We start from the raw sequence: 69,691 nt of genomic DNA, 5'->3' as shown, positions 1-69,691 counted from the left end.
TAAAAGAGGAATCTATTGCTGAGAGAACTACCGCTTTAAGTCGACTCAATAAAGTAGAGTGGTCGACCGTGTCAAACGCGACCGACATTTCGAGTAAAGCAAGTGCCGCAATTTCGCCGCGGTTATCTGCTCGCAGAACATCTAAAAGCACCTTCAGCACAGCGGTTTTCGTCGAGTGTAGGCGACGTATGCAGAATGAAGGTGAGGCATGAGACCAAACTGCTGAAGATGGTTGTTCAGCTGTCGAGCCACAACGCGCTCCAGGAGTTTCCACAAAATGGAAAGGTTGGCGATGGGTCGATATGATTTGGGATCAGAAGCGTCAATGACTGTTTTTTTTTCTAATAGAAGCGCAATGCAACCTGAAAAATCACTCGTTTGCTTAAATCGCAAGTTAACCAGGAATTTAAAAGCAAAAACAATACCACAAAAATTCACCATATTCTACAATGAGTCTACAATAGGCCTGCAATGAGTCTACAATAGGCCTACAATGAGTCTACAATAGGCCTACAATGAGTCTACAATAGGCCTACAATAGCCCCACAAGGAGTCCAATGGAAATGTTACGCTGCAGTGCCCGTGGGTACAGAATGCCCATGGCCTACATGTTCTTCATTAGCAGAATATATTCCTTCATAACCTCCATATGTAGAAAATGTTACTTCCATCTTGCCCCTGTTCCCTTCAGCCACAATTGAGTGCATGGTCATTACCTACCGATCGTTACTCCCGGTGCATGATTATCGCTCATGACTCAATGTCTATATATAGCAGATGATATATATACATGATTTACAGAGTCCAGCTAAATCTGATGACGTATATGCATGGTGTATAGAGTTAAGCTATAGCGGATGTCATATACGCATGATTTAAATGGTCCTGCAACATTTGATGATGTATACGCTTGATGTATAGTGTCCTGGTGATCGGACGACGTATACGAACTATTCGTGTGTGTCAGAGTCACGAATTGCGTGGCTCGTGACCTGCATTAGCAGAGGGTTAATGTAAAGGGCGGGCAAGATGGACGGGTGACTGCGTTGTCGTTCATACTCGACTTATAGCGAGCAGAGTGTGGCATTACTAAGACTTTATGTGGAACTGGCACGGGGCTGGAGAGAACTGAAGTGTTCTCGGCGCACTCTGTACGCTGCTGAGGTTTTTGTCTCCATTGAGCCAAATGCTATGTGGCGTTACTTCCATTACTTCCATTAATCCCTGAGGAGCCGAATATATAGGCAATACAAAGTAGGTATACGTGACGCCGAATATAGATATCACTTTATTCCACGGCATCAACATCTAGCTCAATGCTGTGCAACGTTACTCCTCACGGTCAATATTTAGTCAAATACTGTGTAGCATTACCTACTGCAATTTCTCCCTATTTAACAAAATTTTGTTTAGCGCTGCTCCAAGTCGTCTCCATGAAGCCAAATGATTCCAGCACCATGTCTTAGTCATAAGGCAGGTGTGGATGGAGGCTGCAACTCCACACTGGAAGCTGTGGCTCCAGAAGCTGACACTTATTATAAAAATATTTTCTGATGCTTGCGAGGCTAAAAACTATTGACATTATTGGTGTCATTGACGTTACTAAAATTCTGAAGAACTTAACTATAAACATTTTAATTTCAGTGAACTAACCCTAATAATTCTAATCATCAGTATCATTGTTATCATCGTCCCTGTTGGCATTGTTTTCGTCACTGAATTGAAATACACCACGTCCCGCTGGGCGTCCACAGACGAGCACTCAACGCTGAGTTTCCCACCTAAACAGGCCCAAATTTCCTTATCCCGCGTTTGGGAAATTATGACTTTCAACATTCATTCCTCGTGTTTAATTGGGAGCCAAAATTTTTAGGGTTTATTTTTCTTGAATTTGAGGAACCCAACATTTTTATTTTCAAGATGGTGCACTCTTTGTAATGCTGTTGCTACCTGATCGAGTTTAACCTTTAACTCCCGATGATCTAAATCCCGTACCATACGATCTACAACGCTCTGGTTGTGACCTCATATTGACATTCATAAGAATGATGTTCTTTGCGCAGTAAGCAAGCAGTTTCAATTTTAGTGAGGGAATTATTTAGCTGAATTTAAATTTAATACATCGCATTATAACGTCATGTAAACATGAATAGTAAATAACGAAATTAGCGATTGAGTAAAGGCCGCGAAATGGAGAAAATAATTTCAATTTCTATACATGCAGTGGAAGTTATCGGTCAGGTTGACGTTTGAAACGTTGCAAAATTATTCGGAATGATTCCAGTTTTACCAAGAGAAGGTAAGTGGCTGAACGAGTGCCGGGGCAGAGATTGATTGGCCAGGTATTGGCTGCAGCACTGCAGGCAGCTGCTACCCTATTGAAAATTAGAGCCACGTTAGCGGTGGATGACCGCCTGGTGTGCCTAGGGCGCCTATAAATCGCCTGGAAGTTTCAGCAAGAATTGACGAACCTCGACAGTTCGATCGAAGACCTCTGATTTTGTGGGAATCCGACTGACGTTTGTTGTACTTCTAAGAATTTTGTTTTTTTTTTGTCTCCGGCTAATGTTGGTTCAGGGTGGTGATGAACGCTCAGGGTGTTTAATGCTGCGGTTCAGTTAGTGGTTCACAACGACCAACACTCAGGTTCTTAATGCTCTGCTTCTGTTACTGGTTCTCTAGAATCAACATTAATGTTATTTTAATGTTCTGGGCCTATACTTTCAAAAAACAGTTAAGAGATTGTAAGTTCATCAGCTAATCATTGACGGCCTTTCGAGGAAAATCCACCAATCATTGATAAGAAAATAGAGCGTAAGTACTTACGTTCACTTAGCGAGTTTTGGAAGTATGGCCTCTGGCCTGCCACTGCCGTGTCCAAATATAAAAATATGTGTATATGTAAAAATATGTGTATATGTGTCAGTTATGTTTCCGCGATGATGTCACTAAATTTTTTTAGTTTTTTTTTTGTGCTAAATTAACCGAGTTTTTGTATCTAATGTTCTTCAGTGACCTCGAGTTCTTGCACTCGCTAAGCACGAAGTTCTTTGCCCTTGCCACCAAGGCACGCGAAATGAATGGCTTCTTTTTACAGAGCTTTTTTGCAGATGTTTCATAACAGAAGGGTTCCTTGAAAATACGAATGACTTTTCGTGCAGCCACAGACTTGTACAAATTACCAAACATATAAAATCTTGTCTGTTTTTTAACAAATTTTTTGCGCCTTCTCTTAAGTTCAGTTTTATTTTCCGAACTAGACACAAAAGATGTCATTATAATGTCGCGCAACTGATAACGTTATCTTTTAGTATTCAACACAAAGCGCGATGTGACCTCCACTTGGTGTTGAAATCCCGAGTGCATTACAGTGCTTTTATCAGCCCACGTCACGCAGTATATACTGTACACTGGCCAGTGAAGACATGTGCCCACGTCACGCAGTATATACTGTACACTGTCCAGCGAAGACATATGTACGGTCTCCTGGCATTTTTCATGTCTGTGATCCATCTTAACACATTTCCTAAGTTTAAAATTCATAACAATAACTCGTGTATCTAATAATCGTAAAAAATTCAGTTTGATTTCAAAATTTAAAATTTTAATTCATCAGTTCGAAAGCAAGCATAGGGATAAGCATTACTAGCTGAATAATAATTTCAGCCGACGTAAAGTTCGTGCTGTAACTTAACACCTGCATGCGGTAAATGCGTCTTCGAGAATCGAGGACACAAATTATTGAATGCTTCACAAAAACATCAAAATTTTAGAGTTGATTCTATAAACTAATGTGTTTTACTAAATAAAACCCGTTTTCAACGCCTCCGCATTGACATTAACTTTTCAATTAACGTCCGGCTCAGGCTCTGACATTTACCACTTCACGTGCTTTCAGGTTCGTTTGTATTCCGGCCACGTCCGGGCCAACTTACATGCCTCAATAAGCTCGAGTTTTGTTTCTTGTGCTGAATAATTTAATCTTTAAACTTAAAATCCCTTGAATACAAACCCTCTAACGAAGCCTCATAGTCTCGCTAGACGCACGACCTTCTGTCCACGTTCTTATGGTTATTTAAATTGCTGTTCTGATTAATTTTCTTTGATGTTTTTTATTCTTCTTTACCACAAATAGATTAATTTATTTGCGCAAAATCACGTAAGCTTTCACTTGCTAACTGAAAATGAATAAATATTTTACAATGTTTATCGCCATAATATCGAGAAATATTCTCGATATTATGGATGAAGAATATATTATTACATGTTCTTCATCCCAAGGCTTATTGCAAAAAGTGAAGCCGATGCAGGGTTACAGGACGCACTGAACACCCGAGTGCACATGCATGCTAACTTACACAGTTCCAATGCGAAAAAAATATTGAAAACAGGTACTTGAGAGGGAAATAAATGCCAAGAAAATTCATCATATTAGCTTTGAAAACATGTCGATTTTTACTGTTGTATTCTGACTTAATTTTTACCTTTGTATTCTCAGGCAGTTAAACGATTTTCTTATTTACAATGATTCGACCATCAAATCATTTATGGAGATTGCGAGATGAAAACTTTCAGTTACTAAAAAATGTACAACACCTGTTTTACTTTCCAGCTTGAACAATGAAAAATGGCTGAGAAAAAGTTCATGTGAGTTTGTGAGGAATTTGTTATGACGAAATAGCGAGTATCCCGACATTACGGTGATATGTGTATTGTTGACCGGAACTTACTAGGGACGAGTTATTTTAGTTATTAAGGGTTGTTGACTTAACGCTCTCATCCTCGTCGGAAGTCTCCTTCTGATCGATATCTTATTTGTACGTACTGATTGCTGCTGCTGTAATAAACTATTATTTTGGAGTGTGTGATCTATCTCCTATGAATGTGCCAAAGCTGATGTGGAGAACCCTGTGAAGTTACGACAATGAAGGCCAGTATGGTGATCGAACCCACGAAATCCGCGTTATCAGTACGGAAGTACTACAGACTGCTACATTCGATGCTAAAGTTTTCGTGATTGACTGTGCATATGACCGGAAAATTCTTAAAGGGTTTGCCAATTTCTTTCATATCACACTTCTCATTTCGAATCTTAACTTGCATTATTAAATGAGTAATGTTATTGAATTTTAATTAATTTATGAGAAATAATCATACAAAGTCCACGTGTGACATGATTCGAATCTGATTGATTCATAGGGGAGAGGAATTGAAATGAATCAAAGGTACCCACACTTTTTCCCAGGAATTTATTTTCTCATTAAAATAAAGGCGCTGAACTTTCTTCTACAGAATCGTGTGCGGACACTTGAGCAATATTTACAGTTTAGGTCTGAGTGCCAGCGAATGCATCTGATGTCACTAGTCTTATCAGTTGCATGTCATGCCATGGTGAATACAACTGCATGCGGTGGCAGAGTGCAAGCAGGTGCAGCTGATTTCCCGGTGCAAGTGGCTGCATATGATGTAAAGGTGCCAGCGGCTGCATCTGATGTACGGTGCGAGAAGTTGCATCTGATGTCAAGATGCAAGTAGCTGCGTCTAATTTTATAGTTCAAGCGACAGCATCTGATTTGACGCAGTTGGTCGTATCTTCTTGGTGACACAAGCGCATGCAGGTCGTGACGTCAGCATGTGGCAGCTGCAAATACTTTCTTTCCACGTAGCTTGCTTGACGCAAACTACGTCGACGTATGTGTGTATCTGGACTCTATTGTCAGTATTCATTTTGACATTCGCTATATTCATTTATATTTATGCGCGTGGAGTGGTGTAAGCTGACGTAGAAGAGCGTCACTGTTTTATAATCCAAGCTGAATCTGGCTGCTATTCATGATGCAGTTAGCTTACTCGGCGAAGCGGCTGCGTGGCCTGCGGTCAGCTGCTGCAGACCACGATCCATCCGTCTGTGGATTTACTCATCGTACCGTACCCAACGCCTATATAGCAGTCTTATCGTAGATGCCATGCCCCCCGAAATGGGCGTCCTTCCGCCACCTATCGAGCATTGCGCGACAAGTGTGTTCGCCATCACTGGCAATAGGCGTTGCTACGACGGCAATCATTTGCGCCTAACTCTACGTCTGCGAATGCTGCTGCTAAGCATCGGCCTATGTCGACTCGTAGGCCTCAAAACCTGCTTAGCGTTCATGTTGATCGCCATTGTGTGCAGCCGTGTCGCCGGTAATCGTTCGGCTGCCTCAACATCAGTTCGCTGAATAACAAGGTTGAAGAGTTTCTTCACACTTGTCGTTCGCGCACACTAGATGTCGTCTTCCTGGCCGAGACCTGGCACGACGCTGACTCGGTTTGCATCACGCGTCTTCACACTGGAGGACTCAAGGTAGTCGAGCGCGAGCGGCCTCGCATGCCATCCGACACCCTGGCGACGAATTACGGTGGAGTGGCTACCGTCACCAGCTGGTGCGTGCACCTTACATCGGCGCCCAACCCACCACTTTTGGGCTGTCGTGTGCTATGCCTGTGGAGCACGATTTTTTCGTGGACTTGAGCGATGTCTTCACCAGACTTGTGACTTTCCTCTATCATGTCCTTATCACCGGCGATTTGGACGTTTGACTGAATCGCGTCGACGGCCCATCGGCTCGTCAGCTGATTGGCCTTCGGTCCATCCTCAGGATTGGTTTGTCACCACATGACCTTGCCGACGCACGACATGTGCGGACTGCTGGACGTTGTCATAACGCGTGCTGACATTCAAATTCAGCCAGTCAACATAATCGAGGTCGCAATATCCGACCATCAGCTACTTCACTAGACGGTGCGATGTGTGCGGCCGATGCCAGCGAAATAAACCGTTACCTGTCGTCCGTGGCGCGGTTTCGACGGCGATGTCTTACGCGAAAAACTGTAGTCGTCCCGTCTATGTCGTACCTTACTCTTGGTTGACATTATCAGTCTATCAGTCAACGACCGAACGCAACTCTACAATACCGAGCTGACCTGTGCATGCGATGACCTCATTCCTGCACACACAGTTCGGGTACCCCAGCGATTCTCCGACCCATGGTTCGACGATGAATGTCGGGGTCTCGAAGCGGGGGATCGACTGCTCCAGCAGGCTGTGTAGTGTGTACCGGGCGAACAGACGAGGCAATCCTGCTGCTGCAGCTAATGTGGCCTCCACCTGGTGAGATGCGCGTTGCAATTATGTTGACCTACTTCGTTCTAAAAGAGAGTTATTTTGGCGCCTGAGAGTCAACGCGCAACGCAGCGACCCGCGAGTGCTGTGGCCGCCGTTCGCTGGATAAACTCATGGGAAGAGGTCATAATGATGTTTCAGGTTGCGTATGCGTGGAGGAATTCTAAGAGGTTTTTGATAACCAAATTTCTGCTGTGCGAGCGTCATTAGCCGATGCTCTGTCAGCAACATTTGGGCCGTGCCCGTTCGTCTGCGTGCTCCAAGAATACGCTTGCGTCACAGCTGACGATGTCATCATTCCAGAGCGCGCGCTGCCGAACAAGCAGTGTGCCAGCGATCCACTTCCGACCTCGGGGAATGTTATATCCATAGCATCTTTTCTGGTCGAACTTTTCAACCGCTGCCTCGCTGACGGTGAGGTACTCATCTTCAGCAATTTGGTCTTATGCCACGCCTACATTCTGCATACGTCACCTCCACTCGACGAAATCCGCTGTGCTGAAGGTGCTGTTGGATGTTCTGCGAGCAGAAAAACCGCGGCGACATTGCGGAACTTGCTTCACTCAAAATGTCGGTCGCTTTTGATACGGTCGACCACGCGACTTTATTGAGTCGACTTTACGTATCATTCGGCCTGCTTGGCGCAGTGTTGCGGTAGTTCTCTCGGCAATAGAGAACTACCGCAATAGCTTCCAATGCTTCCAAGCTTTTAGCAATAGCTTCCAATGCGTTCGACGCGGGAACTATTCTTCTACGCCATCGTTGGTCACTTGCAGCGTGCCAAGGGATGAGTTTCGTGGCCCGATCCTCTTCCTGTTATATAATGTGAACGTGTTGGACATAATTGATTCACATGGTTTGAATCCATGAACGCCGTTTCAGACTGGAAGCGCTCCTACCGGCTCCCGCTCAATGCAGCAAAAAACAATTTTATTTGGTTTGCGACTGCTCGGTGCCAGCATCAGCTTCCGGCCAACTCTGTTCGCGTGGTCAACGAGGTTGTCATGCCTGTATTAACGGTTCCTAACCTGCGCATTCTGCTGGACTCTGAACTTTCTATGAAAAATCACATTGCCAAAGTCACTACCGTTTGCACTATAGTCCAGATTGGACTATGGCAGCATAGTATCCAAGTCCAGATTGGACCATGGTAATGCCACACATTATGAATTTCCGACCATGGCACTAAATAAAATGAAATCCGTAATGAACGCTGCTTCGCGACTCGATCGTGTGCAACTAGCGAAAATTCGACCACGTGACGCCGATATTGCGCGATCTCCACTGCATGGCTGCGCATCCAGCAGCGCACACAGTTCAACGTCGCTATTCTGACGATCCGATGTCTTCACGGTCTGGCGCCTCCTTATCTCACGGAATGTCTGCTGCTCGTGTCGGATCTGTCTTCTAGAAGACGAATGCGTTCGTCATCAACAGCGGACCTCGTCGTTCCATTTACACGTCTATCTACCGTCGACCACAGAGCGTTCTCGGCCGCCGCCGTCAGAACCTGCAATATTCTGCCGGCTTCCGTAACATCGGCTCCTTTGTTGCAGGTGTTTCGTCGACGCCTAACGCCGGAACTAATTCATAGAGCCATGAATCCATGCAGTGCTTAGTCACTCATGCTTTCTCGTGTCTATTTATTTTTCGCTTGCTATTAAACTTATGTGTAACCAGACGTCATTATAAATGCTTCGTAGAATAATAATGCTGACGTCCGTAAGCAGCAGCTGTAGATCTTGACGTCAGCAAACAATAACTGCAGATGTTGACGTCAACAAGCAGCAGCTGCAGATGTTGACGTCAGCAAGCAGCAGCTGCATGCCCCGAAATAGCCGCGTTGCAGCTGTTAAAAGACCGCAGTCGATGCAGCAGCGGCTCCCGATCAATAAGACGCGCCCAGCTGAGCTGCCCAGATCTGGGTGGAGATCACCCAGGACTGAGTAGAGACCTCCCAGGACTGGGTGGACATAAAGGCAATAGAGATCACCCGGGACTGGATGGAGATCAAGGCAATAGAGATCACTAGGGACTGGATGGAGATCAAGGCAATAGAGATCACCCGGGACTGGATGGAGATCAAGGCAATAGAGATCACCAGGGACTGGATGGAGATCAAGGCAATAGAGATCACCCGGGACTGGATGGAGGATCAAGGCAATAGAGATCACCCAGGACTGGGTGGAGATCAAGGCAATAGAGATCACCCAGGACTGGATGGAGATCAAGGCAATAGAGATCACCCAAGACTGGGTAGAGATCGCCCAGGAGAGATCAATGAGAGATCGCCCCTGGAGATCAATGCATTGGAGATGATCGAGTAATAGGCGATCTGGAGAGAAAGAAGGTCACTATACCCCTTTTGGAATGAGTGTGCCACTAATGAGATAATCATGCCCTGTCCTCCGGAAACATATAAGTAATGGTAGCCTGGTCGCAGGATTGCTGCTGGAAACTCTTGAACTTGCAGTGCTAACCTGTTCGCAGGATTGCTGCTGGAAACTATTGAACTTGCAGTGCTAACCTGTTCGCAGGATTGCTGCTGGAAACTCTTGAACTTGCAGTGCTAACCTGTTCGCAGGATTGCTGCTGGAAACTCTTGAACTTGCAGTGTTAACCTGGTCGCAGGATTGCTGCTGGTTAACATTTATGCTTGCACCAACCTCTCTGCAAGATTGCGTTCATAGTTTGAGAGACGCTTCTCTTAACTGGTAATGAAGTTTATATATATTCGAGTTTAGGTTATAGATCAGGACTAAAAGTAGATGTTATCTGAGATTGTGATATTTCGATTAATAGATTTATGTGTTCATCCCGCGTGATGACGCATGATAATGGAAACGAACAACGACCTTTTTTCAGGGCTCATCGATCCTCACATCAATTCGGTTCACTACAGCAATAAAACCTTTCGGGATTTCAGGAGAAATTCTATGTTTCATTGGTCCCTGAAGACGTGAATTTTCACTACTATTAAGTTTTTATTAAATTTAACGTAACGTAAATTTAAAATAACAATTTGAAAACTCTGCTATTTTTTTAATAACTTTTACCGAAACAAAAATGCGCAAAAGCAGTTAACAAACTTTGTTAGTTATGGTCTCGGAATTATTTGCGCGTGCCAGACGTATGTTGGCTGCAACAGCAAGACTCTAAGTGGACTGCTTTGCATCGGAATGTCTCCCAAGAGGCAGATTCCAGTTCGGATTCCTAGTCCTGCTGACGCAATTCCAAGTTGCTCCTACTAGGAATCAGGAATGTGGGTGCGTAGGCTGATCAGGAACGCAGATTGTGGACAATTTCTCTAGCCCTCGCAAGAAAAAATATAAAGTCAAATCTTAGTCTGGAAGTTCGATTGGTGGTAATGCCTTACTTTTGGTTACATGTGTTGCCCACACATTTCCTTAACTTTCACTCATTCCCAGCGCCTGCAATCACGACCCATCACCAATAGCATCACACGTCACCACACCACCGTCACACACTACAACACCACAATCAACACTGCAGCACCACCCATCACCACACCAGTACCACTCTTCGCCTCTCTAGCACCACTCCACCACACTCAACATCACATGTCACCACAACACAACACTCAACACCGCTGCACCACCCATCAACATACTCAACGCTACTGCACCACACTCAAACCTGTAGCACCACATGCCACCACAACACCATACTCAACACTGCAGTACCAGCACCACCCATGGTTGAACTAGTATAAGGTTGATCCATCAGAAGCCCATTTTTCGGATGTAGTTCATTGTTCGCCAGTGACGTCACTGATCTCAGTGACGTCAAGGGCATTGACCATTCACCGAGATTCGATCAAACCAGTCAACCAATCAGTCATGGGAATGACGAGTTTGTTTACGTTTCTCGATCTACGTGACGTAACAAGAAAGCTGAACTGAAAGACGGAACTTCTCGTGGGTCAACCTTATTTAGTTCAACCATGAGCACCATAATCTCTCTGGCACCACACTCAACACCGCAACACCACACACCATAATTCGTCCCTGCCTGCTGAAGGCGTGGGCTGTGAGCGTATCGACGGCTTCGTTTTCTGTTGTGCTGCGCGACAGAAAATCGAAGGCCGCGTTTTGGATGGGAGACTCTGCTACAGGTACACCAACGCTTGACACTACATTTTGTATGTACCGAATATGTATTATACCTGCTGACCTCGATGATAATCCTTGAGATTTGAGACGTTGACGTTCCAGTCGTCAAATCGTCGTATTCGCTATCGTAATTCAGGGATGTGGTACAGATTGAGGAAACGCTCGTTCATTTTCCATTGATGCCCTCAAAAAATGTGATTATAAATTTTAAATCGAGTTTAGTTTATATGATCCTGAAGAGCTTCAGTTTTGCGATGCCTCGTGATTTCGAAATCAAGCGTGAAATTTAAGGTCTAGATATTATATCGACCAAATACGTATTGTGCAAAACGACAGGATTAAAAAAAAAGCGTGCCAACGAATTTCCTTGAAATACAATTATTGTAATTTGAGAAAAATTAATTCGGTAAAATTTCACAGTATTCTGTAATGTTCTGTTTTTTATTGCTGCAAAATGTTCTTATACAATAATTTTGAGGCAAATTGTTCACCTTCAGGTGTCGACTAAAGCAATAGACGTCTTTGGAACTAGTTCTGTTAAGAGTTAAAAAGCTAACAATATTTATTGTCTTTAATTTTATTGGTTCAAATCTACTTCAAGATAAAATTTTCACTCAGTTCAGTGTCATTTGAAGTCATCACCATTATTCAAAACAAGAAACAGAGAGAAATAAACCTGTGAAAATATTAGCGCGCACTCCGATGCTTTCGTGCTGTAGATCACGTGCGCTTAATGCGAGATAAATAGGCGGCCCACGGTCGGGCACTGCTGAGCCAAGTCAATTCCCAACGGGGGTGATCAGTTCGACTAAATTTAATTTAAAAACAGAGAAAAGACGAAGAAGAGTTCATAAATCATTTCATTGCGTGATTAAAAGTTCGATTAAAATTTTTGGTATCCATTAATTTTCATTCGAGAGAAATGAGAATTCAAAGTTGGCCATCAAGTTTGGCGGAAACTTTGAATTGGGCGATAAAAATAATTTTCCTTCTCGATTCTATGCGCTTCAAGCTGAAATTAAAATTAGCTATTTGTTCAGATTTTATATCCAAATTAAATTTTAATTATGACACAAGTTTCACAAGTGTATTAGCTGGGCAGTAGATTATCAACCGAATCCTCAAATTGAAAGGTGAAAGATAATGAGTCCATAGATAAAGAGCCATAGATGGACATGAAAGACATACGGCCTCAATAATAAGCAATGTTAACAGTAAGCAAAAAGGGTTCCTAACCATTAGGCAACGAGGCAACGAATGACCTGATAAAACTTCAAGCTATTAGGCAGTGAGCGATGAAATAAAGCCTCAAAACTATTATTACAGAATCCTATAATATGAACACAATCCCCTTTCGTTATAGCCCTTTACATCATTGTTAACATGAGGAATAATACATGTCAATTATCAAATATATATTAATATTTATTATATGTTGAAATTATAATTTTATTTGCAACTTTTTATTATTTATAATATTAATATTAATAATATAATAACGCTTAATCATGGACGAACTTCAAATCGAAAAATTAATTCAACCGAAATGGAATGGGGTTTGTTATGGTGAAAGTGTTAGAACATTCCCAGGTAATGAAGCCTATTTGAACTTTACCAGCTTAACAAGCAACTTTTCACTCTTTACATATTCATTGATAGCTTTCATCGTTACCAAGTTTGCGGTTCGCAATCTTTAATGATTCCCAATAGGATAATAAAGACGTGAAGTGGGCTCATCTGAAAACATTTCTGTTCACGAGGCTCCATTTGAAAGGATAGGTTCTCTTGTGTTTACCGTTTAACATTTGCCTTTATTGATACGAGTTAATTTACAAAATGATCCACATGTGTTTTTTGAAATTTGTATACAGTGATACTTTTTAGTTTCAAATTGCTCGAACATAAGAACGTTTAGCGCCGTAGAAATTATTATCAACATTAAACAGTCCACGGATATCACACCTGAAATTTAACTACCTTTCGTGCTTCCGAATAAGCAAACCTTAAGCTTTCACTTACGCTATTGCTTGCCGCAATAATCTTCGTTGTGTAATCTGATTAAAAGGTTTTTAAATACTGGCAATAGCAATTAATTTCGAGTAGTACCAAAAGTTTTCATGAAACTTGTGGCTGAAGTCCACCAAGAAGGCAGCTGTGCAAGCTGCCGTGGAGATCAGCCGTGACTGTGAACACATCGACAGATGCGGTGAAAGCTTTTAGCTTTCCCTCCGCTGTACGAAGCAGGTTAACCATTCATGGGAAATACAATGGTGCTCAGACTAACAATATTACTCGTAGCGCTTACAATGGTTAAGCCTCTTACATTGCATACGCTAGCAACGCTCGACCGCTGCAACGCTTGCATCATAAAAATTCTGTTTGATTCCCGACTGAAACTTAGCGAGATGGCGGCAGGAGACAGGAAGGAAAATTGTAAAGCGTTTCTTGTCAAAGGGATTGCAAATCCCAACATAAAACGTTGATCAAAGTGACAATTCAAAACGTTACATTCAATTCAAAACGTTACAGTTTGATTTTTAACTGAAATGACTATTAGCCTTTTGTTGCGCAAATATTTGTGCTAGTTTTGTATCGAAATATCGGTCTAAATTGAATAGTGAAATTATACTTACTTTTATGATGATTTAGACGACTCTGCTTTGCCTCCCATTGTCAGATCAGTCATGATTTTGAAGTCGACACTGATGTAGCTGATGATGGTGACAGTGATAACTGTGAGCAACAGCAGGATGGTGATGATATTGATGTGAGCAACAGCAGGATGATGATGGTCATTATCTTTTGTCAACTCTGATCCTGAATCAAGAAATCAACAATTCATTTCAAAAGTGCAGCGGAGTTAATACTTGCACTTAACGTTGAGTTTTGTTCCGACTTCAACACATTTGCTCCACATGTCTCACTTGTGTCACTCGGCTTACCTCCGCGCATGAAACTCGTATATTTATCCCTGCATTCATTCTCGTGCGCAGCCTCATTAGAATCATGGCCTGAACTTCCAGTTTTTTACTGTAATAACTACTTATTAATGTTAGCTGTACTATGCATTTAATTTAAAAATCAGTTAGGTCTTAATAAAATTTTGGTAATAAAACTAAAATTATCCATGAAAGTCAGAGAACAGCTTGAGCCCGCATGTTGCTCATGGGGAGGGAGTTCTTCAGAGAATACCTGAAGCTCGGCAGCAACAGCGCCAAACTGTCGGTTCTTGTCCATCGCAAAATGAAGTTCAGACAAGCTATTTTTATTTCTGGCAGCACGTGATAATATGAGACGCATAACTTATGTGAATATGAGACCCATAATACATAGGAATACGAGTCTGGTACCAAGTGCCACTATAAAAAACATTTCAAACACTGATATTAATAAGATCTGTCCAAAATGGCTTGTAACACGCGTTAATATAGGTCTTATTCCATAGACTGTTATTCNTGGTAACACGCTTCAATATCGGTCCTATTCCATAGACTGTTATTCGTAAGTTCCGTCCAAAATGACTGGTAACACGCGTGAATAGAAGTCCTATTCCTTAGACTGTTATTCGTAAGTTCGGTCCGGGCTTGAGATTAGCGGCAGGCTGTGGCAGTCCACAATCAATATTTGGAAGCGAGGCTCTCCTTTGGTCCATTACTCGCCTCGAGATGCCGGCAGATAGAGCAGCGCCGCGGTCTTGTGGAGTGACGCGTCTTAAATAATATGCTTGCACGTCTCGTAAGATAATTGTTAAAGGAATTTATTTTGTAAGTAGCACAATATTCATTAGCACGTTATTTATTAGCACAACATTTATTGTTGTAACACAATATGTCTTGTTGCGCGACACGAGTTTTGTGATGACTAAACATCGACATAATTTTTGCAACAAAAACTTGATTGCGCATTCTAAATAAACTCAGCTGTTTCATCATAAACTTATTTATTTCATAATAACCCTGATTAATTATATAGTGTACGTATATAATATAAATGTATATAATTATCATAGAAAATTTATGCAAACAAAGCTGGAGAATTAAGTATTCGTAGCGGCGTTAAGCATTCGTAGCGGCGTTAAGCATTCGTAGCGGCGTTAAGCATTCGTAGCGGCGTTCAGCATTCGTAGCGACGTTAAGCATTCGTAGCAGCGTTAAGCATTCGTAGCGGCGTTAAACACAACAAAATTTTACTGCCGTCTCTGCCGCTGGGTAGTTTACAAAGAACAGACAACCTTTAGCATTTAAGGTAGAAATACTGACAAACCTGGCTCTATATTTTTAGTTTCACGGTAAAGCAATTAGTGAAGCTTCACGAATCTGAAATTATTACCATGGCTTTGTTAACCGCGTCAGCTGGGGGAATGGTTTTCTCGGGGAGCGGAAATGGACTTCGTTCACACGTTATTTTTCCTGCCCTCAATCGCCACGAAATGTTGTTCAAGTTTGAACAATTTTTGGCGATACAAAAATTTGTGTTATATTTTTACGTTATGATGAATAACGAAACAAAACACTTTGTTTGAAAGACTAAGGCGATTAAATGCCGACTCGTTAATAAATGTGAACTCTTTCATTAGCAGTTCCATATACTAATTCGAGACGAAAAAATAAAGGGAATGAAAGACAATAAAACACACTCATTCTGACACTTGAAAATTCTGAAGATCATAAAACATAATCTGTTGTTCTAAAAAAAAAACCCATTAATCAATCAATCCACAATAACTAATTTTAGTCATCACTAGAAAGCGTGAACTTCATCACAAAGTGGAGCCCTGATTATATAAAGGTTGTTCAGAACTTTCAATATAATCCATAGAAGTTTTGACATCCGTCCTAACAGTTGCAGCAAAACATTGGAGCTTGATGAGGAGCAGTTGAAGGTACAAAGCAGGGGTCTGCACGAAAAGCAGGAGCTGCGATCCTGGGTAACATGGAACAAAAGTCTTGTTAATGACAAGGGGCTGTCACTGATCTGCCACTGATTACATGGGGCGGGCAAAGATCTGGTAGATAGCACGGTGGACCGATTTCTTGTTCCGTCACGCAACACGGACAGCACCAGACGCCTTGGCATTGATCCGGCACTGGACATTCGAACACCATTCTGTGAGGCATAGGCTAATTTGATTGTTAAGTCTCTTACAATTATAAGTCACCCGAATGTGGTTTCGAAGATTTATTTGACGCTTGAATGTGAAATTGTTCTCCCCGTTAACTTGTCGCGACCGGTAGCTTTTTCTCTGTCTTCAGTCTCGGTGTCACTACTCTTGCTGGTCGAGGGCGCTTGTCGTCTGGTCTTCTGGTTGTTTGCGACACCCCAAAATGGTCGTTCTGTTTTTACGTTTGGCCTTGTTTTTCGATTCCAAGTGTTTCAATCACATCAACTCCATCGCTTTCATTTGCGATGAGAATTTCCTTCCTGAGTTAATTCATATGTCCTTGCTCTTATGTACCTGAAAAGCAAATTTAATTTTCACCCTTGGCTTCGTTAATGCTTTTTCTTTCAATGAATACATGCTTCTGCATCGGATCGAGCTTTTCATATTAATTTGCATGATTTTCACTCCTACCAACTTCATTTTCTCCTATCGCAGAAGGAACTCGACTACCGACCTACTTTGCATGTCGCTAATTTCCGATGTTAGAAGTTCCACCGACATCTTCAAACTACTTCTGTCCTTGTGAAGACTGTGCATCGAGAAAATCTTATCCCAGCTCAGACCAGACAGGGACAAAGCTTGCTGCTTCACCCACAGGAATCTTCTAAGAGTCCCACAGGGAGGAAGCGTATCTGTCAGGTTGAGAGTAGGGGTTCGCTTCAGTCGATGGCAGTTATTCCTCCTCAATGATGCCTTAAGATCCATGTCCATCACTCACACTCGAGACGAACATTTTGCCCTTCTGTGATTTCATTTTGATCTTCTCTTCGTCATCATTAGGCCTCTTTTCTACTATTTTTATCTTACGCCCCCGTAGGTGTGGAGGATCTTACTTGCTGTCAGGACTAGTCCGCCGCAGTTTAGATTAGGTCGCGCCTGGACCAGCCGCAGGCTTGGCTTCTTTCAAGCGCTTCGCCTTAGTGTTCGGCACTTTTCTTACTTTCCCGATCTTACTTTTCAGCTGATTACCTGACTTTTTAGCTTTTGTTTTCTGGAGGTTGTGCTTCTTCTCGATTTTCTTCACCTTTTAATTCTGCTGTTATTTCATCTTTGGCTTGGCGCCTTCCTTTCCTTAGACTTTTCCTGGGACTTTTTATTTCGTTTTTTGAAAGTTTTACTTCTAAGTATTTGCTAGGGTTTTCCTTTAAGTCGAATTTATCTTGCCCTTTTTCGTGATTATCATTACCCTGTTTTTCTATGGCAAGTTTATCGCGTTTGCCAGCCCCGAAGTCGCGGAAATCGCGCAAGCGTGTCCCGCCTCCACCCGACGCTCCACTCAACGTTAGGCTTGGTCTTGAGTCGCTGCCACTGTCACCTTCACTGCCACTGCCACTATCATTTCCGCTTTAGGCCACGCTGTTATCTTCCTTTTCACTGTCATCCTCCTTTTCACTGTCAGTTTTCGTTCCGCTCTCTTCGTCTCCGTCTGTTTCATTTTCTGTATCGCCTTCACCATCATCGTCACTTTCGCCGTCCTTTGCGACGTCACTGCTTGATACTCATCGTCAAGCGACGACTCATCGTCAAGCGACGACTCATCGTCAAGCGACGATTCATCGTCAAGCGACGACGCTTGACGGTGAGATGTCACTTGAAGATGAGTCAGCCTTCATGTCCCATTAATATCCGTGCGCTACCCAGGCATCCTGGATACGCGTCTTTTGGTATTATGCGACTTTAATTAGATTTTATGCTCTTGCGTGTCTACGTAAAAACATATTTGTTTTGAAGTTCGAATGAAGGTCATAGTGTCGGGGCCCATTCAATAAATAAATTATATAGACATAAAGCCGTCAGTGGCCCCAGACATTTACTTATGATCGTGTTGTAATAACTATCACCATATTTAGAAGGATGAATAAAACTGAATAAATGAACAAAAATAATAGTGGAAACAACCTATCAATGAATACAAAAACAACAAATAAACAAACAAGAACCGTGCGCTGTCTTTGGGCCGACTAACTAGTTTCAATAAAGATCTGATCAAGTCCTTATTTCGGAGACTTTCTCTGTGGTGGAATCGCACAAACGAATGACAAGATTTAGCAGATTCATACGCGAGGTCACGTCAGTGGTGACTAAAAACCTAAAAGAGGAATTACTAATCTAATATTTACAATAACATACGTCCCCTTACAATAGAATTAATTTTATTTATAATTTCTTTTGCCTTCCGCTGGCGTTGGTAGACCGAAAAAGTGCTGGAAGCTTGCGCCGTCCTGCGATGCCACGACATTAATTGACTGGCGAAAGCTGAAGCTCTTATCATTATAAAATAAATAAATCTACGTCTATCAATCTATAAATTACAGGATTGGTCACGACTTTGGAATTAAGTTCGGAGGAATTTTGAATTATACTTTTTCTAGCAGAATCATATCAACTATTTACATATTTCGTATATTTATATCGATACAAATCTGAGAATTGAAATCTTTTGTAACTTAATAATCAATGTTAACACATTCGGAAGGTCGTTCATATGTTTATTATGTAGTTTGAAATCTTTCTTTTCGATCCAGCAATAACAGCAAAAATTACCGTTAGACTGATTGCAAAAACAACCCAGAATATTGCCGATGAATTGGTTTTTTTTTTTTTGTTTTCACTGGAGCTAGTGTATCGGAACGCATTTGGTTATGCTATATCAATAAAAATTAGACTCCAGGTTAAGAGCAAGCCGTGTGATCTCCATGAACATTTACCCTCTCAATTTGATTGAAAATTTTCGAGAACTCCGTAAATTTATCGTCATACTTCCAAGAGGAAAGAGTGATGCAAATTTTCCACAACACCCTTAAATTTAAGATAGATTTTTGCGTCAATGCCGGCTCATTCCTTAATACAAAAATAACAATGAAAGTACTTCAGCAGCGAAACGTAGAGCTCTACAAACATCTCAACTAAATTTGCATGTTAATCCTGTGTGGGAAATGCGTTGCTAAAAATCATGGCCCACAGGGCATGGCTGGCCGCCTGTACTACGGCCATAATTCTTCACTAGGTTCATGAAAATCGATATGGAGAGACTGATAACGACCGTGGACGCTACTGAAACGTGCCCTCCTTCTGCTTGCCTGTTCAACATTCTGCTGCACTCTTGCCCTCCTCCTGTTTGCCAGTTCAACATTATGCCGACCTCTTCATGCTTGCCTGTTCAACATTCTGTACTAATCATAAGCACCATATGCTATATACTCGTGCATATTCACTGTTGGTGTAGAATACGAGCTCGTACAATTGCCGAAAGCTGCCCCAGCAACACTGGATCAAAAGTATGCAGAAACTGTAAATTTTTGCCTGAAAATTTGTTTACTTAAACTTTTTACGGTAAAACTGTATACGTTTTCCAGTTATTAAGTGATATTTTTTTGAAAAATGTTTATTTCTCGTAATACAAAGACGTATTTCAGAGAGTTTAAAATAGCTTAAATCTACCGCATGCTGGTCAAATGAGCGACCAGAGCTTGGCTGAAATCCTCGCTCGGATGACGGCAGATGATTAAGAATGAAGTGCAATCATTGGGAGCAAACACAAGATCAATGATGATGGATTCAATTGTTTTGCTTTCACTGAGATGATGATGGACTAGCGCTCTGTTTTTGCTGTTTTTTCATCTAACACGAAGAGCATCATAAACTTTGACTGAAACTATGTTGGAGTTCCTCGACTAAGAATTAAAAGAGATGTTACAATGACGAATTGATTGTGTTGGCAGTGAATTCACTTCACCGTTGCGCGTATAGCGGTCAAATTTAATCCATCCTAGCATCGTCAAATCAGCGCTATAAATCGAGCAACTGAATAAAATTAATGATATATACACAGCCTCTTGAACAACTGAAGCTTAAAACAATACGAGTGAATAACACGAGTGAGACAGACGAAAGACGCTGAATTTAAAGCAAACACACCGATGAGTTTACTGAAGTGATCAAGCTCTTCTCTTAGTACACTTTGCTGTTGCTTCTTTGCTGGGCGGTTAGTTTATATTGAAACAAAGTTACTCTCAGGCTAGACTAAGAATTAAAAGAGATGTTACAATGACGAATTGATTGTGTTGGCAGTGAATTCACTTCACCGTTGCGCGTATAGCGGTCAAATTTAATCCAAATTATTGAAATTCGTATTCCGATCGGACAACGTTGCTGTAAATGAGAAGAACTCATGTAAATTAAAGACGTCTGATGACGCGAACTCTTTCGCAGAATTTTCCGAGACCGACCGTTGGCTTTACAAAAAATAAGTTTGCGAACTTCTCGCCTCTCGAGTGCCGTGAAGGTTCCATGTTTTTGGCAGTCCACCGCATGAATCGTTGTGATTTGGTTGCTTCAAATAGAAAAAGGAAATAAACTTTCCAACAACTGAGAGAAAGTTCGTGGAATCAAATAGGTTTTCATAAGTAAGCTTTATAAATGAAATATGTTTGCCTTAATTCCAGCAGAAGTTAAAAGTTTCATGACTTTCCTCAAAGATTCTGGGAATGCTGTTCGTTTAATGATGAAGTCTTGTATGCAATCTTTCAGAATTAATTATAGCGTTCAACGTCGTTGTAAAATTTACGGTACGGATTGACGCAGGGCTTAATGCGCACACGTGCAGTGTACAGGTTCCTGTTGCACCTTCACGGGAAGAATGACGCTTGAACAAAGAATCTTTCGTATCTACAAAACTCACAAGAAGGATCAAGAACGATTGTTATTCAAGGCCGGGACACAGAATCTTGATCTCAGGACATTGTTTTAAGAAAGAGAAATTATGCAAAACTCGCACACGCAACTCGGATTGAGACGAACGCTCCTGAATTTTGTATAGACGGGGGCGTGTCCCATACGGTAGTGGCTTCTTGCTTGTGTATTTTCGCAATGTCTTTGAATATTTTGTACCAACATGAAATTAAGTATTCTTCAATAATTTTGCAAAAATTGTTTCCTAGCCTTAGCCAAAGTTGATGAATAAATTTTTGAACACTACTTTTGTTCGTTATTCTTGATAAATATTCACATGTTGGCAAATAAATGAACTTCAGAAATCCCATTAATATCCATGCGCTATATGCCCAGGCATCCTGGATACGCATGTGTGTCTACATACAAAGTAGCCTGCAGTTAAAAGTTCCTATATTATAGAACAAATATCCTCTGAACTCCTCAAAAAGCTCAGCGAAAATTTTTTTTAACATTGTTGCAACCCTAGAATTGATTGCATTACAGACTCAAATCAATCAACTAGATAGAAATTAATAAATAATTGATAATATTATTAGCTAATGTGATTCAGTTGGTTTGACGAAATTACCAACGAAGCCGGGAGCGCAATTTGATTATCAGAACAGCGGTTTCGGCACTCATTGTTATTAATGGCCAGTCCCGATCACCTTTCTCCACAGTATAAGTAAAGGACGATGGTAAAATTCAGTGAACACGCTTTCAATATGTTGGAAGTTAGGGAGAACGTGGACAATTGAATATTTGATATTTAAAATATGTATTTTCGCTCAATTATTCAGCAGAAATAACGTTCTCTGTAATTCAAAAATGAAAATTATGCACAGACTTGTTGGTGTAGCGAGGACGGCAACTCGGTTGATGCAAGATTTGGAACGTTACATTCACATGCTATCTTGCCCAAATTAAAGTGAATTCAGCCAAGTTGAAAATTAGAATTTCGGCACAAAATTTTCCAGATGAGTTTTATTTCTGTAAAGAATTTTCTTACACATTCTATTATATTAGTGAAATAAGAGGTTATATTAGTGTAATCCATTTTAATTTCCGGAGGAAATCTATTCTTCCGTTTTTATAAAAAGCCGATGAGCCAGCAAATTCCCAATAAACATATTCATTTAACGAATTAATAATCTCATCCTACAAATAACCACATAGTACGAGATATTTTCTTAATCGGTGTTGGTTTTTTTCCATGTAATTCGGTGTTGGTCTTTTCCATGAATTTTACATGTAACTCACAAGTGTACCAGTATTTTTTAATTTGACATTTTACGTCTTCAGAGAGCGGACAGCCAAGCGTCCGCACTAATGCACTTCAGTTCAACGTCGCCGGCCGCTGATGAACGTCTTAAGACTTTTGCCTGCATGTACGCCGACAGCATTCCTCCCAGCAGCATTCATCACCGGTCAGCGTTCTTCCCGTGTAATTATTCCTCTTCTGCCAGCATTTCTCTTCTGTCATCATTCCTCTTCTGTCAACATTCTTCTCTCAGCATTCCTCTTTTGTCAGCATTCCTCTTTTGTCAGCATTCCTCTTTGTCAGCATTCCTCTTTTGTCAGCATTCCTCTTTTGTCAGCATTCCTCTTTTGTCAACATTCCTCTTTTTCAGCATTCCTCTTCTGTCAACATTCCTCTTGCTAGCATTCCTTCTGTCAGCATTCCTCATCTGTCAGAATTTATTAGTAACAGAGAAGGCATTTCTCAGTAACAGAGAAGGCATTTCTCAGTAACAGAGAAGGTATTTCTCAGTAACGGAGAAGGTATTTCTCAGTAACAGAGAAGGTATTTCTCAGTAACGGAGAAGGTATTTCTCAGTAACAGAGAAGGTATTTCTCAGTAACGGAGAAGGTATTTCTCAGTAACAGAGAAGGTATTTCTCAGTAACAGAGAAGGTATTTCTCAGTAACAGAGAAGGCATTTCTCAGTAACAGAGAAGGCATTTCTCAGTAACAGAGAAGGTATTTCTCAGTGACAGAGAAGGTATTTTTCAGTAACAAAGGAGGTATTTCTCAGTGACAGAGAAGGTATTTTTCAGTAACAAAGGAGGTATTTCTCAGTAACAAAGGTGGTATTTCTCAGTGACAGAGATTTTTTTCAGTAACAGAGGAGGTATTTCTCAGTAACAGTGATGGTATTTCTCAGCTAAAACGTTAAAAAATGTACGAAAAGATCGTTACAATGTGTACAATCTCCCTAAAAGTTAAACTCAATGTTTGGAAAACCTGACGCGCATTTCGGCGACCATGAATGGCAAGTAGCTAACTAATGCTCCATTGATCGTGCAGGCTAATGGTGTACTCTGATGGCTGCAAATAACTTCAGAGGTTCGCTGAGATTGGGTGTCGAGCATTTTATTTAATTTTTAATCATATTTCACGTCCACGAAAACAATTCTGCACGGCAAATAAACTGCAATTGCGAAGAAAATGTCATGAATTAGGCTGTAAAGTATTGAATGAAAGCGATGAATTATGCACTAACATGATGTGAAATATAAAAAAATGACTTCTTCAATGATCGTATCTAGTTTAGACGCCATCCATTAACTCACCAAGAGCCACAAAAATAAAAGCCACAAAAAATTAAGATAGGGACTACAGAACGCTTGTCTTGAGAAGCTCTGTATAACTCAATCGAGCAATGGAAGAAACTTCAAGTTTTACTCTCAAAATTCTAACTCCAGACTCCAGGTTTCGGTATAATGGTGAGCTAAGCACAAGCCGCTCAGTACGGTCCCGGTACGAAATCAAGCATCTCGAGTTTCAATGGCAAACCAGACACGGAAGGCTCAGCAAACTTTGTTTGGTTTGGGGGGAAGAGATCGAACGCTGGCGTCATCGGTGACTGATCCCCGTAAACAGACCTTGCCTTTTCCTGGAGACAATAAAGGCGGTTCATGGGTGGCCTCCGTTAAACCATCGGTGATACGCATTTCTTATTCCTGCGGCAGCAAAATCCTGTGAGACTTTCCTGAAAATCCGGATCTGCACTCAGCTGAGACGCGATTCACTTTCATCAAGTTCTTATTTTGGAAAACTACCAATGATTGGGATTTTGTTAATTAATAACACGGAAAACGGAGTTAATTTAAAGCAGGGAAGTGGTTCTCAAACTAAATGGTCTTGACAACCAAAGTAATCATGAGGCTTTTCAGGGGGTGTCCAACTTAGTATAATATATTTATCTTATAGGATTGGAGCTGAAATTTTCGGTCTGTATTCGAGCGAGTTTACCTTCAATAACTCACTAAAAAAAACAAGGCTGAAGATATCATGAACAAAATGTCAGATTATTTTAAAAAAGAAAGGCTCCCGTCTGAAAAGTTGGTTGATGTCGGCACGATCGGAGCTTCCAGCGCATGCTCGGCCCCAAGTCAAGATTTACGACTGACCAGAAGGAAGAATTCAAATATCAGTACAACACTCTTCATGATTCACACTGATGTTTTATCCTCCAAAACTATCGATACTTATTTCAATTTCATATAAAAACTGAACTGTGATACGCACCGTCAACCATATCAAAGAAAGATCATTGAACACACTGCAGACTTTTCGTACGTTGGGCCAAAACTTGGATCCTTCTGACCAAAATCACTTCAATACGGTATATTGTCAAAGAACAATACTCTTGCTTCCCTTGAGTGTTTAAAATCTTTGATGTGTTGAGTGTTTAAAATCTTTGATGAATTGCAGATAATCACGGCCAGTCACGGAAGAAAATGAAGCAGCAACTTAAGTAAATTTAGAAGACAATAATGTTTAGTATTATTTCCTACCCAGTGAACGTGTTTTAAACTATGGGTAAAGTTTACCGGAAACTACAGGGCCGAAGACAATTTCGTTGTGGACCATAATGCACAGCGATGCCATCAAGGCAATCAACGACAAGCTAACGCACTGGAAAATTACATTCGAGAGGAGATACGTTGCTTCTTCACAGTGTATGTATGAGGTCGTGGGAGAAGAACAACCTGCAGTTCAGCAACATAAAAAGATCATGAAACATTCTCTCGAAGAAGAGTTTAGAAAATATTTTCGTGATACTGTTGAAATGAGAATGTGAAGATGAAAGTTGTCAGAAACATTTTTTCGATGCACTGCGGTTGATCATCCTGATTCCACGGGAAGCGGAGATCCAATTAACTAATTCAGACACTGCACAATAGAAACAATTCTTTATTTTTAGTTAATAATTCAGATTAAATTATTTTAGTCCTTCCATCGAATCAGGTACAATACAGTAGCTCGAGCCCACAAAACATGCTGGTCCAGTTCGGATGCGAGCATGATCACCGGTCAGTTCCTTCAGCCTACGAAGTGTGCAAAAGTTTAGCAATTTAAGTGAAGGATATGACGAGGGCATGATCGAGTGATGAAGCTCGGAAAAACTGGTCTGTCAATAAATTTAACTTAATTGAAAAGCAGTCTGCTATATCAATAAGCTCATTAATATACGTCGATACGCTTCTAAATCTATTGATAAGCTATTTTATTGAAAAACCTCGTACAACTGCCCAATTAGGCACACAACCGTCAATGGTCTCAATTTATTGAATGGACTCGTGCGTCTTTTGATAAATAATAAATAACTAATCATTAGCGATCATCGCCTCTTTGATATACATTCCCACAAAAATTCATTCTAACGTATTACAAACACTAACACAAGTGGTCAACATCTCACTCAGCCAGTTATCGTTGGTAATTGTTTATAATTATGAATGCATGCTTTGATTCCTCGAGACTGAATGACACATTAGTTCTATAATGAGCAATTAATGACACGTGTAGCTAGGTATGGTTTAGGACTGAGATGCGTGTGACATGAGAGTGACAGCGAATATGAACTGAGACGGCAGCACGCTGGTGCACTCTGCTCATCATTGTGGCGTTAGGAGAGGCTGTATAGGAATGCAGGGAAATTGCCATTAATTAATGGATCATTTATCTTCATCGATCAGAAATTGTGTAATGCACGGACAAAACAAAAAGTTCAATGATGAAACGTGAGCAATTATAACAAGATTCAGAGTGACATGTACACAAACCATTCATTAAATTTTCGAGTAATTTCCGCTTAACATGAATTTTATACACAATAAATACGTACGTGAATACACTTGGAAACACCTGCACAATAAATGCATAGAATTACCTGCGTAAACGCATATTAATAATTTGGAAAGTAGAGAGAATATATAACGGGAGCGACACCATTCTATCATATGATTCGTATATTAAACGTTAAGTAAATTAATTTAATGGAAGCAAAAACTAACCACTTCAATAACAATAAGAAAGCTATGGAGTATTTGTGCACGTCGCCCCCAAATCAAATTGCATCGCATCAACGAGCGCTTTGTCTGTAGCCTCGTGTGTTGATCGCATAGCAAATTGAATTGCGTGCCTTCAATTATCGGCAAGTTTGTTTAGTTCCCGGCCGAGTTACATGTCAGGTATCGGATACCGCCGTGCCTTCAATTATCGGCAAGTTTGTTTAGTTCCCGGCCGAGTTACATGTCAGGTACCGGATACCGCTGGGTGCCTTCATTTATCGGCACGTTTGTTCAGCTCCCGGCGGCGGTACATGTCAGGTACCGGACTCCGCCGTGCCTTCAATTATCGGCAAGTTTGCTTAGTTCCCGGACGAGGTACATGTCAGGTACCAGACACCTCCGTGCCTTCAATTATATCGGCAAGATTGTTTCGCTCCTGGACGAGTTACATGTCAGGTACCGGACTCCGCCGTGCCTTCAATTATCGGCAAGTTTGCTTAGTTCCCGGACGAGGTACATCTCAGGTACCAGACACCTCCGTGCCTTCAATTATATCGGCAAGATTGTTTAGCTCCTGGACGAGTTACATGTCAGGTACCGGACACCGCTGGGTGCCTTCAATTATCGGCAAGTTTGTTTAGCTCCCGGAGGCGGTACATGTCAGGTACCGGACACCGCTGTGCCTTCAATTATCGGCAAGTTTGCTCAGCTAATTTCTGCGTTAAAACCCGAACACACAAAAAAATTGTACCAGAATAATATGGTTAAGTGTGCAACTCTAATTTCAAATAAACAAATGAGCAAGCAGCAGGACAAATAACTTCATGCTATTTGAAAACAAGCATTAATGAAGAATCCAATTTATTGTTCATTCAAACTCTCCAAATAATTTATCGAAGGTATTTTAATTTGACCCTCCATCACGTTAGCCCTCGCCAGGGTTGGCATTTAGAAATAAATCATCGCATCCCCATTGAACTTTGAGAAGATGAAGGTGGGGGTAATATGTGAACTTTCAGAATAAATGTCGAAATAATTTTATATCTGCAGTCCATTTGCCTTCTATGTATACGAAGTACCGTAATACGCGAGAAAATTTTGGTCAAATTTAAAATGCGTATGAATGAGATGATGATGAATAAAAGAACTTAAACCGTGAACAGACCACATCAAAATTTTATCATTTATGTTTACAACCCTCATTGAATATCCTAATTACACAAATAAAAATATTATTCGGTAAAAATCCCAACCTTAAGCTACTGACTATGGATTTGAATACATTGCACGCATGTAATTCATACGTTTTCCAAATTAGCTGCCAAGACGTGTGGTGAAGGAAACTTGCAACATTAAAGAATACAACTACAAGTAATTAAAGGCCTTGTGACCACCGCACCCAATCCTTCAGTGTCACTAGTCAAACCCTCGAGGAAAAATATCGTGTCAAATTTTTGGACGTAGTTGAGGGAACTCGGAACAATTTTCGCACTCAGGGTGAGGGAGGCTGTAGGGCTGGCAGCCATCAGTGAGTTTTTGGCAGAGCTGACGCTCGCAAAACTAAAAAGCGATTCTGTGATGGCCCAAAAACCAATGTTGTTGAGCCATTTTTTGCGAGGCTATCTTGCCTAAATCCCCGGTAGCAGCACGTCGTGCCTCAGTATAGCTAATCTTTCGTTCACGATCTAGAAGAGAGTACAAACGTTTTTTCCATTTTGAATTTTGTTCGTCAGTGAAAACTCATCTTTTTCGATGTAAATTTGCGAGAAAATAAAATTTTATACGGAATTTAATGGGAGAGTACAATTATATGAAATTAAGTAAGAACGTTTAGACATTCAGTTCATACGAATTTGATCTTCGGAGGCGATACACGGCGTTTAGGTCGTTTATCGTTGCTGGACCAATAGCGATAAATTTTGTAGGATAAAAATTGTTGGATAACGAGAGTGCCCTTGACAAGAAAGACCATTATTATGACAATATAATGGTCTTTCTTGTTATATTATTATATCTTGTTATTATTTTGATATATTATTATATCAAAATGCATAGTCTATAAAGATTTGTGTTCAGCTGGATCAAAGAACTTTCATTAAGAAACTAAATGTTAAAGGTAAACAATATATAGATAGAGGACGGTTTGGTAAATGAAAATAATAATTGATTCATCTTTCATTGCTTTCGTATTATTTGAACGGATAAAAATATTAATGAGTTGAATTCACATACTTTAAACAATTCAAACCCTAAAAAATGAACTGTAAGGCCTGTATTTCGCTGCATATGTCTTTCATTGCTGTCGTATTACATGAATGGATAAAAATATTAATGAGTTATATTAACAAACTTTCAAAAATTTAAAGCATATAAAATAAACTGTAAGTTCTGTATTTCGCTGTAATGTTCTTTCACGCGCCTTCTTCACGAACTTATACTGGATCACTGACCAGCCCAGCGCATTGCTTTGGTTTTTCGATAACTCGAGAGGTGTTCCTATGAGAGTTATATTAAAGGCAAGTGCATCGACGCGCACTAGATAATCACTTCTATACGCTAGATTTTGTATCTAGTGCTACTACGGAAATAATTTCAAGAATTTGTTCCTTAAATTTAATGAAGGATTGAAAAAGCAATAATCTCGGAGAGATATGGTCGATAGAATGTGGCGAGTTCAATTAAAGGTTGCGCACGGTTATTCAGTGCAATGAATATATATCTGAAGAGTGCATCATCAAACGTTTGATAAAACAAAACATTCAGAAAAATTAAGCGATTAACAAGTACTTAGGTACATGTTCATACATCCAAAGTTTTACAAGAGATTCATACAATCCAGATTTCAACATGAGCCTCACACAATCTAGAGCTCAACAGGAACTTCATGCAATTCAGAATTCAACAGGAGCCTCATGCAATCTATAGAGTTTAACCCGAGTCTCAAGCAATCTTGATTTAAACAGGAGCCTTATGCGATATAGAGTTCAACAGGAACTTCATGCAATCCATAGTTCAAAAGAAGCCACATGCACTCCGGAATTCAACAGGAGTCCCAGGCAATCATAAGTTCAACAGGAACCGCCAAAATAATCCAAAACTCAACCAGGGTTTCAAATCCAACAGGGATTAATGCTCTCTCTCCTGTCACAAGGCACTGTCGTTTCACATTTTTTGCCGTTCTGCACAAAGGAAGTCGGCGAATTTCATTTCAGCCAGAATCCTTGCTCTCGACCAACTCATTAGTCTGGAGCGACAAAAATGCAACAATGGCAAACGTTTTTGTGCAGTGCGAGTCTGACTGTGTCTATGAAAAGCGAGCAATACTTGGGACCATGTACACCTGGCGTATCTTAGTAAAATTGGAGCCGATTCTTCGCCGTCCGACCACAGGCCGCCAAATGAAGCGTGCGTGATTTTTAGCTGAAATATCTGAATCATGAGCTACAGAGATTTCTGACTCACAACCACAGGGATATCTGAATCATAAGCAACATGGATATCTGAATCATAAATCACATCTGTCTTATCTGTCTGGTTGTGTCTGCCATTGAATGACTATGAAACAGCTAAACTTAACTTCCATTCAGCGATATCATACATATGGTTCTGCTTAAATGACACGAGCGGGTAAAAGCAGGCTAACATGAAGCGTAAGGCGCGAAACAAAGCGGTATTTTTTTCAAAGAGATGTGACCAGGCTCTAGATGACAAGTTTCTCAGACTATTCAGGCAAAAATTGCCCTGTGATTAACAACTTCACCTCATAACCTCATTCCAACCCTCACAACTTTTCTTCCGTACTCACAACCTTCATCCGACGCTAAAACATTCTTTCGGCCTCAAAAAAATTCTCCAACCTAAAAAATTATCTTTGCCCCGCAACCTCTCTCCGGCTCTCAAAAACTCTCCAGCCCTCACACCCTAACGTCGATCCTCAAAACCGTACTCTGTCCCTCATAACTTCTATCACCTGTCCACACAACCTCCTTCGACTCTAACGACCTCCCTCACTCTAACGACCTCTTTCGATCCTAAAACCTCTCTCCGATCCTCACTAAAATCCTGCGATTCTCAAAACCCCTCTCCGGCCCTCACAATCTTCCTCAGACTCTCAAAACCACTCTCCGGCTCTCACTTCTCTCCAATTCTCACAACCACTCTTCGGCCCTCACACTCTCCCACTGGCCTTCATCACCCCCTTGCGTCAGCAGGTCCCGACAAATTGATATCACAGGCAGCTCCCTAGAGGAGCTACAAAGGGGCAGTGCCGACAAAACTTTCGATTGCAAGCAAGTCGATTGCCCGCCGACCAAGTCAGGTCACAATCACAATCTGGAGCAGGTAGCGGACGTAATCTTGTTAGCCTCCACTGCCTTGTGCAGGTACATTTTCCGGGCATTTTATATGCATTGGACAAACGTACGCAATTTTGGTTAGAAACGCCGCGTGGAAATTCCAAACATTCAATTTTCTTAACTAGATTCATTTTATGGAATATCTTTTTACCTTCAATTGTGTTAGGATCCTCAATGGCGGCAAGTTGTTTGGGGTTCAACGAAACTGCACGTCAGCACGTCACTGATAAACTTTAGCTTCCAAGTTCTCTTTTACTAATTTAAATAAACGTTCATTACATATTGAGAGAAGAATTATCATTCAGCTAATTATGAGAAGGATTACCGTATGGTTTCGATCCTCTGTGAAATTCAAATGGCGGGTTCGAATTTCAAATCTAAAATTAAAGCGTCCACAATCAATGCGTTCAACCGAGCACACTTCGTCTAAGCTTGTTAAGACTAAACAAATCAAATGAAAATCATGTTCAGCGCTTACATTTTCTCATATCAAAAGCCCAGGAAATTTATATGTCAGGCTATTCATTATAGGTTAAAAATATCGCGTAAACTACTGGGATAACATTTGGAAGCAAAGGATGATGTTATTCGGACGAGTACATGAACCAGTACATGAATGGACCTGGCAATGAGTGGACGAAGTTGATTGAAAGGTCTCATGAACCCATGAAATTGACATTAATGTCGAAATAATTCAATTCATTAACATGCAATTCATCCGAATTATCGTTTTACAGCATCGAATTTCTAGAGATTCTGAGGACGGACTTGCATTCTCTTGTGTGAAAATTCTATTGTCGCTGCAGTTCTCTAGAGGGCGAAATAGTCGAAGATTTTGATCAGTTCCATTCGTTGCATAAATGCAATCGTTACATATTACATCTTTAAAAAATCATAAGATAAATTTAGTATACAAGATACATATTATATAAGATCACAAAATATATGTAACTCAGTACTCACTGAAGCAGTGAGTGACAGAGAGCGCATTTTCTGATCGACGAAAACCTGAAGTCACGGACGGACAGACAGACGAACGGACATGCGAGCACAATAGCGCCTTTTCTTCCATTAATGAGAAAATGCGCTAAAAACAGGGAACACTTTCATCGAAACTTGAAAACATAGCTGTTGTATTTGACAAGATATCTTTGTATATAAGGAACAATCGTTTACAAATTATGGATCGAATTTAAGATTAATTAGAGTAAATGAGCTCAAGACATCATGAGCAATTGGAATCATTACTCCGTTGTATCTGGTCAACACTGATGAATTAACTGCCTATACATATTTCAAACCTTTTCTACATGAGTATGTCCCCTAACAATCCTACCGAATCTTGGCGTAAGATACCTGGCATCACTAATCATTGTCGGAAATAATTATGCAGTACAAATTGTTATATATTAAAAAGCATACAGTGAAACTAGAATTAATGACTATGCATATAACAATATATTTTATGAAGGGTATCCATCTATTTTCATCTAATTTAGAGTATATAAATGACTTCAGAACCTATATAGTAAGAACGATAGCAAAATGCTGAACCACTCACACGCAAATTAACAATAATTGGCGATACAAGCTATAAGCAGCCCAGGCCTCTTAGAATTAGGTGCTGTTCATCAACATGCGGCATAGAGGGTCTTGATGAACAACAGGAACTTCAAACACGCAGATATTGACCTTTTCTTTACGGATATATTAAACGTCGGCAGCGCTATTCTTATCAAAGAAGCCGGGGCCGGATCATTGAAAATAATTAGGAGTTTGTAACGTCATAAGCCAATCACATACGGGTTCTAAAGATAAATCCACCAATCACAGAGGTGAAATTTGGGTGTTACATTTACTTAGGCCGCTACGTGTCCTCAAGCGCGTTTTGACAGTAGGGCTTCAGATTGCAAAAGCTACCGTTAGTAGACAAATGGTTATAGTTCATCGCGCGTCACTATTTGTAGAATGTAAAACGTCGTCGAGCGCATAACACTGCCAATAATTACTCAGAAAATCAATAAATGCAACTAGCCACATATCGCGTTCCTCTCTAAGCTTCCATTTAGCTCATGTGATCTACGTTTAATTTGGTACTGCGGGGGTTGGCCTGATTTGATTAAAGCGTTTTCATCATGTACAGTATATATCTTCATTTACTTTAAATAATCTTTTCGGCTTATGCCTGTTTATCGCAGTTATTAATTACTTATTAATTTATGGGATTAATTTAAGTTATGCAGGGCGTCAAGAAAAAATATTATAAAAATATATGATCCCTGTCTTGTACTAGAATGCACAATTATTTAACTTTCTACAGATCAAGCAAAGTTTCATGACGGTGGATGCGATAAGGATGATCACGAAATAACCACAGTAACATGAGTTTGAAGTCACCGCGCATGCACAGCGTTCTTATGATCCACAGCTCCATTTGGGCATCAAGTTCATTTGGGCCCCAAATGCCTGCACTTGTTTGGGTCCCCAAGCCATAAAGTGGCTCTATATGCCACAATTACTTCGTTCCATTGGTACAGGAATGTGTAGCAATGGAGCTGTTACACGCTCATATGCTGCCTCTGGAGTTGGTGTGCAGGATGGCGCCTGGTGAGCCCTTCCTTCCATTTAAATAGTCCATTTCTTGTGTGGTGTCATAGCCCTATTCGAGTCTTTCTAGTTGTTTTTATTTTAGATGTTAATAACTCAATGTGGGCGAGCAGAATTGAAAGTTCACATGCCAGACCCGTAGACCGCTAGCAATAAGCCGTACACCTGATCGTTAGGACGTTCGGTCGGAGCGACATTATTGCGTTTCATTCCAGCTCCGTTGGGTTTCAGCGGCGGAAAATAAGCGGCCAACGTTCGGGTGGCGACTTCGCAGCTCTGATTTGAAAAAGGTTGAACGTTCCCTCCTAGCGCAGCTGCTGTATATCAGCACTGTCGATAACTGCTTGTCCTTGTTTTCTTCAAATCTTCAGCGAAACGCAAGTCAATGCACCGTGGCGCTGGTGAGATATGAGCAAACCAGGGTAGACTTGAAGAGAGTTACCATGCAGGAGTGAACTTCTGAAGTTAGTAATTTATGCAAAGATTATAATACGTACATAAAGAGAGTTTGTTGGCTCTTAATAATGAGTATTATCACTATATGATAACCGATGATTAAAAGTAGAAACGGCAAGTACGAAAATATTCCATGTCGAAATAGTGTCCTTAAAATTACAGAATGCATCAAACGATGCAAGCGTGACGGCAAATTCTTCTCGTACGACTTCAGTACGAGACAGCCGTTACATGGCATGTAATGTCGATTATAAAGACGGGGATTACGAACTGTAAGAATGCTAGGGAATAGTATAAATTTGTTCATATTTCATAGTATTTCATTTTCATTAAGAGCTTTTCGAACTTTAGGCTATGCAAACATCCGAGATTCATTCATTCATGTTTTAGTTACGAGTGGGAAGGATTGCTGCACGGCACAACGCAATTGTACAGACGTGTGTTACAATTATATTGTGAATAATCTGAAGCGAACCTTTTTAAAAGGTTTTTATCTTAACTGAAACCATTTCACGACCGTGTCGTGATACAGTGATAAATAAGTAGTCCCCTGCAAGAATAATAATTTTAGCAACGAACATTCGCATTTGAGTTTCATGTTGCCAATTGTGGGATACTTGCTTGAATTGTGATGTCATTAAAGTAACCTTTAACTTAAATCAAACGGAACATAATCTTCTTTCGTTTGAATGATTACGCGTGAATGGCAATATTTTTTTCACAGAATTGGCCACATGAGTTAGTTGTGTGGTGTTCGGTAACTTTTAAATTATTTCACTCTTCTTAACACATAATTTCCAGCCACAGGATGATCCTCGATGGATCCAAATCAATATTGAGCGACATTACACACCTTCTGCACTTTCAGAGCTTTATCTACCCGGCACTAGGCTCTAACGCAGCACTTAATTACCTCCATTTTAACGCCATCCACTTCGCAAACCTTCAATTTAACGCTCACAATCTCCTCCCTTTCCACTCCTCTACTTCACCATAATAAAAGTATCCAATCTGACGTCAGGTCAGATGTGACAATTTCTGCCACACGAGTGGCTGGTAATGGATTTTAAAATCGATGTTGTTTTAAAAAGCACGAACTAGGACCGCACGTAATGAGTAATTGCAGCAAGAAAGCAAAGAAGCTTTCAATTAGTCCCTAAGTCCGATCATATACATACCACATTCGTTACTGAATATAGAAAAGGGCAACTAGGCAACGCAGACATCATGGCTAATTTAGGCGGAAAGAGGCGGAAGAACCGAGTTGATCTGGACAGTGAAAGGAGAAAATGATGATGAAAACATGATAATTCGCTTCACTTACCTCGAACAGTGAAATTTCACTCTTCATTGCAGTAAAAGTTCTACAAAGAGAGTAATCAATTTTTGTCGTGACCAAGTTTCCCTTTAGTGGACGATTCCAAGATACATTTTGTACAAAATGTCTAAAAAAAATTTTCACGTGGTACAAAGTACAAGAGAACTTTTATATGTTACAAGACGTCCCTAACGGCAACGGGACGCCGTCTCAAACTGGTTGACAAGTCCCAAACCGTAAGGGAACGTGCCGAAATGTGCAGCAATGCGTCCCAACACGAAGAGAACGTCCCAAATGCTTTACGACGCCACATCCGTGCAGCGGCCTTGCAATGCTGCAGCTGTTCAATCTAAACTTCCCTGCTATGAAACGATCGATGGCTGATTATCCGATCTTGGTCTCCGTTTATTTAAAATTAACTGAAATCACCATACTTCAGACTAACTATTTTGAATACAAATTAATCTTGATTAGATTGATGATTAATAACGCCTAATTATTACATCTCCATCTTTTTTAAATCGTTCGTGGGATTAGTAATTATGTTAAAGCTTCAAAACACTCCTCTCTCTCGCAAATTTTAACATTAATGACGAAGTACTGACTAATTAGTGCGTAAACAAAAGAAATATGAGTTCAGAGCAATTTAACTCGAAATTAGGTTTTTATGCATTCATTCCCAACAGCTAATCAAGAAGAAGATATCAATGAATATAATGTTTAGTTCAGCAATAAAATTATTTTCGTTTTTTACCTTTATCCTGACTGAGCCCACGAATGCATTCTGGGGTTCAGACTCGCCCAACTACCCATAAAAGTTTACACACTTTGTCGGTAGGCGAGAACTCGATCGCGTTACCAGACCTCCAGATACGCACTCTCTTGACCTCACCTAACTCATTTGAAGACAAAACGTTAACCCTTGGACCTGATTCTGTCCTGCAATTAATTTATGCACAAAATGTATTTGTCCTGAACTTTCCAGACTAGAAGTCGTATAATACAAATCTTGTGTTTGGGCTAGGTCAGATGTGACAATTTCTGCCACACGAGTGGCTGGTAATGGATATTAAAATCGATGTTGTTTTTAAAAGCACGTAAATATATAAAAATAGTATAGATAAGATAGTGATAAGAAAAAACTCTATCGGCCACCGGAATTTCGAGAGAGTTGAAGCAATGAGCGCCACAATAACATAAAATATTATCCATTTCGTCAGTAATCTCATGCATGATTATCAGTGTCTACATGACCTCAAATGAGGCTGAAGACGATCGTATTGCTGAATCTTGACCGCACTATCAGCGGCCGGCCTTCAGTCGCACGTATCAGCGTCTTCTCTGCTCTCTCAGCACCAGCATGTCTCAGTATTTAAAGTTCCAGCCTGGCTCGTATATTTCGGTTTTGTCAATACAGGCGGCGAGTGAAGCTCATTTGACGTCATGCGATCCATAAATCTATAAGTTATCGGACGTAACGAGTTTTGCGGTACGTCTTTGGGCGTTCCACGTCTAGTGACATACACACGTCGTGCAACGTCACGACCACTATTGTCACAATCATTTTCACCGTGCACATCAGATATTTAATATCAATCTTTGAATCGCCAACGCTTTATCTTATCAGCTGCCGCTTCTGGATGAAAAAGTCGGGGCCTGGTCCTAGTAATGTCCCAGGAGTCTATCAATGTATAGCCAGCGCGAGGATATACCCTGCACTTCATTAAGCCACCCAATCCCTGGCTACACGCAGCACACCTTTGACCTTAGCAATCCACGCCTACACTCCATCTAACACTTTGTCTAAACCTCCTCACCTTGAGATAATGAAGGCACTCACTTCGTGGCTACACTACATGCTACAAAATTAGTATACAATATTTTGCTACACTTCATACTACAAGGAAGAAATTTAAATCCATGGCTACATGATACAGCACCTTCATCCATGGCTACACGCTACACACATTTGACGACATTCAATCAGAGGATGGCAGCACTTTATATCCCAATGAAGGGTTCAATCCATGGCTCAACACAATACAATGATGGAGTGTTCAGAAAATTCGTCTATCGCGGAGATCATAAAGTTTAGTTGATATTATAGGAAAAATCGTAACACTGTAGAACATTATATGGTCTTTGCAGAGTAAAAAGAACACAACATTTCAAATTCGAGGTAAATTTTAAGTTGTACAGTATTGTTTGATAGAAGTATCCAAATCATTCGCAATTTACGCATACGCATTCGTTTCACACACAGTCCAATCTTACCTAAAATTTGAACAGGGGTGGATGATCCAGTGACCAGCTGCTTTCTGTCGTATGCGTTCTTTCATTAGGGCTTTTTTCGAGCCGAATAATTTCATAGCGAGCTTGTTGTCGGTAGGTTGGAACAGCGCCTGTAGTTGGTTCTTCAAGAAGGAGGGCTTGGTCTGCTCGATGCTCGGCGTCTGCGGCGCCGAGGGCGCCTGTGAAGGGCCCATCTCCTCCTTCGGCGTGCCGTAGAGGGAGATGTCATCGCCACCGAAGTGCACCTTACCGGGCTCCTTGAAATTCATCTCGTGTGAGATAAACTCGTTCATGAAGGCGGTCTCATCCTCCAGGGCGGTTATGAGTGAGTCTGTGCACGTGGTCGTGTCTAAAGAAATCTTAATGTCTTCCCTCAGGGCCTGTGAGGCGGCTGCTGAGCGAGGCGAGCGAACCTCTTCCTCGTCAGAGCCCGAGACGCCGGCCGCTCCGCTCGCTCCAACCCGGCCATTCGCGAGACGCAGACTGGGGAGCCGCTGAGCCCGTCGGCTCACCATCACCCGTGAGACTCCGCCCCCGGACGAGGTACGGGCATGCTGCTGCTGCTGCTGGGGGTTGTCTTGTGACTGATGCTGTTGCTGATGGCGAGGGTACTCGGCAGTGCCGTTGTTGCTGCCTGCTAAAGACACGCAGCTGTAGCTGCCGCGGCCCGAGCCTCGTCTGCCCTCCATACCTGAAGCGCCACCATCACCGTTGCCGTAAGCCGCGCCGCCTCCGTTACTGTTCGCTAAACTGTTACCCCCTAAACTGCTTCGGTGGTTGTTGCCACCGAGGTTGTTGTTGCCGGTGCTGGTGCCACCGCATGCACCACGGCTGCTTGTGTCACCAGGGCGAGGACTCGCGTCCGTCTGCTGCTCAGACTCCCTGCCAAAGAGACAAGAAACAAATTAGTGTTATGAATTTCGGTGCTGCTACACACTATTGCCTGTAGTAGACAGTTGCATCTCACATAGCATTGCGAAGAAGATAACCCACCGTGAAATTTACCAAGAACAACGAACAAAAATAGGGTTCACAAATTTACTGACCAACTTAGGCCAAGGTTAGGGAACAATGTTTGTAAAATCATTGACGAATACTTACTTTCATGTTATTACAAAATATTCCAATGAGATTGCGAAAATACGCAAGCAAATTGCTATCTACCGTATGAGACACGCCCCCGTCTATACAAAATTCAGGAGCGACCGTCTCAATCCAAATGGCGTGTGCGAGCATTTGCATAATTTCTCTTAAAACAATGTCCTGAGATCAGGATTCCGTACTACCACAAGGAGAACAAGCGCAGAACAATCGTACTCGATCCTTCGCGTGAGTTTTGTAGCTGCGCAAGATTCTCTATTGAAGCGTCTATCCGTACACTTGCACCCAAGAATTTACCTGTAATGCTATTTTGAAACTTTTTATCATGATTTTCCTACTGAAGGATGGAGTTTGCAGCTAAGCAGCATCAAGCACAAAGAAAATATTTTATGGAAAGTGCTCGTACAAAAATTTAGGATCGCTGGAAAAATCGGCATCGACTCGTTAATATGGTTTAACATTTTCTTACATTTTAGGTTATCAAATCAAAATATTTGATGTGAAGGTTCAACTCGGAGCCTGCACACTGCACGTGTGCGCACTAAGCCCTGCATCGATTCGTACCATAAATTTTGCTATGACCTTGAACGCTACGAATTAATTCAGAAATATTGCATGCAAGCCTTGATCATGAAACGAACAACAATCCCAGAATCTTTGAGGAAAGTTATGAAACTTTTACCTCCGCAGGAACTAAGGCAAACACATTTCATTTTTAAAGTGACTTTATGAAAACCAGTTTGATTCCACAAACTTTTTTTCGGTTCCTGGAAAGTTTATTTCCTTTTTCTGTTTAGAGCAACCAAATCGCAACGATTCATGCGGTGGACTGCCAAAAACATAGAACCTTCACGGCTCTCCGGAGGCGAGAAGTTCGCAAACTTCCTGACCTCTTACTTGTGAAGTAACAAGAAAAAAATGAGGTGACACCCCAAGTGGAGAGTAAATCGCATTTAGCCTTCGTAGTGTTGCTGCAGCTCCATAAATATGGCAAGCCTTCAGGTAGATATGTTATGCGCCCACCACGTATCCAGTTGCACTGTAGAGCTCAGTAAATTGACGAACTGACTGATGTTTTAATTCTTAGTCTAGCCTGAGAGTAACTTTGTTTCAATATAAACTAACCGCCCAGCAAAGGAGCACCAGCACAGCTAGTGTACTAAGGGAAGAGTTCCACTTCGATGAACTCTTCGCTGTGTTTGTCTTGAATTCTGCGTCTTTCGTCTGTCGCACTCGAGTTATTCCCTCACATTAATTGTTTCAAGCTTCAGTTGTTCAAGAGGCTGTGCTATATTATCATCAATTTTTTTCGGTTGCTCGATTTATAGCGCTAATTGGACGATGCTTGGACCGCTCTTAAATATAAAACTATACCCTAAATGGGCCTGTATTCGCGAACTTTCTAATGATTGACCTTTTAACGACATGTATCATTGCACAAATATGGTCAAGACTCAAGATAACGAAATTAACATGAGCCTTCTGTTTTAAAATAGAAGGTAATTAGAATTGCGGTCCGTGGTTCATCAATATAATAATAGCTACATTGGAAACAAGCTTCTGTATACATCGGAAACAAACCTTCAACTATATTGAAACAATACAATGACTATATTGGAATTGGCTGCTTTTACACCAAGAATTTATTAAAATGACGCTAAAATTCCTGATTGATCTAAAATGCACTCGTTCCTGAAGGAGTCAAGAGGAAACTCATCAAAGCTCTGTGACCCGAATCAAGTTGAATTAATTATGTCTTCATAAACACGTTTCATCCCATAGTATTGAAATAAAACTATGGAACACAAACGATACCCCGGTCGCTCGCTCCCGGGGATCTCATAGTTTTATTGCCTAAAACTTTACACGAATTTCTGCTATTATTGATGCCAGACTTGCAGCCAACTCTCGCTTTGATCTCTAACTTAAAACGCGTATTCTGAAGCTATATTCAGTTGGGCTCCGGCGCGCGTGCCTGAAGTGTTATCTTGCAGCGCGTCAGCTGAATAATATGAATAGAATGAAGCTTGGCTGGGACAAATGCTTTGAATAACTAAACATTGCGTTGACTGAAGCGCTTCGTTCTTCTTTGTTTATCTCAATGAATATATAAGTTAATTTCTCGCAACAAGGCAAGGCAAATTTTTCTCCATAAACTTTGAGTACTGTCATTTTGTCGTTTTTTATTTCAATAACTGTTAGAGCGCCACATTTTAGCGTTTTTTTTTTGTAAAGTCAACGGCCGGTCCCGGAAAATTCTGCGATAGAGTTCTCGTCATCAGACATTTTCAATTTACATGAGTCCTTCTCATTTACAGCAACGGGGTCCGATGGGAATAAGAATTTGAATAATTTGAATTATGTGAGACCGCTATACGCGCAACGGCGATTTGAATTCACTGCCAACACAATTAATTCGTCATTGTAACATCTCTCTTAATTCTTAGTCGAGGAACTCCAACATAGTTTCAGTCAAAGCTTACGATGCTCTTCGTGTTAGATGAAAACACAGCAAAAACAGAGCGCTAGTCCATCATCATCTCAGTGAAAGCAAAACAATTGAATCCATCATCATTGATCTTGTGTTTGCTCCCAATGATTGCACTTCATTCTTAATCATCTGCCGTCATCCGAGCGAGGATTGCTGCTAAGCTCTGGTCGTTCATTTGGCCAGCATGCGGTAGATTTAAGCAATTTTAAACTCTCTGATATACGTCTCCTTATTAGGAGAAATAACCTCTTTTCAAAAATAATTTCACTCAACTACCTTAAAACCTAAACAGTTTTACCTTAAGAAGTTTCAATAAATAAATTTAGTTGCAAATAAATAAACAATTTTTGTATACTTTTGATTCAGTGTTGCTGGAGCATATTTCGGCGATTGTTTTCTACACCAACACTGAATATGTATATAACATACAAGTTTAACGATTATGATTATTACAGAATGTTGAACAGGCAAGCATGAAGAAGTCGGCAGAATGTTGAACTGGCAAGCACAAGGAGGGCAAGAGTGCAGCAGAATGTTGAACTGGCAAGCAGGAGGAGGGCACGAGTACCGCATAATGTTGAACAGGTAAGCACGAGTGAGCACGTTTCAGTAGCGCCCACGGTCGTTATCAGTCTCTCCATATCGATTTTCATGAACCTAGTGAAGAATTATGGCCGCAGTACAGGCGGCCAGCCATGCCCTGTGGGCCATGATTTTTAGCAACGCATTTCCCACACGGGATTAACATGCAAATTTAGTTGAGATGTTTGTAGAGCTCTACGTTTCGCTGCTGACGTATTTTCATTGTTATTTTTGTGTTAAGGAATGAGCCGGCATTGACGCAAAAATCTAGCTTAAATGCAAAGGTATTTCGGAAAATTTGCATCACTCTTTCCTTCTGGAAGTATGGCTATGAATATACGGAGTTTTCGAAATTTTTCATTCAAATTGAAAGTTTAAACGGTCATGAAGATCACCCGGCTTTCTCTTTAGATCCTAGAGTCTAATTATTATTGATATAACATAAACACATGCGTTCCAATACACTGGCTCGAGTGAAAACCAAAGAACGCATTTTAGCGGCAATGTTCTGGGTTGTTTTTGCAATCAGTCAAACGGTATTTTTTGCTTTCATCGCTGAATCGGAAAGAAGGAATTCGAAATACATATTGAATAAATTAATGATCATTCGAATGTGATAAAATTGGTTATTAAGTTTCAAAAGATTTAATTCTGAGATTTTGATCAACATAAGTACCTACACGAAATAGGTATAAATAGGATACTGCTAGGAGAATTGAAATTCAAAATCACTCCGAACACAATTCCAAAGTCATGGTTTGGAAATTGATAGACGGAGATTTATTTCTTATGAGAAGGGCTTCAGCTATCGCCAGTCGATCAGTGTCGTGGCATCGCAGGACAACGCATCCAGCACCATTTCAGTTTACCAACGCCAGCGAAAGGCGAAAAAAATTAGATCAGTACTCACTGCAGTTCACTGAAGTAAGTATACTGATCTAGTTTTTGAAATGCGCTCTCTGTCCACAATAATGAAAATGCGCTCTCTGTCACTCACGAGTGACAGAAAGCGTTTTTTCTCACGTCCGTCCGTGAAGTCACGGACGGACGGATATGACGAGCACAATAGCACCTTTCTTTCCATAAATGAGAAAATGCGCTACAAGAAGAAATTATAAATAAAATTCATTCCATGATCTTTAGTAGAACTTCAGTAAAAATACATTTTATGTAGATACGCCAGCGGATAAAATCTTATTCATGTCGCATAACTCCAGACGCGTATCCAGGATGCCTGGGTAGCGTCTGAGTATTAATGTGACATGAAAACTGAGGAAACAACGTTGTATTTTGCCGCGGAGGAGCCGTAGACTTGAACAGGAATTGAAGTTTGAGGCAAAGCAGAACGCGCAACTCCTTGTTGGTTAAAATGCCTGCGTCAACTGCGATGGATTAGTAGACCGAGGCTCGCGACGTGTGGGATTCTGGCGACGACTCTTCGTCAAGCAGCGAATCGTCGTCAAGCAGCTACTCAGCAAGAGACTCATCAACCGAAGCCTCATCCTCCTCCTCATCATCCGGTGACAGCAATGATGGGAGTGATATTGATGAAAATTCCGGTTCAAGCAATGACGTCGCAGTTTCTGAAAGTTTCTCAGCAAGAGACCGTCTCCCCTTTTTCCCTCATCTCTCCTATTTCCCTCATCTCCCCTCTTTCTCTCATCTCCTCCTCTTGTCAACCGAAGCCTACACAACCTGCGTTGTGTAAACGAAGATCGCAGCCCCGGCTTGTGTTGCAGACCCCTGCGTTGTGTAAACGAAGATCGCAGCCCCGGCTTGTGTTGCGCACCCCTGCGTTGTGTAAACGAAGATCGCAGCCCCGGCTTGTGTTGCGGACCCCTGCGTTGTGTAAACGAAGATCGCAGCCCCGGCTTGTGTTGCGGACCCCTGCGTTGTGTAAACGAAGATCGCAGCCCCGGCTTGTGTTGCGGACCCCTGCGTTGTGTAAACGAAGATCGCAGCCCCGGCTTGTGTTGCGGACCCCTGCGTTGTGTAAACGAAGATCGCAGCCCCGGCTTGTGTTGCGGACCCCTGCGTTGTGTAAACGAAGATCGCAGCCCCGGCTTGTGTTGCGGACCCCTGCGTTGTGTAAACGAAGATCGCAGCNGAGACAGTTCAGGATCAGAGTTGACAAAAGATAATGACCATCATCATCCTGCTGTTGCTCACATCAGTATCATCACCATCCAGCTGTTGCTCACAGTTATCACTGTCACCATCATCAGCACCATCAGTGTCGACTTCATCATCATGACTGATCTGACGATGGGAGACAAAGCAAAGTTATCTAATTCCTCATAATAGTGATTATAATGTCATTAATAAAGTTAGACCGACATTTCGATACACAACTATCACAAATATTTGCGCAACAAAAGGCTAATACAAAAGGCTAATAGTCATTTCCATTAATAACCAAACTGTTAGATATAATACTTTGAATAATCACTTCAATGTTTCATGCTGGTATTTGCAATCCCTTTGACAAAGAGCGCAGGACAATTTTCCTTCCTGCCCCCTGCCACCATCACGCTAAGATTCAGTCGGGAATCAAACAGAATTTGTATGATGCAAGCGTGCAGCGGTCGAGCGTCACTAGCGTATGCAATGTAAGAGGCTTAACCATTGTAAGCGCTACGAGTAATATTGTTGGTCTGAGCACCATCGTAATTCCCATGAATGGTTAACCTGCTTCGTCCAGCGCAGGGAAAGCTAAAAGCTTTCACCGCATCTGCCGAAGTGTTCACAGTCACGGCTGATCTCCACGGCAGCTTGCACAGCTGCCTTCTATGGTGGACTTCAGCCACAAGTTTTAGGAAAACTTTTGGTACCACATGAAATAAAGTTCTATTGCCAGTATTTTAAAAACCTTTTATACTCAGATTTCGCAACGAAGATTATTGCAGCAAGCAATAGCGTAAGTTAAAGCTTAAGGTTTGCTTATTCAGAAGCACAAAAGGTAGTTAAATTTCAGGTGTGATATCCGTAGACTATTTAATGTTGATCCTTATTCATGACGCCAAACGTTTTTCTGTTCTAGTAATTTCAAACTGAAAAGTATCACCGTATACAAATTAAAAAAAAAACATATGAATCATTTGTTAAATCAACTCGCATCAGTAAAGGCAATTGTTAAACGGTAAACACAAGAGAACCTATTCCTTTCAAATGGAGCCTCGTGAACAGAAATGTTTTCAGATGAGCCCACTTCACTTGTTTTATTATCCTATTGGGAATCATTACAGATGTCAAACCACGAACTTGGTGACGATGAAAGCTATCAATGAATATGTAAAGATTGAAAAATTGCTTGTTAAGCTTGTAAAGTTTATAGGCTTCATTACCTGAGAATATTCGCACACTTTTCATATTACTAACCCCCCATTTCATTTCGGTTGAACTAATTTTCAGATCGGAAGTTCGTCGATGATTAAGCGTTATTATATTAATAATAATAATATCATAAATTACAAAAAAATGTGAAACAGAATTATAATTTCAACAGATAATAATAAACAGCAATCTATAATTGGTAATTGGCAGGTAATAATCCTCGTGTTAACAGTGATGTAAAGGGCTTTAACGAAAGGGGGATTAATTAATGGGGGATTAAATTAATCCCGTAATATAAACATTAATAACGATTAATGTTCATTTTAAGAGATTATGTAATAAGAGTTTTGTTGATTTATTTCGTCGTTCGCTAACTAATAGTTTGAAATTTTGTCAGGTCATTCATTGTCTTATGGTTACTAACCCCTTTTTAGCTCATTTTCTCATTTATGGAAGAAATGCCCTATTGTGCTCGTCATGTCCGTCCGTCCGTCTGTCCGTGACTTCACGTTTTCGTAGACGAGAAAATGCGCTCTCTGTCACTCACTTCAGTGCGTACTGAGTTATATTTTGTCTTACTGTCAACATTGCATATTATTAAGGCCTTGCTCTTTCATCTCCATCTATTGCGCTTTTGATATGGACTGATTATATTAAACGTCACCTTTCAATTTGAGGGTTCGGCTGATAATCTACTACCTAGCTAATGCACTCGAGTCATAATTCAAATAATTGAGTCGTGAAACTTGAGTCATAATTCAAACCTAATTTGGATATTAAATCTGAACAAATAGCATATTTCAGCTTAAGCACATAATATTGAGAAGGGAATATATTTTTATCTCTCAATTCAAAGTTTTTTCTGAAGTTGATGGCCAACTCTACATTCTTATTTCCCTCGAATGAAATTTAATGCATGCAAAAAAAAAAAATTAATCGAACTTTTAATCGCGCAATGAAATGAGTTATGAACTCATTTTCGTCTTTTCCCTGCTTTTAAATTAAACTTAGTTTATTAAAAATTAAAATTTTAAAATTTGCATTAAGCTCAACATGGCATGCTCGTATATTGTACCGCCGTATGAGAACATTAGACTAATGACAACTCTAAGTTGTCATCACCGTGCTACGCTGTATTGGTGTGTATTGTTATGATAATAAAATCAATTTTGTAACTAAATTCATTTAATAATTATCTTACGAGACACATTAATTAAGACGCGTCACTCCACAAGGCTACGGCGCTGCTCTATCTGCCGGCATCTCGAGGCGAGTAATGGACCAAAGGAGAGCCTCGCTTCCAAATATTGATTGTGGACTGCCACAGCCTGCCGCTAATCTCAAGCCCGGGCAAAACTTACGAATAACAGTCTAANACGGCTGATCTCCACGGCAGCTTGCACAGCTGCCTTCTCGGTGGACTTCAGCCACAAGTTTCAGGAGACGGTTTTCAGAACAAATTTCAAAACTAGGCAAAATTAATATATACTGCTAGTATTTAAAATAGAAGCGCCTTAATATTTAAACAGCAAACCTTAATTAGGGTTTGCTGATTTAAAAGCGCAACAGATAGTTAAATTTCATTAGTGATATCCGTGGACTGTATAAAGTTAATCCTAATTTCAACGCCGCCATATACGTTTTTAGATATTATTATGTGTAACGGCAATTTGAAAATGAAAATTTAATTGCATGTAAATCTCAGAAACACGTATGAATTATTCTGCAAAATGAGATGAAACGGTAAATACGAATGTTAAACATTGAATATTGTAAAAGCTATTGCTTTCGCAATGAACTTCGTGAATATACATATTCTCAGATTCTAATTCACTTGCCTTATTATTGAGAATCATTACAAATGTTGGATGCTATCGATGGCTACTCAAATTGGCTTCATCACCCGAAAATATTATACTTTCTTCCTTAATTAATAGCTGCAGGCCATGTCAGGCCGAGTCAGTTTAAATAATCTCCCCATATGTAACATGACGTCAATAATAAGGCTCTCTGTCAATAATTAGAAAAAGGATCATAAATATAACATCGAAGTGAAGCATGCTGAATGTATTGTTCCCATTATTGATAATTAGCTGATATTAATTCATCGTGTTGAAAAATATGTAGAGGACTCTAGCAAGATCTTGTGTGAAGGCGACCTGAATTTTACTTTGCAATTTTGTCTGGTAATTTACTGAATAATTATAAGAATTTTTTATTTTTACTGTCAACTTTGCCTCATTTCTGAAAACCTCGTCTAACCATGTACATATATTGTCTAACCTAAAGTAAGACACGTATGAAACTCGTGTCATTGATTAAACTTCTGGAAATTATCTTCACGCAAGCATCAAATATCAAAATTTGGCTTGAAGCACAAACATTGAGAAGGAAGAGCACCTTGATTTTTCTACTTCTAGTCTCCATAATAGAAGGATCATTTCAAATTCTTCATTCTCTACAATGAAAATAAACGATCGCCCAAAATACAAATCTAACTTTCTACAATGTTCATCTCAGATGAAGTATGAACTCATCTTCGTCTTCTTCCTGTCCCTAAATTAAAGTTAGTAGAACATCCCCGTTTAATGTTGAACTTCGTGCAGCAGATCTTGGTCATTTGCCGTTCATTTGCCTCCTATTAAATGCATTTGATTCGCAATAGCACGAAAGCAGCAGTGGGCGGACTCCAATATTTAACAATTTAATTTCTCTTATCTAAATTTTTTTCCAAATGTCTACTGATAACATCAAATAGCGTTGAATTTTGGGAAAATTTCAATTAAACTTCAAATATTTGAAATTTATTTGAACCTAGAAAATACAAGACAGAAAACAATACTTCTTATTTAACTTCTGCAACTCCTCATTTCTGATGCCTGCCGATAATTAATAATATAAAGCTAAGATGTGTCTCTAATAACTTTATTCGCAAAAAGACTTCGATTTGATTGTCACTTGGGCATTTCTTCATAAAACCCATGACGTCCATAGTGTTGTTTAATTCCATTCAGTGTCTAATTATTCTATAAAGTTCCCATGAACAAATATGGTATATATGATTTTCATTTGAATATAACCCGATTATATCTTATGTTGACGTAAATGACCATTTTGGGCTCGCCATTTAGTCCTTTAATGCGAGGGGTTCAAGAGGCTTAATTATTGAGCCTATGCCATGCTGCTGGTAGGTGCATGGAGTCGCACTGAGTTTATTAAGGCTGGCATGCATTTAGACTCGCAATATTGCTGGCAATGATCGAAGTTGTTCCAGGAAGCAAGGAGTTATATTTCAGGCTGATGTTTGGCCGATGCTGATGTGGCTGTAACGTTCGAGAAATAGGGCATTTAATATAATGAGGCCATGTTGCATTATTCACCTAAAATAACTGGTGTATTAATTCCAACATATTCTGTTTGAAATTTGTATAACAATAAAGTTTCAAGACCAATAATATTACGATTTTCGTTTCGGGAACATTTTTTACATCATAATTGTTACCAAAAATAATTACTTCGATTTCTCTTGCAGGTTGGTGGGATTCTGATACCTGAATAGTAGACGTGAGTAGTTAGTTCTCGGAGTCATAGAGCAAGCGTTATGATTTTTTTCAAAAATTTGTTACATAAATTATATATATATTTCTTGTATTTCAATTAACTTTTGATGTATTTGTATTCATTTATTCCACAAGACAACTCGTACAACTCTTGGAATCCCTTTATTTTCTACATTGCGTTGTGTGTGATGTACTGCCGCTTAAAATACCGAGTGCAGCTGTCACGCGGTGGTGCTGGCGAATAAACCCTCGAGGAAGTTCCGTAAGTTTTTATGCCGCTCTTCGTGCCGTCTCCTTATGAACCGCTGTCATGGGACAAATTCCAGCTCGAAACAACCCCGGACATTTTTACTACCCGATTTAACTGCCCGGACACTGCGACCTGAGCTTGCATTCTGAAGTTCATTGCAGCATCGAAAATTTCGTAGCAATAATGGCAGCTGCGTCGTGGGAGGCGGATGAGCGGCCGCTACTGATACAGCTATTATTTTTACCTGGTCTGCTGTGCCGGAAATTTACACAGCTAACCCGCCAAAATTGCGAATGCCCCCCGATCATAAAACACTGGTGACTATCGTAAGAAAGATATTTTACTTTTAGTCTACCCAATTTTTGTTCGTCGTGGTGCAATTTATGAACTTTTATGGTACACGCGTGCACTCACGTAAGTAATAAGACTAAACAATGAGACTCGCATAAACAATAAGCAAAATTAAGTTATGCTATTCACGAAGGAAAAAATTATTGGACAATCTTGAATGCAGTTAGCGCCTATTATACTTCTGAACTTTCATGTTCAGATTATTGTTATTAGTGCTAAACCTGATGATGAGAAATGCTTCAGACTTCAGATAGTTGCATTAAGTCGACCGTTATTTACATGAAGACTCCCTCAAGTGACTCTTGTTTCGCCCCAAAGCTCGAATATTATATTGCTTGTCCTGATCCTCGCGTCAGTGATGTGAACACGACATTTCATTCCTCGCGTAGCGTGTATAAATTGTGTCGATTGCTCGGCGCCGAAAAAATGACATTCGGTGGCCGCGCTGCGCGTTTCTCTTTCATTTATTTACTTGCGAATTGAAGAATATATTATTATCAAGCTATTGCGTGACCTTGCTCACTAGCCAGGCATATCCCGCTTGTATTTTTTAATATCGCTGACACCACGCCACGTTGAAATCGTGAGCACAACGAAATTTTTTTCCTCAGAGACAAAAGCAGTACTCTGATGGCATCGCGATGCGACTCACTTCCCCTGTGATTTTTTGCTGAAAATATCTGAATTTGATTTTAAGAATACCATTAATCATCACAATCGGAATCAGAAATATTATGCAGTAGGAATACTTCAATGATCCTCATGATTCAATGAAAATGTTAAATCATCCTGTGTAGTATAGCAGCTTTCATCCGTCATCGTTGAGTGAATTTCTTGAGCTGCAACCAGCGTCTTGGGAGTGCTGGTTTAATCTTATTCGTCGAATTAAATGTTGGAAAATATTGAAAGGTTTGAGGGCGCATTCCGTGAACTAAGAATAAACCCCAGCTAACGCTTACAAATTTGTGTTGAGCAGTTTAGTCTCGTGTTAGAAATAATTTTCTGGTTATTTAGCAGATATTTATTTAGATAATCTAGAGTAATTGTTACAGTTCGTAAATCAACGTCCATTTATGAATGTTGAATTCAATTTCCGACGTAACTGAGTTGATTAGCATAAGTGAAAGACAAAAATATGCATTTTTATTTATGCAATCGTGTTTGCATTTAAAGAAGAGACCACTCCAAGAATATTCAAATAAAGAATTAGAAAATTTATTTGACTGTCGCTCGACTCATCTTTATTTCAAAGATTTAACACCTCCTTTTTTTGAGTTATCAAATTTTCAATTTTTTAATAATTTTTAATAATTTCTTTAATTTTAATGATGCTGCGCATCATCCTACTTATGTTCAACGCTCTATGGGTCAAAAACCCTGCTACTGCACCACCAATCTTCGGCAGCGCGTGGTTACCTGCTTAACTTTCTTAGGAGCTTTAATGAAGGGTTTTAACTTCCTTAAATCCTTCTCTGTCACGGTGAAACTTGTTGACAGGTTATTACTGATGGCAAATGAGCGGCCGACTGTTAGTACAGGGGCTGACACGGCAACAATTTTCTATGAGGTAAGCTCAGATTTGATGCGCTGCATTATTATCCTTTGCCTCCTTCAGCGCCCCTAAAATTTTGTAAATTTTCTGCTGTTTTCCTATGATAGGCGACGGCGCACGAAGAGACTGACGCGCGACTGTCCATCGCGATATAATCCATGAATATTCACACGGGAATTTCTTGCACGGTAGGTAATGACTTAAAGTTTTGCGATCGAGCGTCCCTGGCCCTGAAACAATTTTTTGCGCTCTCGTGATGTAGCGTCTCAGGGCTTAAAACGATCACGTTATACGACTTCGTAATCGAGCCTCACATGGCTCGATACAACGACTTGAGCAATCGTGATTAAGCGTTCGGGGCTCAAACTCTCCTCCAATTTTGAGATCGAGCGTCCCAGGCCGCGATTAAACTTGCTTTACTGTATATTGAACTTGCTTATTTATCCGCTGCTACAAATCAGCATCACTGCCATTGCTCTGTATTGCCATTGAACGGATTGTCTCCGTTAGCTCGACTGCTTCTTCCTTAGAAACATGCAAACCTCTGGATTTAAGGTCCTCGCGGTTTCTTCCCAAATTAATATGAATGCTGATAATTTTTTCTTTTCGAAATGCAAGCATTGAAACCTTCCTCTCTAATCCTCAATGATGGGCTAAACTGCTCTGTTGATGATGCTCTGTCAATGCTTCTTTTAACCCCCTGATCAAGTTTATCCTTTTCTCTGTGGACAACGGTTTTAGTGTCAGTAACAGGTTGCTGGTTTAAACAATCCATTAACTTGATCCCTTACAACTTATGAGAGGACAGGTTTATTTGCATTATTTTCCTATAGTTTACAGTATAATGTTTTCCATTGATAACAAACAGTTGCAGTAATTGCTATTTTTGTTTGATGGAATAAGTTAAGTCCGCTAGCTTGCAACAGAACCATTAGTCATGTTTTTGGCCTTTGCAGTGCAAATGATGGCACCGATTTTCAAATAAACATATATAATCACTTTAATTTGCTTGAAGATCCAAAATTGTAGGAAAGAATCATCTTCTATATTCATTCGATAAAAATCGTAGTCTGTATGTACGGTAACTTAATTCAATTTATCTATGACATTTTCAAATTTATTGATAATTATCATTCAAGTTATCTAGCAGAAAACTCACCATAATAATGAACGAAGATTATTTATGTATTTAACATTTATTTCGCAAGTGATAACTTGAAATAGCAAAAATTGACGGCTATGTTTGTACAAAAATAAATCTTATAACAACAGGGGTTTCATAGCTTCCTCTTCAATTAGGTGCATTTAATATGTAATGCTGCTGACGAGGCACGAACCGAACAATGCAATAGAACGTCCAGGCTTCATTTCCCAGCTTAGCTTCACAAATTAAGCCTGACTCGATTAGGCTCGGCTTCATTATAATAAATTCTTAGCTTTCTTATTTTCAAGATAAAATGATTAGCATTTTTGAAGCATGAGTTTCCCTTCTCACACGTGTCTGATGACGACTCAAAATTTATCATTATTTTCAAATTACTATTTTGGTGACTTTTCATCTCACCCTTCGCTTTGGTCGCAGTTGCGATATCAGACGAGCTTGTAACGTATCAACTATGGAAATCAATGCAATCATGCGCAACAGATCTGGCACGCGCGTCAGCTCTTCAACAAATTCAAACACGCAATTCGAATAAAAATCCTGCAGAAATTACTCAGCTGTTCAATGTTCTAGCATCACCAATAATCCAAGAAACTATGTCGGAATTCAACCTTAGTGCAACCTTACAGCAGAACTATCGAAGGCCATGCAATAGTTGCCTATTTGTCAGCCAGGGTTTTTCAGTGGAGTCAGGAACGTGCACGCAATGCTCAGATCACGCAATGTCTCGTGCCTTCGCTGGTAATTATTGGCAACCTTCACCGCTCTCCCACTGCCGAGCCTTCGCAAGCAAATTGACCACAACGTCATGCAACCCGCCTATAGCGAGCCTATGCCTGAAACACGGCATGCGAATGCAATTTTAATGTACGTGTAGTCTATGATCCAAACTACCATGAAATAACTCTAGCATTCCAAGCGAGTGTTCCAATAATTAGAAAACAAGCCATTGCAGCAGCGTTTGTAATGGTTTTCGTTCTCTGTTCGTTTGGTCTCGTTCCCTATAGACGGCGTATTTTAGGGCGCGTGAAGTCCGGTAGATTGTAAAAGATTCGTGTAGGAGCGTTTCTGAGCGTCGTCGTTTTGTTAGAAACCTGTTAATAAATTTTTATTCGTCTGCGAACGATGCGTCAGTCATCATACATCCGACAGCCTGCAAATACATCATTGTACGTTCGACAGCCTGCAAATACATCAACATAAACGACAGCCTGTAAATACAGCGTCATATGCCCGGCAGCCTGCAAACGCATTATCCTACGTCCAACAGCCTGTAAACGCATCATCATACGTCCAGCTGCCTGCAAATACATCATCATACGTCCGACAGCCTTCAAATACATTGTCGTACGTCCAACAGTTACTGCCTGAGACGCACCTGCGGGCGCTCTGACTGTTCCGCTTTATGGAGCAGAATTCCAGCCATGAGCGCTACCTTGCTGCCGCTCCCTCTTCCTCTCGCATCGTCCAATCCTTGCCCAATTCCCGCGATTTTCTAAGTCATTGCTACTCACTCTTGTCATTGTCATTGCTACTCACTCTTTTCCCTCTCTCTCTTCTCTTTTCTTCGTTTTTCTCACAGCCTTATCTCATGTCTTTCTTGTCGGTCTCTCCCATTCTATATCTTTGATCAATTTTACCTGTAATGCTTATTTAACTCGAAATTTAGAGATTTTACCTCATGGTTCCTCAATAAATTTGAAAAAACTGGAGTGCATCAACAGTTTCAATTCAATTTTATAATTTTACAAAAATTCAATTAATTGCAATTTGCAGCTGGTATATTACCTTGCGCTGCTTTATGTTAACAAGCCAGCAAGCTTAAGTACAAGAAACGAGTAGTAATTAACCGATTCATCATGATGTCTTTCTGGACTGATGACGTTACAACTTCTACTTCGGTGTTTTTTGCTGTAAAATTTTTGCGCATTAAGCTTTTTTATGCTTTTAGCTTATCAAGTGTATTATTGTTTGGATTGGCGAAAGAAATATATTTTTTTACAGGGAACTGCAACTGAAATAAACTCTCAGAAATAAAAACTCTCTCAAATGAAAACTCTGCTAACGTTACAATTCTACATTGCGGTACTTACATTGCAGTAAGTACGATGCAGTAGTGACGTGTATAATATAATGTCACGAATTCTACAAATTCCTTCTCTATTCAGACCTAGTCACGCGAAGATGCAAGCACTGTCACAGTTTGGTCCAAATGCAGGAAGCTGGCAGTCTGTGCAAATTTTGGCATCATGATTTGTGCAAAACTTCCCTCAATATGAGACTATCGCAAAGTTTACCTGATAAGTTCTGTAGCCGATGCAAACTTGTGTCTCCAAGGGTTTTAAGTGATGAAGTTGCTTCTGGGTTCTGGGTCGATCATTACTTTTTACGCAGTGGAAGGACAAAATGGAAGAGAATAAGTGTAAGGAAAAATTATTTTGAGTAGAGTGAAAATTATTCCGTCGTTTTTTACGAGTTAAAGTAACTTTGAATAAGAATTATCATTAAGAATTTTCGAGGCTAAGCAAGAAAGTATTATAGATGATACGCGGGATTAAATTTTTACGGTGTAAATAAACGTACATATTCGGTATAGTCAAGCTTGGCATTAGAGTTTTTGTAATCGTTCATGATTATATGAACGTTGTCGTTTACGAAGGGGAGTAGTGCTGACGATAAGCTTAAAATTTGCTCAGCTGTTTTTATTGGAATGATTTCTCAGCAGAAGTTTCATGAATAATTCAACATAGTACATTTTCGCGCAGTTGGCCACGGACGAATAATCAATTAGAGTTGAATGGGAAATCTTCGCGGGGAATTCGCTATTAGGGAAAACTCAATTTTTTTCGACAAAAATATAAGAGTTGACGTGATAATCAGTGCCTTTATTGTAATTACTTGATATTCTAGAAATGGACTAATTTTAACAAAACGCTTTCCTTGCCGACTCCTTTAGGAGTAACATAGACTTTATTGCTCCTGCACTTAATTAATACGTTCTTTTGCTCTTTGCATAAGTTGTCCCATGACGGTATTTTTCAAGCGTTGGAAACACAGTAATTTCTTACAACTTGATAAACGCAACTTGAATCTCACCAGGAAGCCTGTTTTCGTATACGTTGTTAAAAGATCTCTTTGATGGAAATTGAAAGATTACTCCTGTGGGATCACAATTTTCTTGGAAGAAAATCTAGCTCCAGGTCTTTGTTCTGGGAGTTCCTGGGGCGGGAGTAGGCCGGTCAAGCCAATCTAGGCCTAATGAGATCATCCCATTTTGCTCAAGGGTCCTCCATGGGATAAAGTCTGGCCAATAACAGATTTTTTATTGCGAACGTCTCTGCTATTAACTTAAAAAAATGTGGATTCTTCTTCAAAGCGGACTAAACTTGTGCGCCAAAAATACTTAAGTCGTTTTATTAGTGTTGTTCATTTAAAGTTACCTCACATTAAGTAGTTGGTAGCCCCTCTAAAATCCATTAGTTTCTTTATTCTTTGAGACTGTTCGGTTTTATTTTACTCAGGGATTTTTGATAATGAAGCTGTGCGTTTTTACAAAACCACAGACTTTTTTTGGGGATGCCTTTGCGAGGCCGTCGGTCATCCTTCGTTGATCCACCCAGAATTTTTCTCAGGGTAAGTGGCCTTAATCTCGTCTCTCATTAACGGAGTAACTCAAGTAATTGACCGTGATGGAGAACCGTCTGGCGCATACATGGCAAATGAATGAATATTAAACGTCGTGAAAGAAGTTGATAAATGATACAAGTCCTTATTATACTGCCACCTTCACACCGTGCAGGAAAACTGTCGCTAACATTGCCTCTAATTTATTCAAAAGACGATCAATTACCCGCATACATTGCAATGAGAAATTAAGTTTCTTACCGTTTAACTTGATTATTTTGGTTCCGACACAATTATTCTTAAGTTTACATGCGAAAGGTTTGCAGTACACCTCTGTCTGGAATCCAACACAGTCTGGAATTCCAGACAGAGGTGCAGTACACCTCTGTCTGGAATCTGGAATCCAAGATTCCGTCGTCTACTCTTAACCCAACATTAAGAGGTTGCAGATGTCTTATACCCATTATTTTCTATTAATTGTGTGAAATGATAACTATAATGGTTAATGGAAAACCAAAATCGTTAGGCTGGGCTAAAACTGACGTATGTAGTCATGGATTGGGTTCATGTCTATACATCCCTTCAACTTTCTTCTGTAACGTAGATTTACACATGAATTAACCGATCCCCTAGTTGTGAAAAATTGTCAGTGCCAAAAAATATTTGGCACTGAAACTCATATTTAGTATTTTCCCAGATTATGGAAAAGTAGTTAATGTAGTCTTATTATATTTAAATAAGTATTCCTTCATTCTGGTTTTCCAACTCGAAATAAAACAAAATATTTTTAAGTGTCATTCCACTCGTTGGTTGCTTTTGTACCTTAAATATTTATTATTGATGATTCAATACCCTTCTCGATTATAATATTCAAACACATCAGAATATTGGTAACATTTACAAATACTCTTAGGCGAAACGTGACCTTAAAGGCGAAGATGGCCGGCTTTGTTTCATGCTTTAAATTTAGCTGGGAGAGTAAGAATTGTTAAGAAAATTCTTAGAGGTTCACATGCATTAATAATAATTATTTTGACCTCACGCTTTAACGGTGGATAACCAAATCAAGTGTACATAAATTAAATAGGAAATGGATGAAATTATGCTGTTGTTTGGCAGAAAAACGGTTAACTTGATAGAAACCGTCTCTACATCTTCTTAATGAATGGTAACAAGAAATCTGTCGATATACGTACATTTACCGGCAACTGAAAGATCTATGTGTCCGTATTTACAGGGGCTCTTGGAGCGACGAATGGAGCAGAGCCAAATATCATTTATTCCAGACTCTGATAAAGTCGCTGAGATAAATCACTTTGTTTTTCAATCGAGTAACCGCGGTCTTTCCTCATTCTCGATCCTCAACCCAAGCGAGGGACGAGTGTGTGGCCGGTTTACTGGATGTGCGACTGGTTTGAAAATCTGCAATCGGAAGGCAAAAAGTTCAACGTCAGTCAAATTGGGGACCAAAAATCACTCGTTGCTGATTATCTATATTGATTGACAATCCTGGTTAAATCCTACCTCCAGACTGCTCAACATCATTATTTTTTGCCCGATGAATAACCGGCGGTCGGCCGGTTCTTTAGGTTTTTCATTATCTTCATTAGGATAAATATAATAGATGGGTTTCCCTCATTAGGATGGAGAAGAAACGTGCGCGTGAGTCACAGAAGGATGAGAATTGCAATCAATAGAGCGATCGCAGCAACTCATATTCAGCGTCTGATAACTCGGACCCATGATATTCAAGGGACCTTGCACATTTATTACGGAGGTTTGGTTTATTCCGGGGATGAATTGTTCAAAGGAATGAAATTTTATGAAGTTGAACAAACGAATATCCGCCTGAGAGAATATTGTGAACATTAAACTAAAGGAATAGAACAATAAGAGAGAATATTTTGATTTCACCTTTGCTATAAGAAGGCCCCTAAACAAGCTCATTATCGGAAGTTTTTCAACTGTGATTCACTTGACAGTGAATCAAATGCAGTCGGTGCAGTCTCGGCTAATACTACGAATTTTCATAGTGCATGTGAGGAGATGCTAATGTAGCATGGCATAAAGCTATATTGAGTGCCTTGTACCGTATGCAGATCTCATGCCGACACCGCGCTGCACATATCATCGCCGCGCAAAGGCATACCAGAATTTGTTTTCCATGTCATACATCGATTATCCGATTATAAAAATGCTTACAATTACCATGCAATTAGCGATGATATGGTCGAGTGTGTGACTCCTTGGAAACCTACGATCCTCGTAGCGATGGTTGCTTGAGAAAGCCCCTAGTAACTTGCGATCATCGTAGCGATGGTTGATTGAGCGAGCCTCTAATGACTTACGATCATCGTTGCGATGGTTGAGTGAGTGAGCCTCTGATGACTTACGATCATCGTGGCGATGGTTGGGTGAGCGCGCCTCTAATGACTTACGATCATCGTTGCGATGGTTGGGTGAGCGAGCCTCTTATGACTTGCGATCATCGTAGCGATGGTTGGGGTAACCAGACCGGGCAAGTTTACGATCATCGTTGCGATGGTTGGGAGAGCGAGCCCCTGATGACATGCGACCACCGTAGCGATGATTGGGGTAACCAGACCGGGCAAGTTACGATTAAGGCCGCAATGTGTACCAAGGTGGCTACGTGTACTTAGGCCGCTATGTTTGCCTAAGAAAGTTTTGGTAGTGCGGCCGCACATTCACAAGGCGATACTTAATCGCCATTAATAACAATTTTATACTAATTATCATTTTTATTTATAAAAAGAATTTGTTGTTATCATTACACCATTTTTCAATTGTGGAAAAGATGATAATATATAAAAACTTTTTTTACTCGAATTTTTTCTTGGTCTAAATTTGCACCGGTGCTCCTTTAGCGCTTTGTGACCGTCACAGGTGCCATTTTGATGTGACTGTATGATGAAATTTGTGAAATAAAATCCACGAATGATTTTTCGCTTTCATTTTTGTAAACAATTTAGTATTACAGACTATTTACTATCGCAAACTATCCTTTTGTTTTGCCATTTGCCTATCCACAATCCGGATTGAGTAGATCAGGCAACAAGATTAAAGTAAGCGTCAGTAGCTTGCGACAAGCTGCACCAGTCTAGTAGGATCATTCTTTTAGATAGAGCTATGGATCTCTAGTCATTTAACATCAGCCATGTGCCGAAAAGCTAGTAGAATCAGCCATATAACAACAGCCACATAGCACCAGCCAAATAGCAACAGCGAATAACATCGGTCGTGAGACATCACTGCTCAAAGTTACTGTACTCTAATCATTGTTTAGGCCATATTTCACAAATTCTGTTGGCTTGTAACCAGAACTCTCCGCCAAAGATTATAAGCGCGAACACTACTGTGTGGCTAAATTAATTTTGTTACAAGTTTTGCAGTACGATTTAGGATGCTTTGTAATATAAAGGAGAAAAGAAGGCGCCGTGCTGTGAAAGAACCACAAGGAGGTGCGCTGCATCTTGACCTTTGTTGAACCATTATGGCCGAGCACTCTGGCGACGACGTCTTAAGGGAAGAATAATTCAGGACGTGAGGAGCGGTGCAGACGGTGGGAAAATCTTGCCTGCCAGACCCGCCTTAAGGGTCTCCTTAGACCCATAGAAAGGGCATGACACATCTGGCGTGAACAGTCAGTTTAGACGTTCGAATCGTGGGCCATAAAGACCCGTTTTAAGTCTTCCTGGGCCCTTAAGAAGGACTATTTCAAGACCCGTTGGTATTCCGAGCCTTGATGACCCGTTTGATGAGTCTACTGAGACCCGAAAATATTCTAGCAAGAGACCTTACTAAAGTGGTACTCTAAAGACATCTGGAGAACTGCAGAAGTCTACATAGGACTCACCGAGATCAAGATCTCTGAAAACGTGAGAAGATTGGCATCGAGAAAATTGGTACATGCAGTATCGCTTAAAACCTGGAATAGTGCTGATCCTAAATCTGTCATCATTTATATTGTGGGAGTTACTTGCTCGTTAAAAACACCCGACAGACATCGCATTTGAAAGCCTGTCAATCGTCGCTGAACAGCGGTCCTTGTCCTACTTTCGAATGTTTTCTATACTCTTTATAAGAACTACTTTTCTACATTGAAAAGTTCTTGTAAACTTTTTAAGCTGGCTACTGTTCCCCCATTGGAAAGACCTTTCGCGATCTCTTTGAAGTATTACTCTCTTTATATTGGTAATGTATTGCAGTATCCATCATGAACGCTACCGTTCCTCATTGGAAAGGTCTTCCACTACCTCCTGTTACTTATAACCCAGTAAAAATATCTTCCAGTATCCTTCAGGAGCACTACCGTTATCCATGGGATAGGTCTCCTTATTCTTGTCTTATTGGAAAGATCTGCGTCTTCTCCCTGAAGCGCTACTTGTCTTCACTGCTAACCTGCTACAGGATCACTCAGTCCTCTCCTTGGAGACTAACGTCAACACACCAGCGATGACTTGCACTTTTCTCTCCACACGCGCGCTCGTCTCAAAACAAGCCTCAAGCCTCCCACCGCTGGCAAGGAACGCTACCTAAACATTTTATGCCGTGGGTTGAACCAACTGGTGAGCTGGTTAGCTCAAGCTTACGATGAGGATAGCCATTTTGGGTTCACTCTGAACTATGTGACAATATTTTCTTGGGCACTCGGGTTATTTTGTCCAACTATGTTCCTTTTTTTCCATCCAAACATGATTTACTCCATTGACAACACAATTTTCTCGACATTTTGGGAAGGTTTGTTTATATAAGTTGAAAAACTTCACGCTGTGTATTCACAGGCAGCTGGAGGTTCGGTTTTAACTCGATTTATGTGAGTTTATGGAGGCTTTCCTCCTATAAATCACATGAAAACTTGTTCATCACACCAGTGCCCGCTGTATTGATCATGCCATCAGCTGGGCATGTTCATCACACCAGTGCCGCTGTATTGATCATGCCATCAGCTGGGCATGTTCATCACACCAGTGCCGCTGTATTGATCATGCCATCAGCTGGGCATGTTCATCACACCAGTGCCCGCTGTATTGATCATGCCATCAGCTGGGCATGTTCATCACACCAGTGCCCGCTGTATTGATCAAGCCATCAGCTGGGCATGTTCATAGTATTGTATGTATCTTCGGCTTTGAAGAACAGACCTGGTTGGGCCTGTCGCCAATTCTTGTACTTTTCGTGACTTGTTCACAGATCTAAAAACTGGCCTTTTGAAGAGATCTTTTCAACTGATTTTGGTTTAAAATCGGCACTGGACTTTCATTAATTACATAGGGTGATAAGCATTTCAAGACTGAACATATCCTCGTAAATAGCCTTGTCTATTCTGTTCTTGAACGCGTTCATACTCGGAGCGTCAACAATCTCTTTTCTCATCTCATGAGTCATCTCACTAGTATCCGCTGTATTGATCAATGTCTACGCTAACCCTGGTCATCACTTGTGGTTACATGAAAATGAAACCATCTAAACTTCTCAGGACTATTTTTTAGTTGATCGTGCTTGTGAAATATTCGTCGTCGACGATTTGTAATCCCACAAAACACTCTTCCTGAACTGTCAAAGTCTCGAGAGATGTCTAACTGTAATCTATCTCACGAGCAATTCATTCGGGTTAATTGCCTACTTTGACTGGACCCTCGAGATACGGAGATGGGAACCTGATTCCCGGGTAAAGATAATTGAACTTTCCTTCCCTCAATCAAGGCGCTACCTGGGCAAGGACATTTGTGGGCGGACGTGATTTACTGCATCGGTCTTTACTTGATGCCTCCATTGATGTTTACTTGATGCCTCCATTGTTTTTTACTTGATGCTTTTAATTATCGATGTTTACTTAATGCCTTTATTGATGTTTACTTGGTGCCTATATTGATGTTTACTTGATGCCGGTTATATTAGCTTAATGCTGTGTGAAAGATATGCGATATCGCATGAGGATCCGTAAATACATAAACATAATATAACTTTTCAAGTCTGCAGATCAGTGGCTCCCCTATAACAGGTCACGATAAATCCTTCAACGCTCTATGACAGTCTTGAAACGAACACAGCTCATGTATCATTACAGAATTTTATCAGATACTAAACAACTTTGCTTACATCTCACTATTCTTTCACCCCTCTGTGTAAGAAATCAATAGTATCTGTAAGTGACTGCCACGATAGTAACTTTTGCTACGTATAGCAAGCCACACGAGATTACGGGAGATATACACGAATGATACACCCGCAGTAATGGGGTATGGCTACATGCAAGATGACTTTTTCGGAAGGTTGCATCATTAGGAATAGTAAAGTTTGCGTCCACTGATGCGTTTGTACAGTTACACCTGACGGGATTACGTATCAGAGATAACGCTCGCGTTTCTTGCTATACGTTGGCTCTATCAAAATGCTTCAAGCAGGGAACGCTCAATTTTGACACTAGTATATTGTGCGCAGCTCTGAGCAACTCACAATTCGTTTATCTAAATTAAGTATTCTCCCTTCGTGATATAGTTTGCCTGAAGAATGCTTGTACAGAAAATAGCCTTCTACTCAATATTGCATCGCACCTGCAACAAAAAAAGACCGTCAGTTCTGGCAATTTTGGTAAGATTTTTAGAGCAAAATTTAAAAGACTCAAAGTCGCCGCGAGTGAAGCAGGAGCGCCTGAATGATGGATCTTCCTGCTTATGGAACAAAATCGAGCAAAGCATTTACGCTACGAACTTCGTGAAGTTTTAAGCCGGAATATTCGACCAGAGTTTTATGAGTTTACTGAACGCTCAGCGAGCAAAATTATTTCTGTACGACTTTAGTGCCATATGAAAAAAGAATTTAACTGAAAATAGAATATAGAAAATTAATTATCAATGTTAAACTGAAAACGAAAATTCTCAATATTTCGACGTATTTGAAGCTACGATGATAACCGGCGAAGGTTTTCATTTTGAAATCGTCTATTAAGTAAAAGGTGAATAAGTGATACCACAAATTGAATGCCTATCAGAATTGCATGCAACGTTTACTAATTGCAGACAATTTCTTTAGAAATTATACACAAGCCACCATCAGTGATGCTCCTATAAACATAACGATTCATTTTACCTAGTATTGTTTGCCACAATCTATCAGAAAATTTGGGAAACTTTTGGTTAATTATCAAACCAAAAAAAGTGCCCTGCAGCAATCCTGCGACCATGGTAAACTTATTGTAAATTATCTAACCGAAGTAGGTTCCCTGCAGCATTCCTGCGACCAGGTCACCACTGGCAGTTCATGGATCCTCTTCGACCGTATCTCTGATACGCACTTTCTTGAGGTGCAACAGAACGCTATATGTTTGCTGCCAGAAATGAGAGTTATGTATAAGATATCCTGACACGCGTAAGACTAAGACGCATCGCTCGGCCATAAATGCGTCATCAGGTGGCCCTCAACATTGCATGCATGATTTTCCCCGAGAATAAGCCTCCTCAGGCCCCTCACTCTTGCTTTTGAAGCCTCAAAGCTTTCAAAGCCGAGCGTTGCCTCATACCTCAAATGCCTGGGAATAATGCAAAAATTGGCCTGCCTTTACAGCCGATCTCGGGGAATTTTGAAATTTTGGCTGATATTTTTCATGGCTTGCACCTGCGCCAGCAATGGTCAGTGAAACCTCGTACCCATGGAGGTCACTGGGTAGGCCGTTGAGTACACACTTTTTAATTTTGGATGATGTACGACATTCCGTATGAAGGAATAGAATTATGGAAGAAATTGGGGTGAATTTTCATTGTTTCATTGTTAATGTGATGTTCAATAGAAAGACTTTGAATAAAATTATAATAGTTTAAGTTAAGGTTTGTTGTCGAAATTTCACACTCCAAAAATTTAATTAACTTCAGTTCTGGAGTCTGAAATTTAACAATTTTGTGATATATCGAACCATTTGAATAATTTTCTGCTGACTGTTCTATATTGCTGGACTATTGTCATCGTTTGATTTCAGAGACCGAGTAGAGCATACGGCCTGCACAAGGCATTGTTTTGCCGACATATTAGACGAAGACGGCGATATGATTTGCAAGGATTGCTAAACTAGCGTGGAAGATCTATACACCAGCTGTGAAGGATCGATACACCAGCTGTGATGGATCGATACACCAGCTGTGGAGGATCTATACACCAGCTTTTAAGGATCGATACACCAGCTGTTAAGGATCGATACCCCGGCTGTGAAGGATCTATACACCAGCTGTGAAAGATCGATACACCAGCTGTGAAGGATCTATACACCAGCTGTGAAGGATCGATACCCCGGCTGTGAAGAATCTATACACCAGCTGTGAAGGATCTATACACCAGCTGTGAAGGATCGATACCCCGGCTGTGAAGGATCTATACACCAGCTGTGAAGGATATATACACCAGCTGTGAAGGACCTGCCATTTTTTTAAAGTAGCGGAAAATTTTGTCTGCCCAGGAAGTAGCGCAAGAAAATCCGTTCCCTCTCTGTTCCCTGGGCTCTCTTGTCTCCGTGAGGGAAGTTCATGGGATTACTGAAGCCGTATCAGCAACTCACAGGTNACTCCTCTGTGTAAATAATTTGTATCGATGATTCACCTGAGTATTGTGAATTATTTAGCGTCGATATCGAGGTATGTAGTCAGGGGTTTTGACTTGTTTCATTTTCATGAACAGATCATCTACAATTATATGGTTATAGTTGAACGGTGATTTGTAAATTAGATAGATCCTAGAGCTAGCTTACAGTATCCAATAGAGCATCCATGCTACAGTAAATTTTAATATTGCCTACATCGGCATTTCAGTTTGTTCTGAAATTCATGGCAGTCATTCCACTGGTCTGCATCCTGAAATTCCGAGTCGCAATTTACTGCTACATTTCAACAAATTAATTGTCTGTGAAATTCATTACCTGCAAGCACCCATTCACAGCAGCTGTGCTAGCTTGCAGCAATGAAGCTCTTGAGGGAATTGGAGAGACGGTAAGCAAAAAACTATGCCGAGTGTTCCCATGCCGAAATGGCGATGAGCATTTAGGTTAGTTCTTAGGTTACTTCGTGCTGCGCGTTACTTTTGACTCGTCCTTCGATCAATTGAGCGAAAATATCTGTAGTCAATTAGGAGTGTACAGTGAATGAACTGCGCTCTAACGAATTAGTGGGTTGAGACCAAAAATTATGCTTTTTTGCCCCTATCGCCTGTCCTGGCCTAGTTTGGCATGGAAAATGGTCGGAAAAAGGGTATCGTTTTTTGTACAAGCCATCTCATTAATCTGAGTATAGCTTAGTTTAATTAGGTTATGCATTTTATTGTGAGCGATGGCCCTTCCCGTGGCATGAATCCACCCATGTCTGTATGGGCACGACTATATTTTTTCTGTTATAGACTGTACTGTTGCAGCCCTTAGTACACCTAAGTTTTATGTCTTTGGAGACTTATATCCTGTTAACTGAACTACAAAATTATTTCCATTTTTCAGAATGTTTTTTCCATTTTGCCTGAGGCAGCAACCAGAGGGCCATTATTTTTTTTAGTGATTAAATACTTGTTATTAATGCTGCAATTGTCTGTCGCAACTGAGCGATGACAAATTTTCTTTATTTTGGGTTAAATAAAATTGCAGCGTCCAAGACTTATCCTAGATTATTGAAACCTTTTCCCTTCTAGAGAATGTATGGTAATGGCAAAGAAGGACCATTAACGTTTGTAATATGTACGACGGACGCCTTATCTACTTGGAGAAAAATTGTATGTTGACACTGGGTTTTTTTGCACCTACGACTCAACAATGGTGTTCGGTGGATGACTTGTCGCATTTATAGCCTCGACGTATTATTTTTTCAGTGTCAGCTTCTGCTGAGCAAACACAAAATGAGCTTTTTAATCAAACATACTTGTTCACTACTACGTGACCTTTTGGTTGGCATTTCCAAAAACGAGAGTTGCTCCCACTGTTGTTTACCTGTCGTGGTTATAAGGGATTGGTATGTTGTTACAAGTGATTGGTATGTTGTTACAAGTGATTGGTATGTTGTTACAAGTGATTGGTACGTTGTTACAAGTGACTTGCACGTTGTTACAAGTGATCGGCACTTTGTCACAATTGATACAAGGTACACGTGTGTTAACAAGAAAATGGCAACCATTTTGAAACTCATCAGTGGAATGTCGGTGTCTGTTTTGCTGCACTGCCGTCGCAGACTTGCCCTGAGCCAGATTTCCCACGCAGGTTCAGTAGCTTTCTATCGCGAATTTTTGTCATTCGACGCCCAATCAGTCTCAGTCATTTGATCTGTCAATAGATTTCCTGACTGATGCAGTAAACACGTGGAATGAGCGTGATGACTACAGTGCTGCACTGAAGTCTGTTCTTGCATTGATTGTGGTTAATGACTGTACAGAATCTAGCAGTCATATTAAATATGGACTGCAATCATATCCTTATAAAAAAAATGGGCAGCGCCTGCTTATCTGCCAGAACCTATAGTTTCAAAAAAAGTTAAGAGATCGTAAGTTCATCAGCCAATCATTGACGGCCTTTGAAGCAAAATCCACCAATCACAGGCAAGAAGATAGAGCGTAAGTACTTACGTTCACTCAGCGAGTTTTGAAAGTATGGCCCCCAGGTCAGCATTGAGCGTAATCGGAAACTTCTTATGATGAATTCATTAGAGGACCAAATCATCCAGGGACAAGTACACAGAAAATGACATTACATTGATGTGATGATAGACCTTCAGGGTCATGGCTGGTGCATGCATGCGTGCGGGGAGGGGTTGTTACAGTTAATTGTGCTATCATGCCCAACAATCAAATGCTTTTATGAGGCGTTTTCAATCATTCGGTTGCATACGACTAAAAACCATGAATCCTGTTGCTAAACAAAACGCTGATTTTTTTTTTATTTCGTGGTACTCAAATGTACTGTGGGAGACGAATTCCTCACTTTCCATAGCTATTAAAAAAATTAATCGCTTCTGTCCAAAGCTTCCTAAAATAAAAGGTGTGCATTATTAAACCGGAAATATGTAGACCATCTTAACCTCCATGAATGTACGTTGAAAGTCGGGGATGGAACACGCGATCACGCTAGCTACTACTTTCATCTTGATGTGCTCGCCGTTTTGAAGGGTTTTCAAGAGAGAAAATTCTGCTATCATTTTAAACTAGGATATACTTCTCTCTGGTAGCGTGGCTTCTATTGCTGGAAGAGAAAATCTGTGCTGCACCCGATCCTAACACAACTCCAGCGAAGGAGCCACGTAATCACGGGTCTACATGTGACACAATAAATATTACCGGGAAATTTACCGGTCATTTCTCCCCAGCACTGCGAGCTGCTGTGTCGTGGTAGCCTCGACGGCCTTCTGTTGTAATTGTGTCAGAGTCATGCTTGGTATTGCGCTCAGTCATGCAAAAAAAATTATTTAAATACTCTAAGAACGATGTGCACGTTGATACGCATGCACACTGGCACAAAACGCTGTTAATTGTGATTAACAATTAACATGGATCAAGGTTTCATTCAAAAATACAATCAATTCTATTTAACATAAGGAATAATCCCAAAACTAGACATCAGCTGTATAGAAAAGAAATTAACGGGAATCAAAAGGTCATTGGCACTAGGCTGGGTTGTGATCAACAGACATTATCCTTCGCTCAACTCCTACACGCACTGGTTAACCATATATACTAATTTGGACCCCACACACATGCCAAGCAGATCCCCCCCCCAAAAAAACCGTCACGTATCTCATCCTGCAGTGCCTGGTGCTGTCAGCCCACAGTCAGCACCACATGAACAAGAGCGAAAAGTGCATTGAAATTTGGACATTGATCCGCTCATTTCTGAGGTACACGTCCACCTAACAACTGTCGTCTGATCCGACGCTGGTGTAAAGCTTGACTTGCCCCTGGAAACAAATCAACAGACCATAAAACTATAGTACCCTTGTCAGCAAACAAATACATTCAACACATGGTAAATCACTCGCCACCCTCGGAAAACAAATTGGCCGCATTGCAACCGACATCAGCCGCCCCATTGATCAGAGAACGCACATCATCCCCCCCCCTCCTCCAGCAACCGGCTGGGTCCACCAACAGCAGCCTACACCTACACATCATCGCCACCAGCAACTACCCACACCCCCACATCATTTAACACTAGAGCAGCATCTGTATCGCCCACATGCATCACCCCACCAGCAGGAACCTTCATCAGACACATCGTCATGGAAAATACAGCGATGTTTTGAAGCTAAAATGTCCGAGCAACATCTTGTCGAGGGAAAACTTCCGCTAGGAGCGCCGAATTCTTTCTTAAAAGCGCTGCCTCATTTTTCAGCGACTGCTTCCAAGTTTTCTGGCGACTTTGACAAACGATTCCTTGTCTGGTGTGATGAGAGTTGTAGAACTCGAGCAGTTAAAGCCTTTAAAACGTGTCGCAAATTTGAATAACAGCATTTTGCTTCTAGGAGGTGCAGGGCAATTACAACCTCCCCGGGATGCATATCTTGTTTTCGCAGTCACATAAATGAATGATGTTCAAATAGTGTCACACTTTTTGCGAGGAGCACTGATACGCTTTGGTTAAATTTGGTCGAGCAAATTCACAGAAGGGCAAAATGTGCCTCGCTCTTGGGACAATGACTCGTCTATTTTTTAAAGTGCACCATATTGAACAGTTGAGCCCAACAACGCCGACCGTGCCAAGTCCGTCGACTCCTCACCCTCGAGTTGGGACGATCCACGTGGAGGCGAGCAAATCTGACCAGACATGTGACATCGAAGCAACGAGTAATTAATCGTTTATTGATTTGATCGACGTTAATTCAACGTTGTTTCCATGTGATTTGCCTGGTGGGAACTGCAGATCTTGTCGTCAGGGCGGTCGAGGGAAAGATTGTTAAGAGATTGTCGTGACGAATCCTAATTTCTCCTTGACATTAATTGAATAATCTGCAGTTTTGAAGTGGCTTAATTTACTGCCATTGTACTTGGAGCGGACTAAAATTATGTAAATTTAGTAATGACTTTCATCGGATTTTATTATATAAATAAAAAATCACAGCCTTTTACTCCATTTTAATTTCACACTGTTTTATTCAAATCATTGATTATGTGATAATTTGAAAAAAGCGTCAGTTTGACTTTTTGTCCTCGTAAGAATTTTTGTCGATATTTTCCTTCCTCGAACGGGCATCCTCGTGTATTGTTTTCCAAAAAGTACCCTTTTAAAGAGTTACGAATTACAGAAATTCAAAAAAGTGCCCAGCAGAAAATTATTCTCATATAGGCGCCTTGGACTGGGAATGTCAGTTTTGGGTAAGCTCATAGATGAAATACTGTGAGCTACTGATAAATTTCATACGCAACTCAGGGTTCATAGTCACTAATTTATCAACAATTTCCATTGTCTCTAAATCATCAACGTAAGAACGGAAGATTAGCGGAGTTAGGGAGCCGTTGCCGAATCGCCTGAATGTGCTGTTCAAGCCATTGTAGAGGCCTTGGTTGAAACGTTATTTTATTGTCAGGTATTAGGCTTTCGGTATATAAATGTGGCTTCAATTTAGAATTAATCAGTATTGAAATTGTAAGAATGTTTTTGATAGTATTGGAACTCTGGTCAGAGATTGCGGATAGGAAAATAAGCAGTAATAACGTGGACTTGAATATGAAGACAGCGTCACCTGTCATATGAAATGTAACTCATTGAACTGAAGCTGTTAATTGCCCGTTTCAAGTCTAGAATGTGAACATGTATACTACGTGTCGCATTTACAGCAGAAAGTCTGGAATAATTTATGTGATTGATGTGCAATAAAGTATTTTAATATGACTGTTGGTTTCACCTGGTAACAGAACCTGCCACTATACCCACGCGACACCATGCCCTAGACTCGTCATTTAAATACAGGGCTATTCTAAATGATGAACCCAATGTAATAAATTCGTATATATCCAGGTGTAAATTCAATATGAATAATTTTTACGCAAATGAAAAGAAGATTAATTTATTTTATCCTATTCAAGCGCGGAATTAGGCCGCGGCGGCGGCGGTAGTTGCAGAAACGGTGGCTATGGTTCTCGCGCCAGCCGGCCGCCTTTGTGTTTCACTGTCACTTACGAGTGAGATGGCTACTGTGCAGCTCAGGGTTTTCTGCATTGA

General features: G+C 40.5%; 1 protein-coding gene across 1 annotated transcript; it reads right to left on the bottom strand.

Moving 5' to 3' along the window:
* Positions 1 to 37,475: 37,475 nt before the first annotated feature.
* Positions 37,476 to 66,905, bottom strand: LOC108682022 (potassium/sodium hyperpolarization-activated cyclic nucleotide-gated channel 4). Its single transcript, XM_018171110.1, has 2 exons — positions 66,826 to 66,905; positions 37,476 to 38,379 (listed from the first exon to the last, which is right to left on the bottom strand). The coding sequence occupies exons 1-2, from the start codon at positions 66,903 to 66,905 to the stop codon at positions 37,476 to 37,478; spliced, it is 984 nt and encodes a 327-aa protein (XP_018026599.1).
* Positions 66,906 to 69,691: the final 2,786 nt, after the last annotated feature.

Source organism: Hyalella azteca, unplaced genomic scaffold (assembly GCF_000764305.2).
Source record: "Hyalella azteca isolate HAZT.00-mixed unplaced genomic scaffold, Hazt_2.0.2 contig5628, whole genome shotgun sequence".
Taxonomy (NCBI): domain Eukaryota; kingdom Metazoa; phylum Arthropoda; class Malacostraca; order Amphipoda; family Hyalellidae; genus Hyalella; species Hyalella azteca.
The sequence above is the reverse complement of the archived record's forward strand: the minus strand, read 5'-3'. Positions and strand labels throughout refer to the sequence as shown.

Bases quoted from the DNA above. Each gene is read 5' to 3' on its own strand.
- LOC108682022 (XM_018171110.1), bottom strand. From the start codon at position 66,905: ATGACTCTGACACAATTACAACAGAAGGCCGTCGAGGCTACCACGACA. The intron at 38,380-66,825 runs GTAAATTTCCCG...TCTCTTTGGCAG, and splicing joins GTGCTGGGGAGAAATGACCG to GGAGTCTGAGCAGCAGACGG.